Raw genomic sequence first — 72,089 nt, forward strand, 5'->3', positions numbered from 1 at the left:
TGTGCTTCTCCTACTTATGTTTTCCTTTTCGAAATTATTAGCAAAGAAACCGCCATTAATGATTTTCTGTGCAAAATATGTTGACATTAAACTGTAAAAACTTTGAAACGTGTGGAGGATATTAATTATCCATGGAACGAGAATCAAGGGGTTGTTTGACTGTTCGCATTAGCCTTGACAACTCAGGAGTTTACAGCAGATGAAGAGAATTATTATGTACGTGAGTTAAACAAACTTAAGAAACCTTTGGACATCGCCTCGGAGAGAATAATTATTTATTAGAGAATAGAGATGATGTGTCGGCACTCGGCAGCCCATACGTTCTCAATAGCTGAGAAAATCCATTTAAGTTTGTAATTTTTAATAGCACCGTACCCGATACGCGTTCTCCGACGACTGTTAGTTGTTTCCGGCGGATTAAAATATCTCGCCTTGGAGTTGAACGCTAGAGTGATGGGACCAGGGTAAAAAAGGTGGAAATCTGATAAGAGTATGCAGAGGTGTTCATGGAAAGGGATTTTGTCAGCATATTACTGGAAATCGTGAGACATAAAAATTGACCAGTCGCTCTGAAACTTTGATTGTTATTGATTCCCTGAATAAAAAATGAAGAAATTGAAGATGGGGCTCTTTGGGCGGTCGGTGGACATGTTTATTATAACCGTCTATTGTTGCCCAGCAATTTAGAAAAAGGAAAGGAAAGCGTCACAGCAGGCAGAGCAGTCTTCTCTTCTTTTCGCCCTCTTCATCCTTGATTTTTCCACCGCCGCCTCTGTTTTTCTAATTTACTCTGCTGTGTTTCGTTTCCTCTGTTTTTGGAAGGGGTCATTCGCTTCTTCGGAAAATGAGCAAAATCTTTGCAGCAAAACAAAGAGGAAAACGAGAAAATCTGTTTTTTAACGGTGAAGCAACGCCATGTCAACCCTCGGGGGCATCAACTTTGATTGAGCTGCGTTGACTGAACGAGGTTGTAAAATACTAAAATGTAAACCGGCTTTCCGGGTTTTTCTTTTTTCACCAAACCTAGCTTTTAGTCTTTACAGTGTCACATCATAAAATATAAAATAAAAAAAATAAAAAAAAACAAAATTCTTAAATTATTCTTATAATTTAGTTATGGGTTTCTTGCAGATAACGGCAATTTCTGAATATCAATAAAAAATAATATTTTTATAAAATAATTAAAATAAAATATATTTTTTAAAAAATATAAAAAAGGATAATTACACTATTCATCCTTTCCTCTGCCCTTTGTTCTTTGCTCTTTCACACTCAATTATCTCCCTTTCCAACTGCTGGGCGACAGATGCGTCTTTGCTTAAATAGGTCGCTCTAAAGAATCTTCAACTTCATTTTAAACTGAAGGAATCCCAATTCTGATCGATCAGGTGAAATCCCGACCACCTCCGCGCATAGCCGTTGCCTCCTGGTGGCTTGTGCTTCTGAGAATTCCAATGATCTGATTCGTCAGTATGTCTCCGATCTTAAATCGGGCTCGCTAGACCTGCAGAAGCAGGCGACCTTGGGTTTTGTACCGGTGAAGGAAAACCGAAACACGAACACGAACACGAACACCGAAATTCAAAGGCGGAGACAACCGAAAAGCGAAGTCAAAACTTCGGTGGACCTGCCTGCCTCTGATTGTAATTCGCTGTGTTCGACCATGGTTTTCCTTCACCGAACACGAACACGACTCTTTAATCAAAAAATAGTTTTCTTGATTTCTGTATCGGATGCAAAAATCGCTTTGGTCGATGAAGGCGGCATCTCTGTACTGATAGAGATCATGGAGGTAGGGAGGATGAATAAAGATGTAGGGAAAGACGATGAATAGTGCTCTTCTTTGATATTTTTCAAAAAAAAATTACCCTATTTTTATTATTTTATAAAAATATTATCTTTTATTAATATTTAGGACAAAAAGTTGCCCTTATATGTTAAAACCGCTTTAGTTAATTGATTAACTCTATCATTATTGTTTATATATTATTTTAAAATATCTATTGTTTCTGACAATTGATATATCATTGAAAAATAAAATATTAAATTTATCCTTTAATATTTTTTAAGATTCAGTTTAGAAAAAGTATAAATACAAATATATACAACACAAATACATACAAAATAATATAAAATACATAATTTTGCATTCTATATATTTGCATCTGTACCCTTTTCTAACTGAGCCTAATTTTTAAAATAAAACCTAACTGATAAAAATTTTGAAAAACTGCAATCTCTTTCCTCTTTCATCCTCTACGTGGCATTTCTCAGAGGAAGTCCATCAACAAAGAGCAAGAGGCTACCCTCTGATCTAAGTCTGCCGTTGCCGCCCCCAATCCAACCTCAACAACAACCTTTCCAAACTGCATCTTTAAATTTTATATCAGAGTTTCAGAAATCTAGACTAGAAAGCATGTAGAAAGCGTTAGCAGGACCGTAGTAGTAGGAGTGTCAACAGGCCCTCCTTCTTCGTCCTGGTCGCCCCTGACTTTTCCAAACTGCTTGTAAGATTGAAGAACCCAAAAGGGATTTTCAATTTTAATTACAGAGTCTGGTTGCGAAGGCAGAGTCGATCAACTTGATCAATTCATGTTATTTATATTTTCTTTTACAATTAGTTATTGCTTGAGGAAACCTCTCCCATTGACAATGGTGTTGTTGAGGAAACTTCTCCCATGAAAATGTAGTTTTGAATATAAACAAGGAAAATGAGAACGCTGACAATGGTCTAGATATGTCACAAGTAAATGGAGTTTCTAAAGGTATTAACTCTTATGGGAAGGAGGTCGAAAGTTCTAAGTACTGATTTAGTAGTCGAATACTGTAAAGTAAGGTCTAACATGCTTTGATTCCTTTGAATTGTTTCTGTTGGATGAATGATTGGGTATGGTCCGTATGGAGACATGGATATGATGATCTGTATTTAGAAAATTGGAGCTGGTCGTGACAATGGCTTGAAGAACACTAAAACACCTAAGGATCAAGCTAATTGGAAAGTTCCAATTTCATTTTCTCGAACTCAGAGGCCAAGTATGTCTCAAAATTTTTCCTTCCCTTCAAGGGGATGCTTACCGATGGGCTTGAAGAAGAGCTTTGATGGCAAGTCGGTGAAATTGGATTCTAAACACTCCCCGGAAAATGACACAGAAAGCGAGGGCTCAGTTTCCAATGGATATGCCTCTTCATCAATTTCTCGTGTGAATAATTTCAACAGCTCCAACGCGGTGAGTTCTGTGGATGCTAAATCAAATGGTGGTGGTTTATATGCCTAGCGGACCACTTAAACATCTGTTGAAGGGTTTGTTTTCCTTCTTCTCAATATCTCTTTGTGCTTTTTCCCTTGTCTGCACTACCCTTCTGTGTTTATTTAAAATCAGGTTAGCAAGTCTGTTTCCTTAGATGCAAGTTGTAACCGGCGGTCGACCACAATCCAAAGAACACCAGTAAGTTATTGTTCTTACAACCTATAGAGTTATGCATCCGTTCAATGGATCGATGCCTAAAAGACTCACCCTCACAAGTCCGACCGGGAAAAGCAAGTGATTCTCACCCAAAGAAAGAAACGCAAGGCGATGCTATAGGGGTGGTCAACGACTTAGTCCGTCTTGGGGATCCTCCGTCTTGGTGCATCACCTTCTGGCTGCCATTAATGGAATAAATGGAGATTCTGGACAGAACCGGCACGACATGGAGGACAGTTGGCATGAGACCTCAGCCATATATCAATGCAGTCCACATGGATAGCTGGTGCAGCGGTGACAGAGGTATACAGGTCTCACTCTCAGTCTCGATGCCCTGAATTTTATGTGATAAAAGGGTGTTTTAGGGGTTCTCAAAGAGTTCAAATCTGCGCCCCACCCGTTATCAAAGGGTTCTCAAAGGGTGATAAAAATGTATCAATGAACGGTTATTGATAACGGTAGTAAAGGTTTTAGACAATCGTAAGAAATGGTAGAGAGAGAAAATATCTCTAAGTCCAATGTGCACTTTTCTCCCGCTGAGATTCCTTGTGGCCCCCACACTTCCACTGTTCGCAAATCGCAAGTTCGCAACCATGGCGGGCGACGAGCGTCAGTCCTTGGTCCCGCGCAAGTCGCAACAGTAATGCATACATCCTCGTCGTGAAACGATCCTCACGTGCTTCAAGAGCCAGTCTTGCGGCCCTATACTCTTACGCGCTAGATTGAGCCATTGAGGTTCTTCAGTCGTTGAGTCTCTTCCCGTCTTCCGTCTCTGGTTCGCTCTTTTTTGCTTTGCGGCGTCTTTTTGCTACTTTTCAGTGTTCCGGCCACGTCTATACCAAATTAGGGTTCTCCTCTGGTTTTCATTCGTTCATCAATGGTTGCTTCGAGCTTGAGTCCCTGGATCTTCGTCCAAAACGTTATAGAAATATTAACATCGAGTGAATACAGATCAATTCAAAGTAGGATACCGCGGTTACCCCATGGTTTAAGTGGAAGGAGTGGAAGCTACCAATCAAGTAAGGAGTTCCCGTTGTCGCTGGGGTATTATGGTCTTATGGGGAGGAAAAGAATTTCTGTCAATTGTGATGCATTTGGCGATCCTGATCATTCGAGCACTGACGAGCGTGACAAGATGAAGGAAGAGCAGTTTGTTCGGTGGTTTCGAGAAGCTTGGCCGTATTTTAGGGCGCACGGAGGTAGCACATTCGTTGTGGTCATTTCCGCGGAAATAGTAGATAGTTCATACTTCGATGCGATTCTAAAGGCAAGTTCTGTGTGTGCTACTATATACTGATTTTCTTATTATATCATCTTATTCCATTTTCCTTGCTTTAACAAGACATTTTTTTTTCCTGTTTGATTGACTGCTAAATATTAATTTTTAATGCTTATGATGTCGTGGAGGGTAATCTTAGTTCCCTAAAAATTGAATTTTCATAGCTCTGGGTTGATGTTCGTGGCATGCAGGTTTCTGTTTAGTGAGGGAATTTGTAATTCAAAATTTCTAATACACAGTGGTCGAGTCGACGTGATTTTATTTTTCTCTTGAGGAAAAACTAAGGGTTCAAGGGAAACATAAAGAAATTAAATAATAAGTACTCTATTATTGCGAATGCACATGGGTATCATTTTATCTTCCCACGCGTTACCCATGTTAGATACTTATATATATGTTCTGCAGTTCCGAACTGATGTTTTTGAGAAGGTCATGATGCGCAGAAGAAGGAAAAGAACCATTTCGTAATTAAATGGATTGGGTGTAATTTCAAGGTGGTTAGATAGGGACCGCCAACTAAACTAGTTAAGGCATTTGTTAGACCTTTTGATGCGGGAAAAAGATGTCTGCAGGTCAGCCGGCAAAACTACGTACTAGATGGAATTTATGCAAAACTAATTCATACTCTGAATAAAGCGTTATTTCTTTTCTTTTCTATTTTTTATAACTACTTTACTGTTCTCTCTCCCTCTCTCTAAAAAATGAATCTCATTATCTTAGTTGGAAATGCTGAGGTATAATTGAACAGCTTGCATATTTTACTGTATAAAATTCTGTACTTTGGAATGTTTGGATGCTATTTGTCATTTATTCACTGCTTTGTATATCAGCATTAGAAAATATTTCTGCAGGATATTTCTCTCCTTCATGGCCTGGGGGTTAGATTTGTTCTTGTTCCTGGTACACATGTACAAATTGACAAGCTTTTGATGGAGAGAGGTAAGCATCTTGTGCTTAACTTCTTACTTTTCTTTATAAATGAATACATACTACTGAGTTTCATTGCTTTTGAATTTCATCATTTTATAATGATGGTCTCTACCTTTGAACCATGACTTTCTTTATATGACTGATGTAGCCATAGTTGTGCTATGTTACTTAGGCATCTCACTGATATAACCACTATTTCATGGTGCGCAAGAAGGATAATTTGCATTTTGATTTTCTTTCTTTTACTATACCATTGTAATGTCATAAATGCTATAAGGCTAGTTGTCTTTATAGATTTGATTGCAGAAGACTGAAAAAAGGAGGAGAAAGAGAGAACTGAAGATGGAAAACAAGAGTGAACTATTATTAGGGAGGATTGGGAGGTCACTTACGTGCCTATCTCTCTATTTTTATTCATAAAGAAACCTTGACTAACACAATTCCACCACATTAATACCCTGATGCTATACATTACTCTATTGCATTAATTTGTAGTCCCAATGACTAAGAACACTCTACCTCAAGGTGGTGCATAAATATCATACATAATTAGCTTGCTAAGAATATTTCACATTTTGGACTTTACAACTACCTTAGTGAGAATATTAATTAGTTGAACCTCAATATGTATCCTTCTATCATGTTGGATTAGATTATATGCTATACTAATAGTAGTTTGGTTATCATAGTAGATCTCCATTGGTCCCTCTATCAGATAACCAAGCTCATGGAGAAGCTTCTTGAGCTAGAGCAACAAACAAGCCCCATGTAGGCACAACATATTGCTTCTTGCTTCTCTAAATAAACAGGTTTCCACTAACAAATTTGCAGTACCCAGACGTTGATCTTTTGTCAGTGACTGAGCTTGAACAGTCTGCATCTATATAGGCATCAACTTTCATGTACCCATTCTTCTTAGACAATTGCCCCTTAATTGGAGAGCTTTTGAGATAACACAAAATCCTGTTTACTACATTATTGTTTGAAATACTGCTAGTAAGATACATGATCAAAGCCAAACACCTCACTCTGTGCTGAAGAAAAGACCAAATTAATCACTAGGTTAATGTATCAAGTTTTGATGGCCGGTATTGAGTAAGGTTGAATGTCAGGTGAATTTTTTAGGAGCATATTTTTTGTTGTTTGTTTAGTTGAATGCCCTCCAGCCACCTCCCTGATGAGCACCAAGTATTCTGAATTATACTTTGAAGTTGGACCTTCATATTTCTAATATTCTGATTGTTTTATTTTAAACATCTATTGCTATGAAACAGAGCTAGAAGAGGTATGCAACTATACATGAATCCTGCTGGATCAAGTAATATGGTTTTATTAGTAGTAACTACATCATGGAATCCTGTATCTTTTTATCCCTCTCTCGTGTTCATGCTGATGTGTTCCTTTGGGTCTGCTATTTTACAGTTAATTTAAAACATTTTGCTTGTAGGAAAAGAGGCCAGATATGTTGGTCAATACCGGATTACGGATTCTGATTCCTTAGAGGCAGCAATGCAAGCAGCTGGGAAGATCTATAATATAATGCAAGCAAAGCTTTCCCCTGGCCCTTCAATATTTAATATTCGCCGGCATGGTGAAAATAGTCGTTGGCATGATGTTGGTGTCCGTGTTTCAGGGGGTAATTTTCTTGCAGCTAAGGTGAGTCTTTTTTATCAATAATGATTAGAGAGCTTTATTAAATATGTTAAGTATAATATAATGCAAGCAAAGCTTTCCCCTGGCCCTTCAATATTTAATATTCGCCGGCATGGTGAAAATAGTCGTTGGCATGATGTTGGTGTCCGTGTTTCAGGGGGTAATTTTCTTGCAGCTAAGGTGAGTCTTTTTTATCAATAATGATTAGAGAGCTTTATTAAATATGTTAAGTATAAGTATATGAGCCCATGCTAAGAGGAGAACCGATTAGCATTTAGCAAGGAAAGAAAACAGGAGATGTACAGAACAACATGAAGTTGTTAAGTAAAGAAAAAATAAGGAAAAAAACATGGGAATACAGTTATGTTTGTTGAGTTGATGGGTACTAAAAAGATGGGAAATGTTGGTTATGTGATCAGAAACACCATAATCTATTATCCAAGGGATACATTGATTACCTGAGATGGTTGCATGATTAGTAGTATTATGAGTACCTAAATGTGCAAAGGCTGTAGAAGCAGGATTGCCTGGAATTGGAAGCAACCTCTCTCTAAATGATTGAGGAGTGTTCCAAATTTCTCAAACTCTGCTCTCACAACAGCCAATTACTCCACCATTGATTTATCCTCACTGGTCCCCTTTTCTTCCTCTAGTACTATGGCAAGATTTGCATTTCCTTCCTTTTTATTATTTTTAAATCCGATTGGCTTCAAATGAGGATGTAATTTCCAATAGTAATCCTTAGTATACTTTGGTTTCTTGCAGAAATCACAAATTATCTCCTTCTCATTCTTCTTTTCATTCCTTTTTGGTTTAACACTCACATGGGCATAGTGCTAGGGTCACTAACTGAATCTGTCTCCTACTCTACTTATAACTAACCATAGCATACACCATAGACAATGACACAACATCTTTTTCAATTATATTTTACTTGGTAATGTCATACCTGGGTTGGGCTCAATTAAGAATTCAAAGATTATTACTTTCCCAAACTACTATCTCCAGTAAATCAATCTTTTGCCACAAAGATTTTAGCATAGAGTAGTGCAGTGCCAGTGGTTTTTCCCCTTGTTGCAGATTATTCACATCATTCCTCAATTTATATGCTTTGGCCACATTCATCTTTTGGGAAATGAGAATATGTTTCTACCACATTGTCCCATACTTGGTTGAAATCATCCCACAAATAATGCTTACTGATGTGTGGTTGCATGGAATTCACCAGCCACCCAACAACCATGTAATTCTCCTGCATTCATTTCTCATATGTGGGATCCTTCTCATTTTGATTCTTGCTTCCTGTAAGATAACCTAGTTTCCACTTACCACAAACATAGATTTGTACAGATTGAGACCATTCTAGGTAATTAGTTGCATCTAGTCTAACTGTAGTCACAACACTGTAGAAATTGCTTGCAGACCCCGCTTGACCAATCCCATATTATGTGTACTGCTTCGATTCAACTCTAGATTGCTGCTCCATTGAACAAAAAACTTGGTTTAAAAACAAACAGAAACAAAAAACTGGTATGCAAACCTAGAATAACTGATCTGCAATCAGTTCAACACTTGAAAGTTGAAACTAGGGTTTCATCAACCTGACAACATAGGATGAAGAGAGAAATTGCAAATGCTTCTTGTAGTGTTCCTAGATCTCTGTCAATAGCAACCACACTCTATGATAGATCAAATAGCTCCTACAGAGCCCCCAGCATCAATCCGCTTGATTAACCCCTAACACGATCAAGGTCAGATTTCTCTAGTTGGTTCTGATTTTGGGCCAAGATCTCCAGGAATACCTTCTGGGCTTCAAAATTGCAATCAAAAGCCTACAAAATCTCTTACCAACTAGGTGGCAACTCTTCTTGATGATCAACAGTTCACCTCTCCATACACTCTACTGATCCTAGAGTGTATGGGTTCAAGAGAAAAGAAAGAAAGGAACCACTCTAATACCAAGAAGTTAAACAGAACAGCATAAATCTTGTGGTTTAATCAAGAAAAATTAGTAGAAGAAGATTCAGATCTATAGAAGAGATAGAGAAGAGGAAGAAATAAGGTTTGGAGGAAAGAAAAATCATGGCTGTCTCCTTGCCCCCAATAATGTTTTATTAACTCTAATCACAACCTAAGGTACAATTACAGAAAAACCCTTAATGGGGTGGCTGCTAAAATAAAAGAATATGGGCCTTAGTCCCTCTATAACTAAAGACACTACTCAATAAGGGAACTTAAGAAATAAAAGGAAGGGAGGGCCATAGGCCCAGCCCATCAGCTCAAAAATGTTTGCTGCTCAGCCCTGGGCCTGGTGCCTCCCATACAAGATTTGATCTTCCAATACCTAGCCTAGTCAGTGCACTACTAAGGCATTACCATTTTAGATGTGCTGTTTATGGTTTTGACTTTTGATTCAGCTGAGCTTTGAATCCTGTTAATTTTCTCTCGTGCAAGATTTGATCTTTCTGTTATCTATCAAAAAATGATATGATCTTCCAACACCTACACTGCTAAGACATTTTATTTTAGATTTGTTAACTTACCATTTTATATGTGTTTTTAATGGTTTTAGTTAGGCTGAGCTTTGAATCCTGTTAATTCTCCCTCATTATTCCTTTTGATAGGATTAATGTCTTTTGTAAATCCTTAGTCAGGTGTTGGTATGTTCATATTTTATTTATACCACTTAAGTCTGCAACTCTTCCTGTTTTTTTCTCCAACCAGAAAAGAGGAGTTGTCAATGGGATTGACTTTGGGGCAACAGGTGAAGTAAAGAAAATAGATGTCACTCACATACGTGAGAGGCTTGATCGAGATGGCATAGTAATACTTAGCAATCTGGGATATTCCAGCTCTGGAGAAGTTTTAAATTGCAAGTATGCCACAATAGCTTCTACTAGGCCTCTTTGGTTATTTATTTCCTTCATTTCATTGGATGGATGTTACTGTCATGCAGTTTTCAGTATACAAGAGGATAATATATTTATTGTTCTCTTTCATTTTGATATACATATGAAGCTTAGTGTGTATCATTTTATTAGCTTTTCTATTCCCTTATCTACAGTTTCATATTTCATGGCATCCTTATCTTTGCTGTGATTTTGTGCTTGTGCTTTATAGTCCATTCATTAATCTTTTTTGCAATGCAATTCCTTCTCTCCCTGATCTGTGTTTCTTAAATATTAATCATGGTCATATTATGGAAAGATAGAGATACTGCTAGTAGTCAAGGTTTTGAATATCGATACAGGCCGATATGCTGGTTGGGGTGTATCGGCCTGTATCATTGGGCGCTTTTAAGTTTGTTTTTTTCCAAACTGGTTCAGGGGGGTTGGTTTAAGGCTCGTTTACCCCCTGAACCAGGTCAGATCCCGAAACACATACCGTAAGGGCGTATTAGGGAGTCACCAATACGATATGTTGTGAATTTTTAATCCTTGCTAGTAGTATCAATAGGTTAAAGAAAGAGCAGAAAAAGAGATGATAGAGAAAAAACCCATAGGTATTCATGGTGCCATGAGCTTTACCTATGTCAATGCGTCATACTTCTGAATTTAGAAGAGTTTTGTTTTCCTTTCTCCTCTTGCGTTTTAAATCTGTTAGACATTGCCTTCGACAAGCTACAAAATTTAAATCCTCTGAATTTTTCTCAGAGAATAGCTTTCTAATCTTTTTTGTCTTCTTAAATTGTTGAAGAGTTTGATTTCAGGCTGGCTAAGCTGTAATTTCCAAAGCAACTTCAAGAATTTCAAAATTCACTTTCTTGATTTTGTCTTCTCTAGATGAAGCTTGTGATAAACAAAGGACCGAGGATTCTTTTATTTGTTGGCAGTGTCATTATTTAGACTTTAAAAAGCGTCTTTTGGATGCCTTGAACTGAGAATATTTGATCAGAATTTATTCCTGCATTGTCTGCATTAGAATCCTAAGAAGCTAGATTATTGCTAATTGAAGTTTGTATAATCTCTTCTAGTTCATATGACTAGAAGATTTCTAGACAAGAAAAGAAACTAATGTTATTCAAGAGAAAAATCAAGTTATATTTCTTTTATTGAACCATCTCAAAGAACCATTTAACCTAAAAGCTTAAACTATTAGGTGAGGTCCTTGAATAGGTTGATATTTTCTAACACTCCCCCTCACACGAAAGCCCATTGGGCTTGAATCGTGAACAAGCACAGACCCACCCATACCTTGTGCTGAAACTTATTTAATTATAATGGGAGTAATGAGGATCGAACACCAGACCACTTGGTCAAAATGGCTCTGATACCATCTCAAAGAACCATTCAACCTAAAAGCTTAAACTATTAGGTGAGGTCCTTGAATAGGTTGATATTTTCTAACAAATCATGGCATGGTCAAAACCTAACACCTAGTTTCCTACTAGAAAATCTTGACCATAAAGAAACTGCTCTGATAAAGCTAAATAAGAACTTCTATAAAATGAATCACGTTACAATTTGTTAATATTTTGGGCAGTCTCCCAAGTCACTTCATCTTCATTAGATCTTAGTTAGCTCTTAAGGTTGTTGGATTTGTAATTAAATGATCTTTTCATTGACTCCAAAATCAACCTAAAAGTTGTAGCCATTAAAAGTTTCATGTCACAGCTCACAAGAAAAGTGACGAATCTACAATTTAGGTGGTATTTGGTTCATGGTTCTGAAAAAGGGTGGTATGGTTCAAGAACCATATCAATCTCTTTTTGCAAATGAGTATTGGCGTGTGAGACACACCATACCAATCTGAAAAAGTATCATGTATTTTCACTATTTACTTTTGATCTACAGTCTTCATCAGATAGAGACATTTTGATTAGAGCCATATTGGCGTATGAAACACACCATATAACTTACCACATCATGCTTACATCATTTAACCATATGGTTGAGAATGCTATAAAAAATTGTGCCAAAAAAGGCCATTTTGCTAATTCTGGAACCATGAGTTGCTGGTTCCAGAACCAGAAATAGCATACAGAATGCTTGTTGTGTTTGTGAACCAGATGAAACACAAACACAACCCCCCTCCCCCCCTAAATCTTCCTTGAAATTAGTAACTCTCAACGGGTTAACCCCAATAACATTATTGATCTGAGTGGACCAAATTGTCCTTGAGTGATAATCATTTCCTTTTTTACTTTTTTTATACCTAGTGTTAGTCATCCACAAAATTCCCTGCTTACAGGTGTTTTTGTGAACCCATTTTTTTGAATAATTATATAAAATATTATATAAAATATGTTTGAAACTGAAGCTTGAAAAAACTGAAAAAAAAAGAGTATGGTTTAAAGTACTGATACACCTCTGCTGATACACAAAGGTGTATTGATTCTTTGAACCATGGGTGCTACTTGAATGTGAGTTTCACAAGGCCTATTGGGTTGCGATGTGTTTTCCCATGCCTTGGGCCAGGTGCATGCTCCATTGGAGGTCATTGAATGAGATTTAGCCAAGAAAAATGAATAATTTAGAAACTACAATTAATTAATTCTGAGTTATTTATGCAATTGAGAATATCCCTTCTCTTGGGTACAAATATCAGTGAACAGTCTGGTTGATGCAATAGCAAGACAAAGAGTACAAAGTAATCAGTTGTATTGGGTTTGATTATTGACTATTGAGTGTAAAAGAAAAAAAGAAGTGTGAGAGCAATGGGTTAGGCAGTAAAGAGCTGGCCTGAACTTTCTAAGAGGTGCTAGGCACATACTATATTACATCATTCTTTTTTACATAAAAAAGGGCAGCCCAGTTCACAATGCTCTTGCCAATGTAGGGTCTGGGGAGGGACAGATTTATGCAGCCTTGCCCCTGCAGATAACATAGAGAGGCTATTTCCAAGATTTGAACCCAGGTCCACCCTCATTTTTACATCTTGATATTTCTTTTTGATAGGAAACGGTTACTTTCATTGAAGATAATTAAAACACAAACACAACTGTCAACCACCCAAATATAGGGTGCTGACCTCATTGCTACATCTTGATAAGATTCTAAACAATTACCTATAAAAAAATTCTAAGCTATTTTGTTCTAATATGTCCATCATAAAAGGGAAAATATTTTATTATTATTTCCTAGACCACAAACATAGTAACATGTCGCACACAAACAACAGGAAAAAAGTTTCAGGTTAATTTTGCTTTAGTTGGGTCCAGTGTAATAGGGACACTGACTTCTCTTTTTTTGTTGGTGGGGGAAGATACAAGGTGGTGACAATAAGAGGTAAACCATTTTTGTCTCTGTAATAACCTAAAATGTCTAAAGTACCATTTTGATGGATTGCTGATTTTAAACTTAATGGAGTTGCTGAAGGTTAATTTAAATTACTGTATTTTTGGGACTGAAATATCTGAAAATTCTTGGTTATCTTGAAAAGTTTTTGCAACTCCCACATTATTTCATGTTTGAAAATAATTAGGTGAATTGCTGAGGTAGATACATAATCCTTAATATCTCTTGACATTTAATGCTATTTTGTTATACTCTATGTACTCATTTCTGCACCTTCGAGCTGTCATACGTGTCAAAATTTCTGATGTTATAAGAATAAAATTTACAATTCCAAGTGTTCATTGCCTTGGTGCTCAATCACAAGGTTAGAGAGTGTTTGATGCTTTAACCTTTTGAGTGTTGCAGCACATATGAAGTTGCTACTGCTTGTGCCTTAGCTATTGGAGCAGAGAAGCTTATCTGCATTGTGGATGGTCCAATTCTAGATGAAAACGGGCGGCTCATTCGTTTCTTGACTCTTCAAGATGCAGACTTGTTGATCAGAGAGAGAGCTAAACAAAGTGAAATAGCTGCTAATTATGTCAAGGCTGTTGATGATGGTGCCACTTATTCTGGATGCAATAGCTCTCCTGATTCCAATGGCAATAGCCCCCCTCAGTATGCAATGCACTCAAGCAAACAGTACAATATAACATTTCAGAATGGTGTTGGTTTTGACAATGGAAATGGGTTATGGTCGGGTGAACAAGGATTTGCTATTGGAGGTGAGGAACGTTTGAGTAGATTAAATGGTTACCTGTCAGAGTTGGCTGCTGCAGCTTTTGTTTGCAGAGTAAGGCTTTAGTAACACACTACATGGATCCCTTTTCACTATAATTATTACAATGTATTTTGCAACTGAAAATATATAATGTTTAATATGTGGTTTTCTTTTGTCTTTTTTTTTTTTTAAGTTTATACATGAAGGCTATAAATACATTTCAATGTAATGGTATTTTAAGTGTACACACTTGAGACTGGAGTATTGGTACTGGGGAATGGGCCCATCCCCAAATTTTATATGCTTTGACCCTTTTTTTTAATTTTTTAATATCAATTAAAGATTTACCAATAAAAAGTGTACAGTTAAAGATTTTAGTTTATTGCATTTTTTGGTTGCAGGTCAAAGCATATCTTAATCTGTATATGTCATGTCTTGCATCAAAACAATAGATGTTACTCCAAATTTAGACCATGAGTTCAACTTTGTTGCATCAATAAAACATTATACCTGTCTAACTGATGTTTTAAAACGTATTGGTGTGATGCAAGGCATTCTGTCATTCTAAGGCATAAGGTGTTAACTGGAAAGTGAGCTCCTAAGCATGGATTTTTTATTAATAAATATTAAAAATAAGATTTTATATAGTAAATATTCCATAAAAATAGGAAATTTGTGAGAAATTAGAAATTTTCATATTTGCAATTTCTAATAATAAATCACTACTGGCCACTATTTTGACCTTGCCCTGATAATGTTATTGGTGGTAAAGTCCTGGAATCCCCTCTTTGTTAAAAGAAGCTAATGTTTTTCTTTGATAAATGTTAAAAGAAGCTAATAATTACTTCATTGGAGAAGCCAAAGAACAACATAAGACTACAGTGATGAGATTATAATAGTATGCACAATCTCCTTTGATACATTGAATATCTTGAAATGAACTGCCATTCTCTGATCACTTGGCCTACATAAATGTCTTTGGAATCATCCCTACTTGGAATCAAGTCAAGAATTGCTCTAATAGAGTGGGCTTTATTGAAATGTCAACAAGGATATTAAGAAGTTGGTTTTGAAGTATAAGCAGCCAATCTTTATTAGTCTATTTTTTTTTAATTGGTAAGCATTCAGTCCTAATTTGTAAGGGATTTATGTAGTTTCCTTTTTCATCCATAGATTTATTTCACTTGGAAATAAGCAGTACTAGTAACATATGGTTGTTGGTTTTCCTTGCAAAGTTTACTTTGTTGTAACTGATAAATCTTGTATTCATGCAAGATCTCTTCATTCAACTAAATCATGTTTCTTCTGAGAAATGTGTACCTAAGTTTGGCACTTCTTAGTAAATTTCTTCCTATGATACATATGTGCAGACATATTTGGACTGAGTTGCAAATTGAATACCATGCGTTTTTTTGTTATTATAATTAACTGAGCTTCAAATTTTGAATGTCTTGCATTTTTGCTTGTAATTTCTATTAGGGAGGCGTTCAAAGAGTACATCTATTAGATGGCACCATTGGTGGAGTTTTATTGTTGGAGTTATTTCAAAGAGATGGGATGGGGACAATGGTGGCTAGGTAAGTAGTCCTTTCATGTGAACTCGTATATATCAGTAATATAACTTCTCATGGATTCTGCCTTGTTTTATGTATTATTTCCTTGGCTTTTAAATGTTTGTTTCTTATTTTCCCTGTATTTTTTATAGCTCAGATGGTTGCTACCTATCATACGTTAGATATCCAACATGCACATTGTACATGTGTTGACAGGCTAAGATACTGATATTAGCAACTTATATTCCCCTCTACTGCACAAATCCTTCATTTTTTATTGTACGCTGTCATTATGAATTCCTAAGAATTTAATTTCTGGTTTCGGTAAATGTCATAAACCTTGCTTGGGGTTTTCAAGTTTCTCCAACCACCTTTCACATTTTGCCATTAGTATCAATTGCCTCTTTTGTAAAGAATCTGTCATTTGCTAAAAGACAAAGCAAGAAGTCATTCAGTTCAGCCACTTAAACTGTTATCAAATGGCCTGTTAGTTATCTATGTGGTTACATGCAACAATAGGTCATCACCTAGTTTGACAAACCTAGCCTAGTGAATATCAATCACAGAAAAAAATCTAGTGATCTTGGCCATACCTTGGATGTGAGTAACCAACCACCTTGTACCTGGGCTTCACCTCTGGCAACATTTTCCAATCCTGGGATCTATAAACTTGTTTGCTGTTGCTGAAGCATGTAAAATGACATTGAGATTGCCTTGTATTTTACTATGTTATGATGCTCAAATTTTTATAACCATATGTTTTTGACTATGTGTTACCCTTTTCAGTGACCTTTACGAGGGAGCACGGCCAGCTAAGGTGACAGATCTTCCTGGAATTAAACAAATTATGCAACCCTTAATAGAGCGTGGCACATTGGTTCAAAGAACTGATGAGGAGGTCCGTCCTATACTTTTGATTCTTTACTCTTCTATGTTTATTTTATGAAATAAGTAACTATAAACTTCATCCTGCCACCTTGCTTACTGTCTTTTTATGGAATTAGAACTAAGAGATTGTTGTCCTTTTGATATTTTAGCTACTTAAAGAATTAGATTCATTCATCATTGTGGAGAGAGAAGGTCAAATTATTGCTTGTGCTGCCCTTTTCCCTTTCTTTAATGAGAAGTGTGGAGAAGTTGCTGCTATTGCTGTATCTCCTGAATGCCGTGGACAAGGACAAGGAGACAAATTACTTGGTATGATATTGAAACCTAATTATTCTCACATTACTTGTTCTAATTGTTGTAACTGTAGAACTTTTAAGATATTTGTCATTGACATAAGTAGTAATAGATGACTCATCAGTCATCATGTTCTTCAGTGTTCTCTTTATTCTTGTTGCAACTGAAATACAAAGACAAGTAGACAACCCAGGTTTTATTTCTCATAGACAAGTAAGACCTTCAGAAGCCTGAAAATGTTGATTCCCTTCCCCATTGCACACAATAAAAAGGCCATTTTCAGTCAAGGTTCAAAGTATCTGTGGTGGGGTAGTGCTCCTTTAGAAGAAAAACTCCCCTTGTTGTACTTGCTTTCTTTTAAAAATAAAACTCTCTCAGTTCGTGTCCTTTTCCTCCAGTGGGCTTTCGTCGAATTTTGGGTTTAGACATAACTGGAGGGGAAGTGGAAATTCCCTTGTGGCTGTGCATAGAGTTATTAGACTCTTTGGAAGGTGTTTTTTTGGATCTTCAAAGCTTGATGCCAGACTTTCACTCCCTTGTTCTTCTGGTCTCTTTTCTTGTTCGTCCTTTGAGTCCCTTTCCTCTTGTGGCTCTGCCCCTACTTTTCCAGTGGAAGAGGTGTGGAGTGGATTTGTTCCACCCAAGGTGAGGGCTTTCTGCTGGGAGGTTTTTCACTAAAAAATAAACACTTGTGAGACCCTTCAAAAGAAACGACCCAATTGGTGCTTATCTCCTCACGTCTGTCTTCTCTGCAATGCGAATGGGGAAACTTCTTTTCACATACTTATCTCTTGCCCTTTTGTGGCTGCTATAGGAGGAGTTTTCAGAAATGCTGATGGGAGCATCCTTGTTCTACTTTCTGTCCAGCTGGCCATGGTAATGCAATTAGAGCAAAAGTTCTAGACGTCCTACAGGGCCTAAAGCTGGCAAAGAGGAACAGTTACACCAACATCATTGTTGAAGGGGACTCTAAAAGTGGTGGTGCATTGGGTTAGGCAAGCAGAGAGGTGCCCTTGGCAGTATAGACATATTCTGAGAGAGATCTCTGAACTCAAAAGAAACAGAGTTGTAGCTGTTCAATGGGTTTACAGATCTGCAAATGAGTTGGCAGATGGTTTGGCTGGACAAGGGTTAGAAAGAGGAAATCTATTATGAGGAGTTGGGACTCTTTCCTAACTTGTAACTGCTGCTTGGGGGCTGGTTTTTTGTTCTTTCTGTTTCTTATTTTGGGTCTGGTCATCTGACTCTTGTGTAAATCGGGCCGTGTCGCCCGTGGCCCGGCACGACGGCGCGCAGGCTGTGCTGGACTGCTGGGTTGGGGGTTCCAGGTCCATGGGCTGGCACGGCACAGCACGACTATGCGTGTCATGCTGCCCACAGTCCACATGCTGGCATGGCCCAACACATGGCACCGAACAGCCTGTGGGCCCACAATGGGCCAAGTTGATGGAGGCCCATCCCAAGGCCCATCTCACTCCTAGGGGCGGCAGCTCCTAGGATAAGGCCAAGAGTCCAAGATAAGCCAAGGAAGGATAATTCAAGATCCATCAAGACTCTTCCAAGACTCCAAGGCTTATCAAGAATCCAAGCTTATCAAGACTCTTCCAAGATAATTCAAGAATTCAAGAATTATCAAAACTCAAGAATTCTAGATAATCCAAAATTCATGCATGGAGAAGATCAAGGGAGATCGGATGGTGGAAGATCAAGCCCAAGAATTCCAAGAGGGTTCGACCTTATCAAGACAGCCCAAGAAGAAGATCAAGATTCATGTTCTTTCCTAGTTCTTTTACAATTCCCAAATGTATTATAAATACTGCTATTTTCCCAAAGTTATTCATCAATTTCATACTTCAGATTTCAGAATTTCTTCAAGTTCTCTTCTTCCTATTTTCGCCACCTTTTCTCTCTCCTAGAGAAATCGTGTTATTTGTTAGGTGCTAGCGAACGCCCGGTGCTTGCATAGCCAGCTCCGGTTCTCATTGTTTCCACGCTGCGTCAGGTGGTATCAGAGCAGGGAATTCGCCCAGTCATGTCCAACCCAGACGGTAGCAGTCGCAACCCACCCCGTGACGGAGATCAGGGGTTCCCAGCTGTTTGGAGAGCAATCGAAGAGCAGCGTACAGCCACACGTAACATCGAACGGCAGTTGGCAGAGGTGACTGAACAACTGCAAACCTTGTTACGGGAGGTTGTCCCACGAATCCGGGAAAATCCACAACAGATTGCAGGAGACGACCACGACAGACCACCCGTCGCTACTACGTCCCGACGCCCAGTTCTTGACAACGACAGTGATGATGATTTCGAATTTGGTGGTGCCCCAGTTCTTCCCGGCAACGACAGAAACGGTAGAAATTGGCACAATCAAGGTAATTTCAACCCCCGTAGGAATAATGATGAATTTAAACTCAAGGTAGATATTCCTACTTTTAGTGGAGATCTTAGTATAGAGGGACTTCTAGATTGGATCACAGAAGTCGATAGGTTCTTTGATTACATGGAAATACCAGAGGAACGAAGGGTAAAATTAGTGGCTTTTCGATTAAAGGGAGGCGCATCTGTTTGGTGGGAACGGATGAGAGAAGGAAGGGGTCCTGTTCGAACCTGGAGGCGCATGAAACAATTAATCAGAGGTAGATTTTTACCTCCTGACTATGAACAATATATGTTTGAATCTTATCAGAGGTGTGCGCAGGGTTCTCGTAGTGTTAATGAATATACATCTGAATTTTTGAGATTAGCTGAAAAAAATCAATTATCTGAAAGTGATAACCAGCAGGCAGCCCGTTATCTAAGCGGTTTAAGACCGTCTATCAGAGATAAAATTGGTGTACAGATGGTTCTTAGTGTGCAGGAAGCAAGGAACCTAGCCTTGAAAGCAGAATTAATGTTCCAGGACAAGGCACGCAGTGATAATTATCGCCGGTACAGCGGGAGCGACAACAGACCGGCAACTTTCAACAGGAACAAATCAGTTCCGGCAGTACAACCTTCTCACCCGGCAAGTACAAGTAACGCCGGTAAGGCTACTATAGGACATACTCGAGGTAATCCTTCCAACCCTCCTAAACCCAGTAACCCTTATGCAAGGCCTGCTCCTATTAAATGTTTTAAATGTAATGAGGTTGGACATAGATCCAGTGACTGTCCTAGGAGGAAGGCAGTTAATATGGTAGAAAGGGAGGAGGAAGAAGATATTGAGGAAGAAGTATATTGTGGACCTGATGGGGAGGATGAAGAGGGTCCATATGAACATGAGGAGTATACTTGTGTGGTAAGAAAATTAATGTTGTAGAAAAATAAGGATATTTCTCAAAGGCACAGATTATTTCGTACCAGATGTACTGTCAAGGGAAAATTATTTAATTTAATTATTGACAGTGGTAGTCAGGAAAATATTATTTGCAGGGATGTCATCCAACAGTTACAGTTGATTCCTGAAAAGCATCCCAACCCATACACAATTGGGTGGATCAAGGAAGGAGGCGGCGTACGAGTGGACGAACGCTGCAAGGTACCTTTTTCAATAGGTAAGTACCATGATGAAGCATATTGTGATATTGTAGATATGGATGCTTGCCATATTTTGTTAGGGAGGCCTTGGCAATTTGATACAGATGCAAGGCACATGGGTAGGAAGAATACCTACCAACTTGAAAAAGAAGGTATGTGTTATACTTTGTTACCCATAGCAGAAAAAAATATTACAAATACTCCAAAGGCACATGAGAAAAATTTCCTTACCATCACCCATCATCATGCTGAATTTGTTAAAGAATGTAAGGATACTCATGAGATACATTTGTTAGTTGTAAAAGGAGAAGATGTTAATGATAAAAATACAATTCTAGCTGAAATACATGGACTACTGGATGAATTTAATGATGTAGTTCCAGAGGAGTTACCAAATGAACTCCCTCCCATGAGAGATATACAACACCGTATTGATTTTGTTCCAGGTGCTAGTCTACCTAACCTCCCACATTACAGGATGAGTCCCAAGGAGAATGAAATTTTACGAGAAAAGGTAGAAGAATTATTGAAAAAGGGACACATTCAAATCAGCATGAGTCCTTGTGCAGTACCTGCCTTATTAACACCTAAGAAGGATGGTAGTTGGAGAATGTGTGTCGACAGCAGGGCCATTAACAAGATCACCATTGGGTACAAATTTCCCATTCCTAGGCTGGACGACATGCTGGACCAACTAAGCGGGGCTGTAGTTTTCTCAAAAATAGATCTCAGGAGTGGATATCATCAAATCAGGATCCGCCCCGGAGATGAATGGAAGACAGCCTTCAAGACTAGAGATGGCTTGTTCGAGTGGTTGGTCATGCCCTTTGGACTAACCAACGCACCCAGCACTTTCATGAGGCTGATGAACCAGGTATTGCGCCCCTCATTGGTAAATTTGTGGTAGTCTATTTTGATGATATTTTGATATACAGTGAATCTATCACTGAGCATGTGGGACATATAAGGGAGGTCCTGAAAACATTGAGGGAAAATAAATTATATGCTAATTTGAAGAAATGCATCTTTATGAATGATAATTTATTATTCCTGGGATTTATTATAAGCAAGGATGGTGTGAAAGTAGATGAGGAAAAGGTGAAAGCCATTAGGGAGTGGCCGGCCCCATCCACTGTCACAGATGTCAGGCGATTTCATGGGTTGGCAACCTTCTATAGGCGTTTTATTAAAAATTTTAGTAGTATCATGGCTCCCATTACTGAATGCTTGAAAAAGGGGAAATTTCAATGGGGGGAAGAACAAGAGCAAAGTTTTGCTCTTATAAAAGAAAGGTTATGTACTGCTTCTGTTCTTGCCTTACCAGACTTCAACAAATTATTTGAAGTTGAATGTGACGCCAGTGGAGTTGGCATAGGGGCTGTATTGTCCCAAGAGAAAAGGCCCATTGCTTTCTTTAGTGAAAAATTATGTGAAGCCAGGAGAAAGTGGTCTACCTATGACAAGGAATTTTATGTTGTGATAAGAGCCTTGAAAACATGGGAACACTATTTAATTGCAAAAGAATTTGTTCTCTATACTGACCACCAGGCCCTAAAATATCTTAGTGGGCAAAAGCAATTAAGGAGTGATTTACATGCCAGATGGTCTGCTTTCCTAGACAAGTTCCCATATAAAATTGTGTATAAGACAGGACAGCAAAATAAAGTGGCTGATGCACTTAGTAGGCGTGTAGCTCTCATCAAGACCCTCAGCGTTGAAATTGTGGGTTTTGAGTGCCTAAGAGACTTATATGCCCAAGATGAAGACTTCCAATAGGTATGGGAGAAATGTGTGAATAAGCAGTCAGCAGAAGACTTCTTTATTTATGACGGGTTCCTTATGAAAGGGGAACAGTTGTGTATCCCTTGCACCTCCCTCCGCGAAAAGATCATCAGGGATTTGCATGGGGGTGGACTAGCAGGACACTTGGGAAGAGACAAAACAATAGAAGCTGTTAAGGGGCGATATTATTGGCCGAAATTGAGAAGGGACGTCTCTACCATCGTAAGCAGGTGCTATGTTTGTCAGACAGCTAAGGGACAAACCCAGAACACAGGTCTCTACATGCCCCTGCCTGTTCCTACTGCTATATGGGAAGACTTGTCCATGGACTTTGTGCTAGGCTTGCCAAAGACCCAGAGGAACATGGACTCCGTCTTCGTGGTGGTTGATAGGTTCTCAAAAATGGCTCACTTCCTCCCATGCAAGAAAACAGCAGATGCATCCGCAACAGCCAAGTTATTTTTCAGGGAGATTGTTCGCTTACATGGGGTACCCAAGACCATCACTTCAGATCGTGACACACGGTTCCTCAGTCACTTTTGGATGACCCTGTGGAGGTTGTTCGATTCATCACTTAATTTCAGCAGTACAGCCCATCCGCAGACAGATGGACAAACAGAAGTGGTAAATCGAACCTTAGGAAATTTAATTCGCAGCATATGCCGGGAACGGCCGAAACAGTGGGATTTCGCCATAGCCCAGGCTGAGTTTGCCTATAACAATGCAGTGCATAGTTCTACAGGCAGATCCCCATTCTCCATCGTGTACATGAAGGTCCCTAACCATGCACTGGATTTAGTGAAACTACCCAAGGTACCCAGCGCCAGTATCTCAGCAGAGCAGATGGCAGAACAAATCCGGTCCGTCCAAGACGCCGTGAAGCAGAAGCTAGAGCAATCCAACGCCAAGTACAAGATGGCCGCAGACAAGCACCGCCGACCTCAAGTGTTTGATGTAGGTGATGAGGTTATGGTCTTCTTAAGGAAGGAAAGAATTCCCGTAGGTACCTACAACAAGTTGAAGCCTCGGAAGTATGGTCCATACAAGATTGTGAAGAAGATTAATGATAATGCCTATGTAGTGGACCTACCAGATCATATGGGTATATCCAAGACCTTTAACGTTGCTGACCTTCACCGGTACCTGCCAGAGATAACACTTGCCTATCCTCGTCACGACTTGGGGTCGAGTCCTCTCCAAGTGGGGGAGAATGATGGAGGCCCATCCCAAGGCCCATCTCACTCCTAGGGGCGGCAGCTCCTAGGATAAGGTTAAGAGTCCAAGATAAGCCAAGGAAGGATAATTCAAGATCCATCAAGACTCTTCCAAGACTCCAAGGCTTATCAAGAATCCAAGCTTATCAAGACTCTTCCAAGATAATTCAAGAATTCAAGAATTATCAAAACTCAAGAATTCTAGATAATCCAAAATTCATGCATGGAGAAGATCAAGGGAGATCGGATGGTGGAAGATCAAGCCCAAGAATTCCAAGAGGGTTCGACCTTATCAAGACAGCCCAAGAAGAAGATCAAGATTCATGTTCTTTCCTAGTTCTTTTACAATTCCCAAATGTATTATAAATACTGCTATTTTCCCAAAGTTATTCATCAATTTCATACTTCAGATTTCAGAATTTCTTCAAGTTCTCTTCTTCCTATTTTCGCCACCTTTTCTCTCTCCTAGAGAAATCGTGTTATTCGCTAGGTGCTAGCGAATGCCCGGTGCTTGCATAGCCAGCTCCGGTTCTCATTGCTTCCACGTTGCGTCACAAGTGCAGCCCGCCTGAGAAAGTACTAGCCGTTGGGACCCTTGGGGGACCCCCCAACAGCTAGTTTCAGCTTTTTTAGGGGGTTTTTACAGAAATACCCCCTCAATCAACAGCTATAAGCTTATAAACAGCTATATAAGGGGGTATTTATGTATTTTGGCTTTGGGGGGATAAAAAGACAATAATGCCCCTCCAACAGCTATATCCTATGTAACAGCTAGTTCGAAACTTTGGGGGCATTTGGGTAAAGTGATAAATGACTTTATAATGACCAAAATACCCTTCTAACAACTAAAAAATGACTAGTTTTTAAGGTATTTTGGGCAATTGAATTATTTTCAATTCTTATAAATAGCCATATCCTCCACCAGTCTCATCACACCAATTCAGCAATTTTCTTCTCAATTCTCATACTCTCTCAGTTTCTTATATCATATAGTCTCGTACTACACTTAGCAATTTAGGAGGAGGCTTTGAGGCTTCAACCATTGAAATCAAGTTGAGATTCTGTACCGGTAATCTGACCATCTGGGTAAGTGCAATTAAATTATTTTTTATTTTTTTAGAATTAAAAAAAGGCTGGCTCCTCCTCCTGAAACCAATTCCCCAACATAAAGTTCACTAGCCCGATTTGGAAAATATTTAAAATAGAGGAGATTGAGGGGAAGGGAAAAAGAGTCGTTTGCCAAAAATGTAGGATTGCCTTTAGCTTTAGTAGCAAAGGTGGTACTGGTCACTTGGATAGACATTTGTTCTTCCATGAAACAAGAAAAAGACATCTACTTTAAAGATTTGTTGGATGCTGAGGATAAATTACATGACAAAGGAGGGCATGACACTACTACACCTAATGAAGCATATGATTAAAGCCAATGAGATGGAGTAATTTTTTCAATTTTATTTAAATTATTTATTATTTTTTCAACAATGTATTTTTTATTTTTAATTTGTAATTTTTTATATTTTAAATGAAATAAAATTCCTATATTTTTCCAATTTGTTGTCCATTTTGTATTTTGGTAAGTATTTTTTTTTCATTTCTTTGTTAGATTTTTTTTTTCAATTTGTTCCCAAAGGAAAGTTAAGTATTTTAGTTTTACTTAGAAAAAATTAAAAAACAACAAAAAAGTCGGGGCCTTTTTGGCCCGGTTCAGCCCAGGCCCAAGGCCCAACCCATAGCCCCACTTGGCACAGCCCAAGCCCATGGCACAGCACAGGCCTGTGCAGGATCGGGCCGTGGGCTGTTCTGGGCCGACCCCCCAAATTATCCCATGGGAGGGAAGCATGGCCCAGCTCGGCTGCATGTGGGCCGTGTCGTGCCGGCCCAGTATGGCTCGATTTACACCTCTATCTCTGGGATGACTGAATTCCTGTACTATTTTCAGCTTCTTTAATGAATCTTTTTCGTTATTCATAAAATAGGTTCAAAGTATTGATAGACCCCGATATGGAGGAAGAGGTGAATTACTGTATTGGTACTTCAAACCCCACGTTTCATTTTTTTTTTACCAAAACCTGTTCAGGGGGATGGCCTAAGGCCTGCCTACCCCCTGAAATGGGTTTTGATCCCAAAGGATCCTAAAATCGTGTATCAGTGACATGCTGATATGATATGATGCACCTGGTATGGGGTGTATCATGTTGAAGATTTGAGCCTTGTTTCTAGTTTGTGTTTTTTTTTTCCTTGTATCTTTTGAATATTATCATCAGCATACAAAACATTTTGCATGTTTTTCCTTTTACTCCCTGGAGAAGCCAAGAGGATATATTTTGAGCTGCAACGCAAACTGGTTAACTGTTGCAATCAAGGTTTTAAAAACTGACCTGGAAATGAAACCACTTTGACCACCGGTTTCTGGGTCAGCAGTTCGATCATCCGGGTCAAACTGTTTGGGTGGGTCGATCTATTTGACCTATTAGGGTAAGAGATACATATATGTTTCATTACTCATTTTATGAGAAAAGAGAGAAGTGGCTGTTGGCTGGGAAAGGAAAGAAGAGAAAGAAAGGAAAGGGAAGAAAGAAAAGGAAAGAAAAGAAAGGAAGAAGAGGAGGAAGAGAGCAGTGGCGGTGGCGATGACAACAGTAGCAGAGCAACGGCGACGGTAACAGAGCAGTGGCAACCGTAGATCTGATCTCAGATCTTGCAAATTTCTCACTCTCTCTCTCTCTCTCTCTCTCACACACACAGTAGTGATTTCAGATCTGAGATCTAATTTCAATCCTTCCCTCATTTCTCGATCTCCTCTCTGTAAATGCTCTCTTAAAAAAATAAAAATTAAATAACAAATATTTTATTAAATTGTAAACCACTGCCCAGGTTGAACAATTTAGTGGTTTTTTGACTAATTCAACGGTTTTTTAAAAAAGGTGGTTTAGTTGAAAACCGGACCCGGAGATATGACTGTTTTCTGGGTCAAACGGTTTGACTGTCTAGGCCGGTCCGGTTTTCGAAACAATGGTTGCAACTTTCTACTGTATTGTCTATTTTGCTTATGCTTAAGATTGGAAATTTTGTAGAACCTACAGTAAATCTGACCATAAATAGAGTAGCAAAACCAACCCAAACATGAAGGGTCGTTTGGGTCTGTTTATCGGTTTAATCGGTCAGTTTATCAATGCAACTTGGTCCAATGCATTCCAGAACTGGAAGTCTCAGTTGAAGTTTGATTTTTGGGCCATTACACACCATGATTAAGGCTGCATTTGCCATTTGGCATTCATAGATACTCATAAGACCAATGGGCTTGTGATGCAATCTGAAATCTGAATGATTCAACTTTTAACATGCATTAAAATTTAAAAATATTAAATAAAAAAACAAAATACTAACCTGTGAATGTGATGCTTGAGTCTTGAGAAGTTGAGACTTGAGAGAATGAGAGTTGAGAAGAGGGGAGGAAAACAACTGTACTTTTAGTTATAATGGTGGTGGATGAAACTTGAAAGAAGCCTTGAGAGTGCTTGAGGCGGATCAGGCGAGGATGAAGGTTGGAATTTAGAAGAGCCAAAGAGAAATCAAGATTCAAAACTCTAGGACTCCTATTTGGTGGAAAAGCATGCCTTAGAGAGTAGAACCTCTCTTTGACTCTTTCCAGAATTGCAAGACACCAACGTGTACACTCTCCAAGACTCCATTGACTCAAATTATGTCTTTTCCCCCATATTCAATGTTTCCTATTTGGTGTAAAGTTTCCAACTCAAAAAAGAAAAACAATCCCAAAGACAAAATTAATTCCCATTTAGCTAATATTTTATTGTTTTTTTTTATGTTAAAGATAAGTAGCTAATTAGAAAGTAGAAACTAGGATAGGGAATTAGGGATTACTGGATTAGGGAAGACTAAAAAGTTAGAAAGTAGCTAACTCGGTTCAGTTTCGGTTTTCACACATGAAAACCGAAACCAAACTGAATTATTGGTTTATTTACCTACACAAACCGAAACCAACTGGTTGTGTTGAAAAACCAACCAAATCAGGTTGGGTCAGGCCGGTTTGGTTGGTTTGAAATCAAATATGAAAATCCCTACTTCATACATTAAAACCACACCCCAAAAACACAGTTTTGGGGTGTTGCATCACTTTGTCAATTTCTAAAATTATCCATGCATTTCTTCATTGATCCACAGTAAAAAGAATCAACAGGGAATGATATCATAATGGGCACCTATTGGTAAAAGATTTAGTGGGCGATTTCTTTGGTTTAATCGGTTCTAACTGCCTTTTAAAATGCTTTGCTTGTTGGTTACTGCACAAATGATCGCACTACTTGCCCTATGTAATTAGCTTTCGTTAGCATTTTCAATGTTTTACTAAGGTGTGTTTCATAATTCCTGCAGACTACATTGAAAAGAAAGCATTATGTCTTCAACTGGAGAAGCTTTTCCTACTTACAACCCGAACTGCTGATTGGTATGTGGTCCCTAACAATTACAAATTTAAGTGATTATATGTTATGTCTGGTTATGACTTATGAGGCACCTTTTGTTTGGTCATGAGGCAAATTAGATTCTTAAATTTTTTTTTTGTCTGATTTTTTTTTTCTCCAGAACAAATTAAACACTGACCGTATGTTTATAAATCCTGTTTTTTTTACCAGCAACAGAAGAAGATTCTTTTAATTCTACCTCTTTTAATTAATAAAGTCTTCTTCTGTTGCTGATAAAAAAATCAGGATTCATACACATACTGTTGGTGTTTAATTTGTTCTGGAGAAAAAAAAACATTTCAAAATGCCCAGGAAAAGCTATTATTAACCTCTTTCAGGAAAAAGCTAAATACAATACACTTTGTTTCCAGTTTCAATACGAAGTTGTTCAACTTTTTATCTCATTATTACTGTTACCATGACACGTTCACGTTTGCTAATAATCAATTTTCCATCTATGCAGACGCTAAATGCATTCTAAGATGACAGCTTAAAAAATTCTTGACATCATCATTTTTATTAGGGAAAATTCCCGTACCCTGTACTTTGGGCCTATTGCCACTTTGGTCCCCGAACTTTAAAATGCGACAATTCAGTACCCAAACTTTCAAAACATGATCCAGTACCTGTTGTTAACTAGCTGTTAAGTGGCATTTGAAAAGGACACAAATGCCCTTCGAGTGTCATTGAATTTTCTTTATCAACCATCCAAACGTTGACAAAAAAGTAAGTCTCAAATCCTTGCCTCTTCATTCAAGAAAGTTGGGGTCACGAGAATACCCACTCAAACGTGACCCCAATTTTCTTGAATGGAGAAGACAAAGATTTGGGACTGTTAATTTTTTGTCAATGTTTAGATGGTTGATAAAGAAAATTAAATAACACTTGAAGGGCATTTGCATCTTTTTCAAATGCCACTTAATGGCTGGAACAGATAGTTAACGGCAGGTACTGGATTGTCACGTTTTAAAAGTTTGGGTACTGTTGCATTTTATAGTTCGGGGACTAAAGTACAGGGTACTAATAGGGAATTTTCCCTTTTCATTACATAAAGATATAGAATAATCTGATATTCAACGCATAGGGTGTTTCTCAATTTCTAAAAAGGATTTTTAATCCCTGACTCCATAGCCAGATCATCTTAGGATGGTCCTTTTGTCAATGCATGTTCCTATCACGCTATAATTGTTAATATACAAACTTTAGTGAATCATACATTCTAAATGATGCTTCGTCTGACATGAATGGTTGTAGTTGAACCTCAGTCAAACATATTTGGCGTCAATGGATATTACTCTGTCGTTCAAAGAATTGGTGCTATTATCTTCTTATTGCCCATTTGTGATTATCAATGTTATTCTGAGGCACTTGACTGATGGAAAAACTATTTTACAGGTTTGTGAGGCGTGGTTTCTCCGAGTGTTCCATCGAGTCCATCCCTGAAGCAAGGAGGGGGAAGATAAATCTTTCCCGTGGATCGAAGTACTACATAAAGAAGTTGCAGCCAGACATGAGTGGAATTACTGTTAATAGGGTATTGAATTGAACCAAGTCTGGTTACTGTATGTTATATTCCTTTTTTCCTGTTGTTTACAAGAGCTGCAAGGTTCAAAGCTCATTCAAAGTTTCTTGCTGCAGGTGGTTACAACCACCTAAAAAGAGGCAGTATTGCCTCCATTTCGTCTGCTTCTAATATTATTGCAGTTGGAACTTGTCTTTTTTTTTTTTTTTTTTTGGGGGGGGGGGTATTTTTTCTTTAAAGCTCACCATAATTTTTTTCCTTTTTCTATTAAACTCATCATAACTTTTCAAAACCTCGAAAGAGCCCTCCTTATCAGTTATCAGTTAGTTTTATTGTTCAAAACTCACATTCCGTGTAGTTTTTTGGTGTCATCATGAATAACGAGTTCAGCTTCAGTCAGGGCAAAGCCCATTTGAGCAGCCTTTACAGTCTTGCATTGAGAATATCTCCCTGCTTATGTGCTTTATTTTATAGGGAAATATTCCCACAAAAGGCAGTTGGAACAGTATGGATACGGGTTTGCCCTGATGGAAATCGATCTCGAATTATATTTTAAGCTTGACAAGCCATTCAGGGGCAATTTGACATGGTAAAATATTCAAATGCTTATGTGGACAATTTTTAATAATCACTAATAGTGATTAGTGAACTAAGGACTTAAGGAGGGGCTCTCTGGAGGTTTTGAAAAATCACGGGGAGTTGAGAAAAATGCAAAAAAGTTATGGTGAGCAAATTTTTTTTTTTTGATCGTGCTTTTTTTGATGAGATAACCTGAGAATTCGTTGATTTACGAAGAAACAGCGGTTCAGCTACAACAGCCAGCAGACTAAACCTTGCTCATGAAGTCCTTCCCTTGCCAAAGCGTGAGAAGCGGTATTAAACTTATAATATTTTTATATTTTACATTTTGTGCTCAAATGGCATAGGCAATGATACAGTGTAACATTCCTTTTATTACTTCATAAATCAACATGCATTTGTTAGGAAATAATTCTCTTTAAAAAAGGACTTGAAAGATTTCAAAGACTTCAAAGACTTGAAGGGTGAATACTTAGAGCAATTGAAATTATGACTTCATCTTGTAAACAAGTAACACTAGTCGAACATAGGTATGACTTCTTCTAGAATAGAAATAGAGGATCAGATCAGCGCCTTCTTTTTTCGGATAGGAAATAATTCTCTCTTCTTTAAGTTTCTGAATTTTTTTCCTTTCATTTTTGGAAGAAAAATAGGGACTCCGCTCTTGTTCTTCATTTGATTCTTTTCTTCAATGTTTTAAAAACTGACTCGGAACCAGAGCTGTTTTGGCCATCCGTTTTTGGGTCAGCAGTTCGATCATCTGGCTTGAATGGCCCATTTTAATTTAAAAAATAAAAAATAATTAAAATAAATAATGATAAAAAACTGTTGTCTGGGTCGACGGTTCAACCACCTAGGCCAATGGGTAGCTGACCAAGTCAACGATTTTTGGCCAAGGAACAAGTTAAGGGTGAAACAGAATCGGTTGCCTGGACGGTTCCTGGGCTGAACAGTCTGATCATCCAAATCATTGGTGGTTCAAAAACATTGCTTTTCTTTATGTTTTTTGAAGCAATAATAGGGACGTTCATCATTTTCAAGTATTTTTTTCTTGCATTTTTTTTAAACAAGAACAAGGGCTTCACCTCTTCATCATTCTTTTCTGAGATGAACAGGAGCTTTGCCCTTTTTTCATTATTTTCTTCTTTTTCTATGGCAAAAGCAGAGTTAGCCCCTTAGGCCCTGTTTGGTAATGCTCCCACCTGTTCTTGTTCTTTTAGAAATTATTGTGCTAGAACAAGAATTTTATTTCTTACACTTCGGGAGTAATAGAGACGTTTGGCAAAATGTTTTTTGAGAACGCATTTTTGTTCTTCAGAAACAGAAATGACGTTTGTAAAAAGAATTCAGGTTAAAAGAAACCCTACTCAATCGACATAATAAAAACCCCACATTTCAAGATATCCAACAAAGTTAAAAAAAAAATATGAACAAATGAATTCAGATAATGGAAATTCAGCATCCATTAGAGATGATTGTTGTCAAAGATTAGTTTGAGTAATCTATTTAGAGCAACTATGAGTATAACAAAGCAATGATGAGTAAACCAGGTATGGCGAGAAGGAATATTGATGCAGTAGGAGCCAAGGGAGTTCCCTCCTCTGAGATGTGCAGTGGCAATGAGGTAGTATTGAATGAATAAAGGTGATTGTTTAGGGCTTGCTATCATTTTGCATGAAATAACCAAATATACCCCTTCTCTCACATGGGAATCGATGGCACATGTTCATTAATATGCATTAATGTTGTGAGAACCGCGCATTCTCTGGGAACACGTTCTTTGAGAGTGTCAATTTGTCACCCCCAAAGAACGTGTTCTTTTGAGTGTTGTTCTCACGTGAGAATAGTTTGTTTGTTTCTTTTTTTTTTTTTGTACCAAGCACATTCCTGCTCCACAAAAACATTGGGAATGATAGAAACGTTCTCATAGAATGTTGCCAAATAAAAATGGTTATTTTTGAGATAATAGCCTCAAAACATTATGAAGAAAACATTTATTTATGAGATACAAACCTTGAAACACTAGGAAAAGGAATTTTAGGAGACTAAGCATTGTGCTATCACCTAGGTTCGCTTTGGTGCATTGAAAACTATGAAAGAGACTGAGGAACATGTAAGTTTATTAAGGGGGTAACTTTTATGGGAGATGAAATAATACCCGAGGCAAAAATAATTTTGTAGATGAGGTTTATTTGACAAATCATAAATACGGCATGATAAATTTCTAACCCATCGGCTCAGTTTGGAAGGAGTACAAATACAAATATGTAGAGTGCTATTTTGTATTATTTTTATATGTATTTATACTGTACATATTTGTATTTGTACGCTTGTCATCAAATCCATTCCATCTCGATTTTCCATTTCTACTCCAATTAAACAAACCAATCATTTGGTTTGACCTTTTGAGTTGTTTGATTAAAAATACAAGAAAAATTGAAAAAATTAATAAGCAAGTCCAGATTACCCTTGAAAGATATTTATATCAAAATAAGCTTAAAAGTGAAAATAGGATTATAGCTTATAACAGAACACGTGTATTTAAGTAAACTTTTTTAAGAATCCTGTAGTGTAAACCAGTTCGCTCAGTTTTGATTGTACACAAGCTAAAGACCTATTTTTTATTATTTTTTAAATGAAAAAAATCTATGATCCTAGAAAGATATGATATTAAAAGGGATTTGATCAATCAAAACCCCTACGGATTTTGTTAAAAATCTACCTAATTAGTTACCATTTTTATGATGTCGGTTGATTGGTGACAATTTTTTCAGGTATCATATCTTTCTGCCATCATAGTTGAATCCCTATTAAAATTTTCTTAGGCAAAGCGGGGTAACCTTTTTCCCAACCCCACTCCTCCCCCGATGAAACTGGTCTTTGATCCTCTAATTTCCACCAGTTCTCCCCTACAACCAGCCAAAGACTTTATCAGTAATCTCTTTGATGAACATCCTGTATTGCATGCTTTTATCGGAAAGGGCACAGCAAGACTAGAGATGTGTACAGTGTTCAAAGCGAAAGGAAGAATTTAATGGAGCTTAAGTTTGAACTTCAAAGATTAAAGTTGACTCGTCAACTCAAACTGTACTCAACCGAGATTTATTACAATTACTTAGACATGCGAATACCATTTTGCCATTCCATTATGGTGGAATATATCTTCTGTTAAATGGTAAGCCCCCGGGCATTTTATAGCCACTTCAGCCCTTCTCTACCAAGAGTCAAGATCCAAAGGTCAATAATCCCATTTAAGAGGTCCAAAGAGATATATCTACATGATCATCAAATCATAAGAATTTATATTTTGAAGGGATCAATTTGAACAGTTGGTTAGGTTCTGTTAATTTTATTGAATTTACGTTTCATGCGACCACCGGTCCAGGACAAATCCGAGACCCCCAGTGATTTTGGAACATGCCAGTGTTTTAATCCGACACCAACTTGACGTGATATTGTCTTTTTCACATCTCTGGGGTCTCGGGTTTATCCTGTGAACGTGGTCACAGGAAATGTGCTCTGAATTTTATATGCAAAGCAGATGGTTAGAATCTGAAAACACAATTAGTGGTGTAGTTCTTTCCTAGGACCCTTCCAATTGTAGCGTTAAATGCCTGTGGATGTATACAACAGGAGAGAGGACTGAGAAAATAGGAGACTAGATTTATCATTTTTGCTCACTTATCCTCTTCTGTAGTTCTGCTATGAAGCATTGTCCGAAGAGAAAGAATGGAGACCAACTGGAAGTCTGAAACATTGAGACAAGTCTGCTGGAAGCCAGGATCCAAGTTTGGACGGACTCACTTCATTTTAAGCTCGGCTAATATATTTTTTGAAGTCAGTTACTTACATAACAAAACAAATTATACAAGTTTGGGATGTTAATTGTGGCCAGTGAATATCATATTGCGGATTTAATTAGCATATAAATTTGGGATGTAGGACACAATGGAACTCATTATGGAATTCTAACTTAACCCAGCTTAGCCTGAAAACCTTAGTAAACCTAGAATGTAGACCGAGATGAGCCGGGCTAGCATCTGCGCATCAACAACCAGCTAATAGAGGAGGGGGGGGTGATTGGTGATCATTATCTAATGTTGGTCCCTGCTATCCGGGGTCTTTGGAATGTAAACCAGATATGGACCTTACCCAAGTGGCCCCTCTCAGAATTGAAAGTTTGAAACGTCTTCTCATGCTTGTCAGGCGTCAGCCCGATACATTATCAGTAAATGTAAATGGCCTCTTAACAACAACCGGCTAATCGCAACCATTTTTATCTGATGAGATATGCTCTCTCCCTCCCCTTGCGGACCCCCTCTCTGGCTCTCTCTCTGGGCCATGGTCAGATCTGCAAGGGAATGGAACAAATCAGGTGCCTTCTGATTTCGTCCCTTTCAAATGGAAACGACCAACTGAACTGACTACTCCCTATTCTCTCTATAATCAGTGGAGCGCTATATCATCAAACAAAGATTCACCCGGCATTGTCCAGTGATGTGGCTGGACAGGAGACGTCCAGTCACATCACCCAACGTTGGATGAGATGGATATTAAGAGGCGAGAAATTTGATCGGGGTTAGAATCGTAAATTCGATATCCCACAACCAAATAGTCCAAACTCGAAACAAAGTATCCCTTGTAAGCCAATATGGGTAACCAAACAAGGATGCCCAACCAACCAACACGTGTAAAACAAAAGTGCCTTGGTGTTGGCGCCAATTCACACAGTTCACAGAGGATTTATATGAATGAACGTCAAATGTCAAGCCACCCTCCCATGCTTATGTGCCCTATGACATGCATGGAGTCCTCAAAAGAAACGGTCCTATCCAAGCGCAGCTGTTGCCCTTCCATCAGCCCCACCAACGTGTCATCCACTCCAACACTCCCTACCACGTACTCAGCGCCCAGACCCGCGTGCCACCTTCTCCTTCATCATCCTTTCTAGTTGCCCTCATCTTTGGCATACCTCGATGGCTAAGCTAAAAGGACCAACTCCACCCCTTATCCCAGAACCCTCTCGCCTCCTCTCTCCCCCTCCCTGTCTGGCTCCCTCTCCCAGTAATTCTAGTTTTCGTTTTCGACCCTTCTCCTCCCCTCATGACTCACAACTTGGTGGGCCTGCTCAGGCATCATCAAGAGAGCGGAATGAAGGAAACCATGATCATGAACTCCCTAAACATTTATTCCTCTTCCTCTAAAACTGATGAGATCATGTCAAGGTATAGACCCATTGCTCCCAAGCCTCAGATTCCCATGCATCCCATACTAGAGAGCCCAACGGCACCCAAAAACTTCTCATCCCATCTACGAGCTAGGCCTACCGTGTCCAGAAAGAGGAGCAGAACCGGAATCTCACCTGCAACCAACAAGAGAACAAGGGCGCATCTCCGAGGGTTCTCTTCTCTTTATCATACTGCATCCCTCGCCAAGAACACCCTACTCGGTCTATCCTTGCAGGGTTTTGCTCATGGGTTTCTCCGGTTTCCCATTCCTACTCCAGGTTTCGGCCCAAGTCCTAGTATGGAGGAGCCAACCGCAAAGCCTTCCAATCCAGTCACCCTTCCTCTTCTCCCATGTCCCTCTCCAGTTCCTGTTGCAGCCCAATCGGTACCAGAAATGGATAGCACAAACCCCTACTGCTCTCAGAATGAAGAAAAGCTTTTGGACTTGAACTCCAGGATTGAAATACCGGAGGAAAAGGACCTGTTGCAAAAGCTGCAGGAACCCCCTAATGATCTGCTGCGGAGGATGCAGGAACCACCCAGCTGCCGAAGCGTTATAACACCTCAGCCTGTGAGACCCATAGGGTCGAGCATCAGCGTTGTGTTCATTAGTGAGAATCCCACCCCAACTTTCAACATGCACACCTCCAAGAGACCAGAGGAGGTCGAGGAAGAAGTGGAGTCCGAAGCCTTACCAGCTGTTGTCTCCGATTCTAACCACAAGGTTAGACTGGCAAATTCTGCGTACAAGGAGATGGTGGGGCAGCCAGAGTGCCCGTGGCTTGATGCAACCTATGATGGACGATTAAGGGGCAGTGCATGCAAGAGGATCAGCGGGGAGGTGATGTTGGACATTCCAGGTTTAAAAGTACCGGTTTCTTCAAATGGGTTCTCCTGCAGGGTGACGATAGAGTGGGGAAGCAACGGGAAAAAGTGTTCAATCAATGCTCCTTGTGATGTAATCAGACTGTCCTGCGAGTCCAAGGACTATTTGTTCACATGGAAGTTCCATACCAGTGAGGCTTCAAAGTCCAGTTTTAACGCTTAAGAGTCTTTCGTTTCGTTGTATATAGCATAAAGAGAGTGTAATATAAATGCACCTTACTATAGAAATAATGGAAATGAAGCGATAGTACATTTCATCAGTTTGGTTTTCTTATTAGAAGGGTAAATCTTCACTTGTGATAAGAGGAAAGATCGGATCAATAGAAAAACAGATAACAAAGATATGCCGAGCCTCGTTAAATCACCTTTCGCAACTTGAGAACGGGATGGGAAGATGAATTCAGTTTTACTCACTCTTGGGTGGGCCCTTCCACTTGAAGTTGTCCGCATATGCCTTGGGCTGTAGGAAAGAAAAAAAAAAAAAGACATCAATAAAATGAAACCACATACATTGTGCAGTAGCCAAAAATAAAATATAAACACTGATCGAGAAGAGAGCTAAAACATAACATGAGTGAAAAAGAAATAGAAAATGTAATGTAGCCAAACATTCTAGGACATCAATTGGTTCAATTCATGTGGTCAAGTGCACGAATAATATCCTGGTCCCACTACAAAACACAGACCTGCTCAAGTGCTAGTCTTTAGCTATATGGTTGTAGCGTGCTGGGCAACACAAATGGCACCCCGATCCCACTCCAAAACAGAGACATGCACAAGTGCTAATCTTAGAGGAATGGGAGTGACATTACAGTGATCGCCTCGCACAATCATAAGTCACACGGAATTTGTAGATCAAGTTAATTGTTACCATACTCATAAAAAAAAAAAGTCAATTGTTATATAATAATATCAAAAGGGAAACAACAGACAGCTGGTTGTCCGAAGTGCATATCTGGCAATGCGGCTAATATTGTCTAGAAAACTGTGGTGATAATCCATTACATAGCAACATTAACTATTTGTTTAAAACATGATAATTACAATTTAATCAATGATGCCTTGTCATAACTCATAAGGCACCACAGCATGCATACTGCCATTAAAAACTTATGTAAGCACTGTACAGTAGCCTTGTTATGCTTTTGCGAAGCTAAATTTTTTACCCTCTCAAGACCTTTTTTTTGGTTAGTCTCAAGATCAATACAGCCACATTCTGCAACTCAGCTGTAGAGCATACTGCATATAGCTCAGATCCAATAAATTATACCAATAAAAACGCACAGTATACAGAAGCCATAACCATTTTGAAAACTTCGGAGAAACTTGATGATGTCTAATGAACAAAGGCAATGGGAAACAAAAAACAACTACCAATCCTTAAATTAAGCCTCTGCTTGGATAAGCTTTTGCTTTTGAGATTGGGCTATGGGAAACAAAATGAGCCAAAAAAAGTGTTTTGAGCGTTTGGTGAGAGTTGCTTTTAAAAACTTAACAATCTAAAGCCAAAACACTTTTAAGCTCCAAAGGACAAAACCTAAAATTGGGGTTTCCTGAAGCTTATCCAAACACAACTTAAATTTTTAGTTCTGATTGTTCTATGGAATGGAACTCTGATGAAAAAATAAATCAATTTTAACATGTTTACCAATTAAAGATGAGTTCTCAACAAATTTGACAGGATCTTGATCAGATTAAATGTTTCCAATTCAACTTTTATGACTGGAATATCTAGGTTCTAGAAGGAAACCTTACCAAAATATCATTTACAGCAAACAATGGCAGAGTAGCAAAAAAAAATGCATTAGCACATTTTGGCCACAGTTTTTAAAATCTTTTCAAGCTAACTCAAAATGATACAATATTACTAGAATTTTTTTTTATCAGTAAAAGTGATTTTATTAAGAAAATGATATGAGAATTAGTACAGAAATTGAGTAGCCTATCCCATTATCCTTTAAAATTCCACCTAAGATTTTGCTTTACATCCTTACAACTGAGCCCAAAAAGAATGTTCCCTATTAGCCCCTTGCTTAGCTAGCTGGTCCGCAAACCCATTTGCTGCTCTTGGAGTCCACTGAAATAATATTACTAGAAATTTCCATCAATACAAATTACAAAGTTATGGTCTTCAAAAGTTTTTTGGAATCTGGGAACAGGTTTACCACTAGAAAACCTCAGAACTATTGACTGGTGTTTATTATAGCTCTCTGATCATTTTATTTTTGAAAATTAGCCACTTCCCATTGCATAGATTATCATAAGCCTGCCAGTACTATGCCCTTCAGTGCCATTATCAGTCTATTGTTTGGCCTCCACTTCTATGAAAATGATGCAGGTAAAAAACCATTAAGTTGGGCAACTCAGAATAACCAAGGTTCACTTACCCTCTTTTCACTCTAAACTCTACCCAAATCAACATCACTTTCTACAGGGTTTTATAAGTACTATCTGCCAAACTAAGTACTTCTACAGGATTTTATTAGCAACACTTTCATATCTATTGTTGATTTCATTAAACAGTGGAGTTTGTTGAATCTAATCTTCTCCTGACCTAAAGTCTTCACTTACTAGCTGCTTCATCTCATCACTATTCACAAGTTCTAACTCTGCCACTGTCAAAGCTTTTTCTTGCATTGTTGGTTTGATGCCTAGAAAAGGGAGATTGCTCTATCAGGTTGGCATGGAACACTTCAATAAAAATTTCACATTAATCCTTCCTCTTAAACAGAAGCATGGTCTATCCTCAACATGATTAGGACTGATAACTAATTACAAGGTGAAGGTCAATGACAAAAGTTCATATAACAGGAAGAAAAAAAGACACATGTGCACTTCATCTATATGCTGCAAGGACTCTGTAGGGCAGGCAACATGATACAAGATATTTTGGATTTACATTTCACATACAAGATTACAAGGATGGAATTGAAAAATTGTAATCCCAGAATGTAAATCCTGTAAAACCTTGGGGTGTTCTTCAATTCTTAGGCCTACCATGCATTGTTTCCTAATCCTCAACTTGTGATTATATTACCGAATCTAATAACTAATCAATCTAAAATGGAACTTCCAGTAGAAAAGCTAATATGATACAAAAGCCAGTGTACAAAGAATATCAAACCTTTAGCAGAGGTGTATGACGCTTTTTAACCTGCAAAAAAGTTGACAAGGTCATGTCAAGTATGTGTAACATGTGAAGAATATAGGGGTTTAATTGCAAAATATGGTCATCAGGAAAATCAGATAGGAAGGAGAAAAAAATGAAGTGGCATCAACCTTCTTCACATTCTAAGCTAATGATCAAGACAAGCTAACATATAACAACAATAATAATCATAATTATAACTAAAAATGCACAATGAGAATAGGAGCAAAAAAAAATACAGCCAAACCACTTCATTCTTTAACAAGGTTTTGAACTTCAAGCCCATCCAAATTCCAAAGGATGTGTGGAAAAAGGAAATTGTACCAAAATAAACCCCCAGATGCTCCACCACTTTATTCAATGTTTCCAACTACTTAGCAAAACCAATTTTTTTAAAAAGTCAATTTCTGCCTAGTTTTAAAGATTTAAATGAAGAATATCTCATAGTGAGAGTTCTCTTCAAACTAATTCAGGAGGTGCACTTATGTGCATAAACATCACTTTTTTTGGGGCATTCAGTGCTATGCACCATTAATAACTTCCCCCTGACCCCTTTTTCCCCAAAGTGCTGGTTGCGGGATTTGATTCCGCATCGATGCTGGAACAAACCAGCTAACAAACCACTGAAAATGATGGCTGGTCCTCAGGCACTATTGGCATTGAGCTATGGACTATGATGGAATTTTCCTTCTTTCTACACATAAAAAGATAAATAACCATATCATTTTTCTTGTTTTTTGATCAGTAGCTATGGAAATTCTATTTATTTATTTATCAATAACCGTTGAAATTTTAATAATGATATAAAAACTGTACAGTGCTAATTAGAGCTGCAATTTGAGCTGAGTTAGCCCAAACCCAACCCAAAAATGTCAGGTTGGTTAGGGTTAGGGCTGGGGTTGAGGCCTTGGTGTATGCATATTTGTATGTCAACAATAAGTTTAAAAGCAAAAATTTTAAAAGAATGATAACTATGTTCTTTTACATATAATAATGCTAAAACTGAATTGATCTGGAAATAAGAACATTTGGCAAAAGGAAATAGAGAAATTGGGCCAACTCGAACCCAACCCAGCACAACCCAACCTGAAAACTTCGGGTTGGGTTAGGGTTAGGTTGGGGGCTCCACAGCTTGGGTTGCGTTAAGGTTGACTTCAACCCAACCTAACCTAACCCGACTTGCTCCCCTAGTGCTAATGTACACTCTCATATACACACAGTAGCAGCTCTATTCAATAGACAAACTGTTTTACCCCAGAGTGTATTTGCCCAATAATGATGGCAATACCTATCTACTTAAGACCTCACAGGCTGGAGAATCTGCAAAAAAAAAATTAGCAGATTCAGGTGTCCAAGAAGTTTCTGCTTGCAATATATGAATGAGGTGCCTCCTAATTTCATTTCTGCAATTCCAAGGTCCTGCCACTTCTCCTTTCAACCAGCAGATCTATAATCACTCCCAAAAAGTCTGATGAATTAACCAACCTCAGCCCCTGAAGTGCTGCCTATAATTTAGCTCTAGTGAAGTTTCCAACTCCAACTGATCCAGAAAAAAAAGTCCAATGTCCCCTTCATAGTCTTTAAAAGCACCACCAATACCTAATTCTCCAAGATAACCAATACTACAGACATCAAAGTTCATCTTATTCTGCCCTGTGGGGGAGGGATCCATGCTATGTTGGATTTTTTTCTCATTGTTGATGCTGATGCCACCATAGACCAACCTCTGAGCATATATTCTGTGGTAAAGCATGAAAGTTCTTCTCTTTATCTTCTCCCAATAAATAACTCTTGTGTCAATCAGGCCAGTTATTGATACTCTGGCCTTAGCTAAGCAACCTTATCTTAAGGAACAGTAATGTGGACTCTGCAGTTGATAGAATTAAAGTATTGGCTTATGTAGCAGTTACTAGAGAAAACATTTTCAACTAAAGCAGGAAAGCAATAATCTGTTATTGTGAATCATTAATAGAAAACCACATTAATAAGTAAAGAAGAAAAGCGTTTTTGTTGTATTCATTTTTATTTGGCCTGCTTGAGTAAGAGGTTCTTGGGTGCAGTCCTTCATTGTGTAGACTAGACAATGGTACTTTCTATTATTGTCTTCTCTTTATATGCTAAAAGATCTTTTTTATCTGGTCACAATAATTAAGTCAGAAGAAAGAAAGAGACAGTATAAATCCAAAACCTCAACAAAGGCAAAACCAGAGAATAAAGAATCAAAATGTTACACATAGGTTCTTTTTTATTAATTGTCATGCATATTTATCAAAAAAAAAAATTAATTGTTATGTATAATGTATACATAAGAGAAGTAGAGAAGGGTTTCTGGATGCTAGTTGTTTATAGATCCTGATTTTCTATATTTGTATTCTCTACTAGTTTTCATTCAATAATTTGCTTATACTCTTTTTGAGACTCTTTTGTGCTGTTCCCATGCTTCTGGGCAGTGTTGCATAGGCATGGACATGGGAATCAGAAGCCAATGTGTGTCCAGGAGCCTGACTTGGCAAAGATGGGAAAACATGGACTCGTAGAAATGTATATGGAAAAAGTATATACTATCAAAATAGCTCATATTTTTTGGGTTCTAACTATATATACCCCATTCTGATTTATATTTTTCTTAGAAGAGAGAGAGATTCTGAGGCTTAAGCCTCATGAATCAGAATATCCTACCATCTCGCCTCATGCCTTTGCCTTTTAAAACATTAGGTACCACTTTTGGTGACCTCTCAAAATTTTTAAGATGACTGCCCTCCACATTTACTAAAGTTTGGTGATGGATAGATACACAGAGAGGGGGGATGGTATTGTATGACAAGATCTCTTATTACAAAGTACAAACAAGGAGAAAGAATATAAAAAACAAAAGTTCAAAGATACAAAGATTCCTGAATAACTCATTTTCTTTGAAATTCAAAGAACTATGGAACCATACCGCATACTCCCAACCATGTCTTTCAGCAAATGCCCTTGCTGCTTCTTCACTATCGAAACTAAGTCCTGCATCACCAACATTGGCATATGGGTCCCCTGTGGATGTCCAGCCCATTAATGGATTTTCCCACCTAAAAGTGCAAGTTGATAATAAGAAACAGGTTATCACATTATTAAGAAATATGGTCCAAGGGAGTATTTAAAAGTACTACAATATCTCAATTACAAATTTAACTTATGTTAGTAAAGAGCCTGTATTGTGGACCCAGATAAAAATGCCATTTTAGAACAATGGATCATCTTTCAAGACTCAAGTAACCTCTAATATATTAAGAAATATGGTCCAAGGGAGTATTTAAAAGTACTACAATATCTCAATTACAAATTTAACTTATGTTAGTAAAGAGCCTGCATTGTGGACCCAGATAAAAATGCCATTTTAGAACACAGATCATCTTTCAAGACTCAAGTAACCTCTAATATTGCCCTTTTTTGGTGAAAACCTCTAATATTGCCCATGTGTGACAATTGGCAAGCATTATCTGATGACAGGCCAGCTATATCTTTTCTTTCTTTATTGGGCCTATTATGCTACTTTATTTTTTATATTGTGTTAGTGCGCTGTTAGAGTGTTTCTTTATTAGGCCCATGGGCCACATTTCTTTATTATTTTATGGATGCCACCTCACCATGGTTGCAGATATAATTTATTCTTTATTTCATCTTTAATATAAAAGATACTGGGGACTCTCATGACCACTGTTACTTGGAGTGGGTTGCTCTCCATTCTTCTCTTCTTCCCTCTTCTTCTCTCTTGCTACAACTCTCTTTTCTCTCAATTCTTATTTTCTGCACTAATTTTAGAGAGCTTTTATTGCCAAAATTAACCTACTTGACATCATAGCAGATCCTTTTCTTCTTCCATTGAGATAGACCCATGTACGTGGGGCTTGAAGGTGCTGAATTGCTGATAAGTCTGGTTGATGTTGCTTGGTCTTTTAAAGATTTTTGGAGAGTTGTTTGAATTAGTTTTTCTGCCTAGAGAAGCATTCTAAGGTGTGCTGCCTAACATCGAGAGAATACTAGACTGATTAGTCTGCTTGATGTTGCTTGGTCTTTTAAGATTTTTGGAGAGGCTTTTGAATAGTTTTTTTCTGCCTGCAGAGGTGTTCTAAGGTGTGCTACCCAAAATTGAGAGAAGGCCAGAGAATTCCGACCTGAAAGAGGTAAGGTGTAATAGAGGCATTCTAGGATTGGCACTTGGGTTCTGTTTAGCCCCTTTCTCTTAATTATTGAGATTATCAGCCACTGGAACCATTTCTGGAGAGCCTAGTGTGAGAAGCACCTAGTTCTCCTTTATCCCAGTGGTGCGAGGGTTGATCAACCCTGAGAGATATTTGTGGCTTGTATCCATTATCTTCAAAAGAGTGTTATATCTAGATTTGTTTACCTTCTTGTCTTGTTGTGAAAATGATGAATGTCGTGCAAGAATTTGATACGCATATACTGATAAATTCATAGGGTAAAATTTATATAAAAAAAATTGCACATGGACATGTCACTGCCATTTTAGAAACCATCCTCCCCCCACCCACAATGAATTCATGAAGATATCTCCTAAAGCTTTGGGCATCACTCAGAACAAAGAAATCAAGACTAACCAATTCCACAACGAATTTTTTGAGGAATAGGTCTTACATGGGATTTTCCACATGATTTGGTGAATCAGATGATATGGAAAATTTAAAAATCAGAATCATCAAATTGATTCCTCTAACCAAACATCCTCAAAATCATCACAAGAACGAAATGCAAAATATTTAATTCAACTGAACATGACTTTTTAGCCATACTTAAATTCAACTTACATGGAAACTGGCCCTTTCTGGGTGAATGTAAGTGATCCAATCTCGAAAAATATTCAGTTCTCCACTCATAGCCAATTGGTGCTCGAGGGAATTAGGCAACTAGTACAGTATAAACTAACTAATGACAATTTTGAATAAATAAAATATAGAGGAGTCACCAGGTAAACTAAGTATGCCAATTGTCATGTTCAATATAGATTATTCAACCCACCCCAACCCCAACCTGGTCTGCCCATGATGGGTTTTAATACTGGAATATCATACCTGTTAAATTAAATGCCATTAGAACTGCTTACCACCATAGTTACACACACACACAGCTTACTTTTGATTAATTTTTCGATATATACAACTAATTTATAAAAGATAAAAAATTAAAAAAAAAAAAAAGCTGAAGGCCATAGAGCTTACTTCTGGGTTGACAGAAAATTAATTTTCCACCTTCCAACTTTTCCAGAACCTTGTTGGGATGCAGTTCGAGCAGGTGAATAAATTACAACCTGCCAAGCATGAAAGGAAATGAAATAAACCAATTGAAGTAAAAAAAAAAGGAAATAATCAAATAAACAAGTAGGTCTTGGTCGCAAAATAAGCATGTCTCAGTACTTATTGACTTGCTATGATTAGGGATTAGGATATAATATCTTAAAGTTCAAGATGAACTTGAATAAATGTTGATTTAGATAATCTCTGCATTATCTACTAAACATCTAGACAATTAAAAATAAAAAACTTTTCCAAGCAGGCATACCGCATACTGGTTTTTGATAAATAATATACACTTGTAATTAGAAAAAAAAAGATGCCTTATTTTATAATAATGATGAATGGATGATAATTAAGAACATTTTGACTACTAATATTGTTAAGAGTGTGACTGATATTGTCCCTTCCAATGTCTTGAACTCATGTTTCCATGAGCTTCTAGAGGATTGGGGTAGAGGACTCTATAGAGTTGTTATTGGCTGCATGAGAGAACATCTAATGGGAGATTGAGCCATTCTATTAGAGGTCTCTGTCACCATCATGAACATCTAGCTCAAATAGATCTCGAGGTTACCCAATTTCATAGATAATGGGCTTGCCAAGGAAAGGATGTTAATTAATGAGTTATTATTGGGTTTTCTATGATGCCGTGCTTGTATCTATTTTGCCTCTTTTTATCAGGTTGGGGTTTGAGACCTTGAATTTGTTAGGGTCTGTTGCTTGGCCAGTTATTCCTATTATGAATTTTCTTTTCTTTGGGACCATTAGCTTTTATACTTTCTTCTATACTATCTTTCTAAATGAATTGTTTTCATATTAATGAAAAATATTTCTAGTTCATGATTTAGCTGCCACTCATCAAGGATTTGGTGCCCAATTATTTGACTAAATAAAGATTTGTCTCCAACTCTAAAAAGAAAAAAAGAAAAAAAAAAGTGATTTGAGAAGGAAAAATAGTGAAGTCTATGAGAGATGTACAAAAATCTCATAACCCAGCTTATAATATCCATGGGGGAGAGCTCAATCAATTGGAAAAGAATTTCTTAAATTTGTATACACATGTCTCCCTAAATCAACTCTATTGCGGTCAACATAGCTGCAAGCTCTTGATTTTCCATTAATTTCACGAAAAGTGCAACATTCTTCCCACTGAAACTGATAAAGTATTTGCTCAACTTCCGTCCCATACAAATATTACTTCCATTATAACCATATTTCTCAGTTTCCCGCATATCTGAGGATGTAAGTTACTTGCATTTGAACTTCCGTGAGTATAATATTACAAATACCATTTCAGACTTCAGAGTTTTTCTAGTAAAGCAAATGGACCTGGGGTAGTAGCAAGGTCCCTGGGATAGGACAGTTGCACTTCCACCATTGTCTTAAATTGATGTTTTCTAGTAAAGAAACTAAGCTTAGTAAAGTTATTTAAAATATGGGAAGATAATCGCATATGTTGTCATCAGAAGAAAATATTACATGGATAGAAACTAGAATAATCGGTGAGGCAATTGAAAACATGATGTGGATATTTCTATCTCAACCTATTTAGAACATAAAATCACGCCTAAATAAATAGAATTGCAACCAATAATCATTACTGAGAAGTTCACGGTTCTAGAACAAACTTCGAACCCTAATGACACAATGCAGCTAAAACTGATAAAGGAGAGATGAACCTAATACCTGGACTGTGGGAATCAGGAGGCGCTAATAAGTTTTATTTTGTATAATTGACGAAACAACATAATCCTTCTAAGAGATCTAGAAGAACAAAAAGGTTGTTGTGAAAAAGTCTGGTAAATGCAAGAATCAGACAGTAATCGTACCCTCCTTCGAAGATGCTCTTCGGGGATTCCTGAAACGACTCCGACCTCTCCGGGCTTGACCTCCACCAAAGCGTCTGCGGAGAACGATCTGGGCGCTGAGATAAAAGCAGGACGAAGCACACGGGCAGAAGAGAACCCCCGTTGCAGAGTATTTGCCATCTCCAACAATTACTTGTTTCTCCAAATGAATTCCTCAATCGTGTTTCTTTACGATATCAAATCAGAGGGAAGTGCTGCCTGCTTCTACCGTAGCCACAGTGCGCAATGCGCATCCTAACAGCGTATCTACTGTTTAAGGCCTTTTGGGGAGGGAAAAACTTTGGCTGTATGTAAAAACAGGGAGACTGCTCTGAATGGCATCTCATAACGAGTATGGGCAAAAAAGTATTTACACTCAATTTTTTAGATGAAGACTTGAATTAACTAATGTGTCAAGCTCTAAATAGGGGCTGAACCGCTGCTTTCTGAGCCACTGTGGGCCCCATTTGAGAGCGCTTTAAGCCAAACATAACTTTAGGCTTTAGCCTTTCTTGAACTGCTTTCAATAAATTAGTTTACTGAAAAATCAAATTTTTGGGGGAATGAAAGCATATTTGGGCTTTCGATGAATTAAAAAATAATAATAATAAATTTGGGCTTTTGGGTTTTCACCAAACATATATTCCAAGCTTTTCATGTGGGGCCTATCTTGCAAAGCAAGAAGCCGCTGTATGAAAGCCCTCCCAAACAGATACATTGAAGAAACTCTTTATTCACAACTTTTCTATATAAAATAAATAAATAAACCATTGTTTGTTATTTTTCAATTGAATAAAACCCCAATGAGAAGTTGGTAATAATATTAATGTGATCCAAGAGATTTGAAGACATGGTCAATCTAAGTAGGACTGGTAATTGATTATCCAAATTTGAATTTGATCCCATTAAGGTTGATCGAAATTTGATCTTAGCAAAGCTGGGTTTATAATTATGTATAGTTAAAATTTTATTTAAATATATATATATATATATGATTGTGTATAATTAAAATTTATGGTCTATCTATTAGTAAAGTTGAGTTTATGTAAAGAGTGACTAGTTCAAGTTTCATAATTTATTTTCAATATATTTTGTTCATAATACAAAATTTGTTTACAATTGTGTATAATTAATTTATTAATGCATTCAACATTTGTTTACAATTCAAATCCGATTATAAATGAATCAAAATTGGATTTACTTGATATATGATTCCATCTGATTCATTGTAGTCTTAAATCCAATGGATTTAATATGATGGATGGTCTAAATTGCCCATAAGCCCCCCTCCACATATGCAAGCATGGCCATGAAATTTAATATTGTTAGATTTAATCTTATGGGTGTTCGATTAATTGATTACATAGATGTATACATGCATTTCTTATTTTTGTAAATGAATAAAGTGCATAATTGATTCATTTTATTATGATATGTTTTTGTGTAATACCCTTAAACTGGACACTTATGAGACTCATGTTAGTTTAGAATCTTCACAGCCATTGGATAGATTTGGGAAAATTTATCCTCCTAAGGCTGACACTGATGTGCCGCCAAGTTGGTTGGGGTGGCTTGTCTTAGCTACCAGGAGACCTGGGGTACATGCAGTGTGGGTTTTCTTGAAACCTTGAACCGGACCAAATTCCAATATTGCCCTTGACCTTGGAGATAGATGGGCAAAACTGGAATGTTACACCTGACCCCTAGACTCGATTATGGTACTGCACTAGGTATTGGATTGGGTTGTCTTTGATATATCAATCAGTGACATCTTTTACCAGGTTAAAACCTAGGTATGTTGGGACAGTTCGAGAATTCACCTGAGTGGGTGATCATAGTGACAGGATCAACCCCTTTGTTGGACAAAGTGAATGATCGGAGAAATGCACTTTCTCTAATGGAAACCTAAACTGCTGGCAGCGGATTTCAAATGTGTTTGAAATTTGGTTTTGCAAAATATATTTATATAAATATATATTTATATATTATGGTTTCAAATTTGTTTACAAAATGTTTTAATTCTCAGGATCCATGTGAGTAGAGAGTGCAACACTGTACCTTGCAGCCAAGGGAGAGGTCATCTCTTGTCAGGCAATGTTTGATCATTATGGGTTGAGAGGTTAAGTGTAAGACCATTGAGGGTAATACATGATGGGCTAATCTTGCATTTGCCCACGGTTCTTGGGTTTTCATAAGGTGGCTGGATCAAAGAACCATTTAGTGCAAATGTTGGGCCCATTAAGAGCCCATGGTGATGGATTAAGGGGTTCACGGTCTCCTACAATGAATTCGGCCAGGCCTTGTAACAGAGGCTGGGCTGAACCCATGTGGCTGATGTATAGATCATTGTTAGGGTCCCATGCTATATAAAGAGAGCCAACTGGGTAGCAGGTTAAGGAGCAAGTGAGCACTAGACCTGTTCATGGGCCGGGTAGCCCGACGGCCCAGCCCGCACCCTGGCCGGGCTTGGTCATATAATTAGGCCTGCGGGCCTGACCTCGGGCTTAACACAGTAAGCCCAACTATGTTTCGGGCCGGGCTCGGAATTTGTCAAAAAAGCCCGGCCCGAGCCCGACCCGGCCCAACTCAGTATTATATATTTTATAAAATATATAAATAATATAATATTTATTAAAATATATATTTATAATTTAATATATATATATATATTTTATTCTTTTCTTTATAATTTCAATCTATCTCTCTCTTTATTCTGCTTCAACATTAATAATAATAATAATATAGGCTAAATTTCGGGCCCGGGCCCAGGCTCGGGCTTCGGGCTTTTTATGAGGGCCGAGCTCGGGCCCAAATTGTAGGCCCGATGGTCAGGCCGGGCTCGGGCTCGGGCCTTAAAAAAATTTGTTAATACACAGTAAAAGTCCGGCCCGAGCCCGGCTCGGCCCATGAACAGGTCTAGTGAGTACATAAGCTTAATGGGCCTAAGGCCCAATTCGAACTAGGCTTAAGTTAGTTAATTAAAAGGGGCAAGATCTGATTTATAATCTGATTAGGATTAGCTGAAGGATAAGATAAGTCTTATCCATTTAAGAGTCCGGATTCAAATATCATATTTGGATCAAGAAACTCTCTCCTAATTAGATTAGGAGGCTGATCCAAAGAAGACTATAAATAGCTGCGAATTCCTCAATTTTACACACAACAATTTGTATAGTTCTTTTCTGTTCTTGCCATCCCTACTCAGTTCGATCTCCACTTATGAATCAGATAAAAAAAGGTTCTTGATATTGTTTCTTGGCTGAAGAAACAATCTAAAGTTGTTTCATTCTTGCCGAAGAACCGTCATACTGATCTTGCTTCACCACACACTATGTCATATTCAGTGGATGCGGGTTTTGGTCTTCTCCTTGGGTGTGAACACCTTCATTGGGAGTTAATGTTACTTCGTATCAGGTATTTCCCTCTCCCTTCCTTTGGTTTCAGATCTGGTCCAGTCTGTTTCAAGAATGATCATTGAAAATGCAGCTTTCTAAAATAGGGAATGCTATTCTCAGATGGGAGAAAGAAATTTTTGAAGTTTCGCCCAACCTTCTTGCAAGGTTTAGCCATCCATATGATGGATCTCTCATCCTTTCATTTAATATGATGGATGGTCTAAATTGCCCATAAACTCCCCTGCACATATGCAAGCATGGCCATGGAATTTAATATTGTTAGATTAATCTTATGGGTGTTCGATTAATTGATTACACAAATGTATACATGCACTTCTTACTTTTGAAAAGTAGTTTTATAAAATTAAAATTTTTCCACCAAAAGTTCTTGTTTTAAATTTTGTATTTTTCCCTCTTACCATGTCTCACATTGAACACTTAACAAATTTTCCTTTAAGCATAGGAACTTGCTTACATTCCTTAAAAGTATAAAGTAGAAAGTATAAAAATATGCTATTATGCAATACACATATGTGTGAGCAAAGTATGCTTCTAATGGTCACAGAAATGCCACGAGATACCTTGGGAAGTTGAATCATGACCGTTAATCTTCCGTTTTGTGATATAATGGTCATAATTTAATTGAGTGTCATCAAGAGATACCATTTAAATTTTAATAATTATCAATCATTAAAATAGTTAATTGTCTATCAAAAAAACCGTTAAAATAGTTAATTGACACAAAATAATTATTTGATTCAAATTCATGACTATATGGTTTCTCTTCACAAACACTTAAAACTATTCAAAGGGACTCTTGGTACTTATAAGAAGGGTGTAAGATAAGATGTTTTTTGCACACGACATACATAGAATTCTTTTATCCTTCTTTACCTAAGTTACCAATTGTCTCGCAGGTTTCCTTGGAAAAATTTCAACTTTGTTGTTTACAATTTCTCATCCAAAGCTCTATTTGTATCCTCCAATTCAACATTAAATTCAATATATTGAGTGGGGCAAATGACATTTGAAAAACATTATCTTTTAAGTATGCCATTAACTTCACCTCTACGGCTCTACCACATGAAGACAACCCAAACTATTTCTACCACATGGAGAAATCCTCTACCCATCAAAATAGCAACCCAAACATATATTCATATTTCAAGTTAGAAGTTAGAGGATTCATTTTTAGTAGATAACAAGGAATTTTGGTCATATTAAGAGGGTGTTTGGAAATTGGCATAGCTGCATATTATGTCCTTGGCATTGTATGAACTTGCCACATCGGTGCTCATGCTTAAAATGGTCATGAACTCTGTTGGTAAAATTTAGCGCAAACGTGCGATAAAACATGATCAGTCACACCAACAGTCTAACATTCACTTCATTAAACATTGATTAAAAACAACAGTAAAAGTAGAATTACTTCTCTATAATTTTCAGATTCATATGTTTACATGTTTATTATTATCATATCCGATATTTGCTAACTGGGTCCAAAGTTGGGCCAATTTATTTAATCTATGGACCAGAACAAGAGCCGATTAGGATTTGGATTCAAAAAAAATTAGACCCAAAACAATGGAAATAAGGGCCATTTACGTTTGAGCATCTGAGTAACACCTAAAGCTTTGCATTCCTTTGAAATCCTGAACATAACTCCAGTATGCTTGTTTCCCTTGTACCTTCTTGGGTATTTGGGAACCCTTCTACTGAATCCATTCGCTCAAAACTTGTTTATTTTATCATGAAGTTTTGATATTAGAGCATTGAGGTGAGATTGTGAAGGCATTCTTATAACACCGATGACTGAGGAATAGTCCCTTACTCATATCTCATACGTCATTCCAACCCTGAGAAGCCTTTCCCGTGGAATCAACATAGTTTTCTCTCCTTGTCTGAAGTTCCTCCTTAGGAAATTGTAGCCATAGTTAACAACCATCTTCCTAAAGAAGGATGATTCTGGCCGTGCCACCACCTCTGCTTCTCCTAAGAGATATACCACTCCTTTATCCAATGCTGTCTGAATAAACTGCATCTCTTCTCCAACTCCATATAGGGATCCACTTACCATTGGGTTCGGAGAATATGTTGATCCAGCAACAACGGCTGTATTGGGGGATGCCGGTGAAAGATGGGGTGGGTTGTTCTGCTGTAGAGATTCCTCGATATGCACTGCTGATCGACCTGATCCACGCATTTTTCCTTCTTTTGACCATAGATCGGAATGTGCGAGGCTCTGCTCATCAGGCTCCATAGCTGCTGTTTCTTCAATAGGCTCACCTTCGAATATGAAGTGTTCATGGCGGACAAATTCTTTCAAGTATTGGACTAGTTGACGCTCAAACACCTCAGGCTCCTCAATGGCGTCCTTGTATCCATATCTTACAACACACCGAAAGATCCTGTTTTCTCTGGGTTCAATTTGTCGGAACAGAAACCTGTCCTCAATGGCAACCTTACTGATTGGAATGTGCTTTATAGAGACAGACACCAACACTGAGTGGATGGATGGGATGTTGGCAACAAAATGGGAAAATATTGGAGGAATGCCCTGCACAAGCTCTGAGTATAGAAGTCCAATTCCAGGCATCCTGTTTATTGTTGGGTTCTTGATCAAATCTCTCACGAAATCACTAGAGACCTTGTTTTTAAGCTCGAACTTGTATCTTTCTTTGTGAACATAGTGCCATATGCCCATCACAATCATCAAGAAAACTGAGAAGGACAGAGGAAGGTAGCCACCCTGTATGAACTTGGACAAGACAGAGGATAAATATACGAGTTCTATCGTACCAAACACCAGAAAGAACAATGCAATCCACCAAATGCTTGTTTTCCAAATCATGAGCATTATAAGAACAACCAGAAGTGTTGTGATCACCATCACATTAACCACTGCAATGCCTGCACCAAAAATCACATTTATCACCTTCGAGTTTCCTTTATTTTGTCTTCCACCAGTAGTACTGATGAATTGGGATGACCTTCTTACCATATGCGTTGCTGATCTTTCCCGTTGTTTTGAAGAGGACTGTAACTACAACACAGGCAACCATGAGCATGTAGTTAATCTCAGGGATGTAAACCTGTCCTTCGTACTTGGCCGATGTGTGAACCACCTTCACCCTTGGAAAACAGCCTAGACTTTGGGATTGGAATATGATCGCAAATGCTCCAGATATCATAGCTTGGCTGGCAATGATGGAAGCAGCAACGGCCACAATAAAGGTTGGCCAGTATAAGGGATCTGTCCGCCAGTGAAACCCAGAACAACAAGTTGGAAAAAGAACCTTTTTTTTTTAACTTGCAGAGATTCCATGCATATTAATTAGCTTTGACTTACCTGGAATAGACTGGTAGAAAGTGTCACCAACATTCTCAGGGAATTTGGTGAGGTATGCTGCCTGACCAATATAGGCAGATAGTAACGCAGGAAGCACAACTCCACAGAAGCTAATCTGTCATTCCATGATCAAATATTTTGAGTTTCCTCACTTGGGTTTAGAGAGCAGGACCCCAGGAGTGTAGGCTAATAAATGCATACCTGAATGGCTCGGACTGAGAAGTGGCCCAAGTCAGCGAACATGGCTTCAGTGCCTGTGTAGCCATCGTAGTTTGGTGAGAAAAAGCGAGGAAGAATATATACAAAAATTCAAAGAGAAAATAACTCAAATAGCTGGTTAATTTACCAGTGATACACAACACAATCCCACCGAGAGATAGCCATCCTTGCTTGCCGTTTCTTTTGAAGTAATCTATAATATATTTTGGATTGAAAGCACGCAAAACCCCAACATCATACTTGAATAAGTTGTAGAGACCGATGCCGCCGATTAAACAAAACCACAAAATGATGGTTGGTGCAAATGAGTAGCCAACTTTGTCTGTGCCGAATTGTTGAACAGCGAAGAGACAAATCAAGATTGCCACGGAAATTCCGACTATGGTGTCTGAACAACGAAAACCCATTGAAAAAAGACAAAGAAAGACAAATTGTTAAGAGTAACAAAAGCCCAGCTGACGATCAAACGTTTATTACTGACTATAGACAAAAAAAAAAAAAAAAAAAATCTGGGTGTACAATGAACTAGTTTTAGTACTTCAGTTGGATGATTTGTTCCCCTTGGCAGGTTGGATTAGCTTGGGACTAGCCGATTAGATTGGGACAAATACAAATATGTAGATGCAAAAACCTTGTATTTTTATTTGTACTCTTTCCAATTGGGTCCATCCCACTGCTCAGCGTTCAGCGAAAATCGACCCCATTCCCAATGGACGAGTTAGACCCACAAACTTGGTTTACAATGAAAAAGTACCTTGATGAAGGGAGTTTGTTGCCTCCTTGATTCCGCCAACTGCAGAAAGCACTGCAAAGAAAATAACAATTTCATTGATTTTCATTTTTTTTCTCTCTTTGCCCATATATCAAGATATATTTACATCAGTGCAAATGACATTCGCATTGCAAATAAACAACAACAACAAAAATAGAGGCTACGCATGGTCCTTGGAACAACACACATAAATAACCAGTGAGCAGGTAGAACAATTTATAGTTGGAAAGGGTGCTGTACAAATTCAAGCTACCTGGGGTCCTGGGCCAGTGGTTTTGAATTCTCTGTCCCAGGCTACCTACTTCTGCACAAAAATAGGTTGGTGGCCTTACAAAGGAGCCATGCATTGAAAAGATCCAATAGAACATGACTCTAAAAGATTGTAGGTTCAATATTGGACCCCAATAAAGGTTCCCATCTGTTTCTGCCTCACTCTATCATGTGGCAAGCTTCAACCCAACAGATTGCTATCACACGACAATAAAACATGGTCAAATTCTGTAATAAAAGCTTCAACCCATCTGTTTCTGCCTCAGTCCTCTGTTTGGGGCAAGCAGTCATCAAAGCATATCACTTCTCTTGTTTACCTAATTAGGCTGTCTTTTTTATTTTTTTTATTGGTAGAATAATTGGGCTGTGTATGGACAGAAACAGAAATTTGAGGGAGGAACTTAAGGTTTTGTGTATTTGCAGTGTGAATTTGAACCGGATACAAATTTTGCACCTGGTTCATTTTCATATTCATTTATTTGCAACTATTTTATGAATTACACTTATCTAATATAAAATTTGTTTTATCACATTTGCACTCATGGGCAGTGCAAATTTTGCATCCTGAAGGCATGCAAAATTTGCACCACCTTCCTCCTACCTTGGTTATCTCTCATAAATTGTGAATCACATCATCTTATTTCCTACCTCACTAGTCACTTCTAGATAAATAATCATCACCTTATCTCCATATTCTCTTTCATATAAAGTGGGGACCATTTCATTTTATTTCTGACAAAAAGAACAACACAAAGTCAAAAAGTAAAAGGGAAAGTAAATCAAAATTTAGACCCAACTTAGCACTGCCATATACTTACTCCAATGTTTGATTGCAATGCAATTTTATTTGCACTAGTACAACGGCATGAGAGTACAAATGAAAAAAAATGTAAATTCTCATTTGATTTTATTTTGGGTTTTACTTTGTTCTGCTTCATGTCTTTAATTTACTTTATTTGTAATGCAATCAAACAAAACATAGCCTAAAAGAATTTGAAAAAAATTGTTTCTCTTAGTTTCTATCAACCTAGGAAGCTTTTCCTTAACAAGATGTGAGATGTCAAGAACTACAAGAGCTGTGACAATGACATGTAAACCTGTTTATGATCGAGTTCGGGCTTGGCTTTTATTAAAATTCTAATGGGTCCGACTTGAAGCCCAAGCCTGTGACAGTGTAAAGTTGGGCCAGAAGCCCAGCCCGTGAACAGGTCTAGACTGACATTGGACCGGCCCACCGGCCAGGGCCTTTTAAGGGTAAAGAAGATGTGATTTCCTGATAGTTGTCGTCTTCCCCATAGTCCATATACATGAGGGTTAGGCTTTCAATTTTACACGAGCATTTGATCTTTGACTCGTCATTCTTGCAAGCAAGTTGCCGTGGGCCAGAGTCCAGACCTCCATTTTCGTAGAACAATACGGATGGATCAACAACCGCAAGAAGAGAATAATCCTGGACTAGGACTCTATTTCGTTTTGCCTATCTATGTGCAGAAGCGTCCAGATACACTCCGGATCTGCTCCAAAGCACAAACAAAGGCGTGTACAACAGGCTACTTAACCAATCATGAGTGAACACGTCTTTGTTTGTTGCAGATTAGATCCCGACCGGCCCAGAACCAATCCGGCCGAATCTCCAACACTTTCGCCTCACACTAACCAATTAGAGAGAGATCTGTGTGCAATGGAACTGCTACGGTATTAAGAAGTCAATGAGTTGGAGCAAATACTGACCTGAGATGCATGGAGTAAGAACTCCATCCCCAATCACCATGGAGGTAGCCAGAATGGTGACAAGAAAGAGCGCAAGTTTAGCCACCATACTCGTCTCCAGCTTTTCTTTTATCCTCTCAGCCCTTCTCAACTGGTTCGATGGCGTGTCGAGCTTGTAGTTAGACAGTTCCCTGTCCTCCGGCTGGTCATTTGGAATTAAGCTCACCTTCGCGTATCGGCATATCAAAGAGTAAAGTGCAAACGTTCCCCCTGTAGAGAAACCAGACACGCACGGTTATATATTAACCGTCTAACTCTAACATCACACAGAGAAGCAAAGTCTCAGCTCTCAGGGCCGGAATGATCAACTCACCATCGCCGTTGTCGTTGGCCCGAATAACAATGAACACATATTTGATCAGGGGTACGAGCAGCAGTGTGTAAGTTATGAGAGACAACACGCCCAGTATGTCGTTGCTGTTGTGGATTATTCCGTCGCTGAAGGTGCTTGAAAACACGTATAGAGGAGATGTGCCTATATCTCCATACACCACTCCTACGCTCTGAAATGCCAAAATCAACGTGTTTCTCCAACCCAGCTGTTACACAGAAAGCATAGAAAACAGGAATTTGGATTAATTTTGATTTTTGGTCCACCCAAGAAGAGAGATAACAACAGCGTGCATGAAGCAAAAAAAGAACATAGACGATAGATATTAGTTCTGTGTTCTGCAGAGAAGTATCACACCTTAGCAGCATGGCTCATCCACCCACTTGAAACTTTTCCGGCTTCTAAGTTGAGCGAGTCAAATCGGCGAAGCTTATGATTCAATGAGAACTTTCGTTCATTCACAACCTTTTCAGGTTCTTTCATCTCTATTTCTTCCACTCCAATAGTTTCATTATTTTTTTCAACTGGATCTGCCATAGTTTTAGTTCCAGTTTATCCTCAACTCAATCTCCTTTCTCTTACGGCCTTATGAGCTCCGGCCGTGTTATTCTTCTGCGCCTTCATCCCATTATATAGGAAAGAAAAAACGGTCCAAATACAACCTGGCTAGATATCCCCAGTTGAGAGGATGGAGGCAGCAGGCACGTACGAAGTTTCCAGTTGCACCAATGTGTGTCTGTTTGGTCAAAGTTCTTCCCGTATTATATATACTATATATAATACTGAACTGGCAATCGGGTTGGGTGGTTCGGGTTCGGGTTGGATTGGTGCATGTTCTGGTTGATTTTCGGGTCGGGTTGGTGAATGTTAGACCTGACCCTAAACATTCGGGTTAGAAGTGACCCACGGGTCAATTTGGCTCAACTCTATCAATTATTAAAAATTTAAAAAATGAAACATGAAGAATTGAAGATGTCAAATAAACTATTAAATGAATTAATCTAAAATTCTAATCTTAAAAAAGAAAGTTTGCAGATTGACTCTTCCTCCAACAAATTTACCAACAACTACAAAAACTATAAAATTAAAAAGGTCAACAATAAAAGTAAAGATTAAATACCAAAGAATAAAACAAACGTAAATAGATGATTACTTATTAGATGGCCAAAAGATATATGCAAATGTTCTAAACTTTCAATAAAAATTAAATAAAAAATCAAAATAACTTTAAGTTCAAATACATTCCACCATTTCTAAAATTGTTCCTCCTAAAACTCTAATGAACTTGAAGCTTCCGAGGATGATCCTTCAAGAATGCTTAACTTAGAAAAGTGCACCTCCAATCCCGTCATTTCCTTGGTCTCATTATCATCAACTACATTAAGTCAAAGAAGATAAAATATTAAAGCATTAATAATGTAAGAAATATATTTGATAATTAAATAAAAATATATATTATCATCTAAATAAATTGTAATGTTTGAAACAAATCAAAATAAAATTTTAACTGATCGTGATATCTAAATAACCAATTGCGAGTAGTGATCAAAGCTTGAGCATTTTCTGGCAAAAGAGAAGCTCTCCATTTGGTTAGAACTCTACCTCCCATACTAAAAGCTGATTCTGAAGCAACAGTAGTTATAAGAATACTTAATAAATCCATTGCTATAAGAGATAGATTAGGAAACCGATACTGGTTATCTTTCCACCAAAAAAGAACATTCAATTGTTGCCTGTGGTCAAATCTATATTCATCCAAATATACATCCAGCTCTGACTTATTTGAATTTAATTGCTCTTTCTCAAAATAATTAAATTCCTACATAAAAAATCAATAGTCATAAGTCTTAAAAATTATAAATATAACGAAATATAAAGGAATTAAATTATATTATACGCACTAAACTTATAGGAATATCGTCATCTTCATCTAAATCAGTTCTAACATCATTATTTTTTTGGGTCAGAACATGGGGACCCTGACCCTATTTTCTCGGGTGGGTTAGGGTCGGGTTCACGGGTTGGGTCAACTTTTTTCCGGGTATAATATATACCTTTGGCCAATCGTGCATCACAGAAGTTGCTGTTTGTTCATTCATTGGTTTAGACAGTCGGATTTTCTATCGTTGCATTGGCATCCGACGGCTTCATTTCAATCTTAGCTCGTAGGGGCACGTGCAAGTGGCTTCGTGTCATCGTGTGGTGTGATGATAATGAGTAATGAGTTGCCCAGTTAGGGTTGTCTGTCAAGCGTCAACCGATACCGAAAATCTGATACCCAATCCGGCATCCGATCCGACAATTCGGATTTTGGATGTTAAAATATGTATCCATTTAGCAATGGATTTGGATTCGGATTTAACTCTATTCAATATCATAAAACTTCAATCCGATTATATACAATATATATTATAATATTTTATATTTATACATACTTTTTTATATATTTATAAAAGAATAAAAATAATATTTTTAATTTGTTCCCTTATTTAATAACCATAGAGTGGAGTTGGATTAAAGCTAAATCCAAAAGATTAGATTCAAATCAAGATTCAGATTGAAATTTTAATAATCGGGTTGAATTCGGATGCAACCGAATTTGATCTGAATCCAATCCAATTACAGCCCTAAGGAGTAGTATCCACAATAAAATGTAGGTAAGGGGTGCAAGTTGAGCAGGGTCAGGTTGGGTTGAGGTCAATCCTAACCAAACCCAATTGTTGAGTTAACTTTGGCTGTTGAGGCCCAATAGCATAGGCTGTTGAGAGTTTTTGGGCTGGGCATGTTCTGGACAGTTCACCTATTTAAACCCATGTTTTGGTTTTTAGTAAAAATAAATTAAGATGTAATTACTAATTTACTCATTTTCATTGTAACGTGACATTTTCAAAAATTCTCTCAACAGCCTATACTGTTGGTCCCCAACAGCTAAAGTTTTTCCCAATTTATTAAACCCCAATTCAAAGTTAGGATCCAACAGTTCATATCTGATTGGTCTTTCTCCACTTCCTTTTGCCCAATATTCTTATTTCCTAGATTCAAGGGTTGAGGTCAATTCAGTTTTATTATATAAATTGGATGCTTGCCTTGGTTTTGGTGGAAGACATAAAAGTTAAATGATTATATACTACCTTATATGAGCAAAGCATTTACCCTTACAATAGTGTTTATATAATACTTATATAACAAATACGAAGTTAAGTTAGATTCAAATTGGCCAATGTTTCAACCCTAACTCTAATCCAAACTTCAAATTGACCCAGCCTAATTTTAATCCTAGGTCTGGGCTAAGTCAGCCCAAATTGCAGCTCTACGTATGTGTTGTAATTGGAATATATTTGGATCAGATCCAATCACATTCAAACCTGATCCAAGAATTGAAACTTCAAATCCAAACACAAGCCGAAAGATATGATATATTCGACTTAGATCAGATTTGGATTTAATCTGAAACCTAAAAAAAATAAATACAATATATTGAACTTTTTTAATTATAAATTTTAATTGGATCCGAATCCTAATTGAGTCAACGAGATTAAATTTGCATTCCATCCAATTATTAAGGCTTAGTTTGGAAGGAGTATAGATATAAGTTTGTAGAGTACAAAATCTTGTATTTTGTATTATTTTCTATGTATTTGTATTGTATATATTTGTATTTGTACTCTTTTCAAATTAAGCCTTTGTTTGGAAAGAGTATAAATGCAAATATGTACAGTGCAAATACATACAAAATATAAGGTTTTGCACTCTACATATTTACATTTGTGCAAATACAAATTTGTAGAGTGCAAAACCTTATATTTTATATTATTTTGTATGTATTTATATTGTACATATTTGCATTTGTACTTCTTCCAAACTGAGCCTAAGGTGCTATTAGGCAAGTGTTTTTGAAAGATCTAACAACCAAAAGACATAGCTTTTATATATAACGATCTTAGCAGCCCAAAGATCGTTTAATTGGAGGTGCATCATTCCACGTGAAGATGAGATGAAAAAGGCGAGAAACTCCATTTCCAATTTCCCGAAATAAGTTCGAATCAAGTTTCTTGCATCTTTTCAGGGTATGGTCTTTCGGTGAAAAGATCTTCTCCCAATTAAATAAAAAAAGACCAAAAAAATGAAATACAAGACTTTAAAAATTCACAGCCCACACGGAAAGATACACCTAACGGGACCTAAATAAATATAGAGATTCAAATCCAAAATAATCGGATTCGGATTCAGAAGTGATGAGGGCGGATTTGGCCCCCAATGACATTGTGACACATGGCACCTCAGAACAACTAGGTGACACCCGGAACCACTCAGGCAACAACTTGCCAAGTTGATGGTGTCCAACCTGGCGGCCTGGCCCAGGCGCCGACCTGGCGACCTACGAGACGTGCTCGCCAACAAATTCGGCATGCATACCCAACGATCCTTGGAGGTTGGCCCTCGATCCGGAAGATGGTCAACGTGCATGGCAGTTACCTCCGAGTATCTCAGACTAGTTAGACACGACCTCTCGGAGATCTCGGGGGTAGTACGTGAGCAAGGCCTATATAAAGGCACCAACCCCAGTGACAACAGGTAGGCAAGTAAGCAAGTAAGCAAATTCTAGCTCTCATACTTCGTGATTTTTAGCTCGCAGTCTACTGTGAGAGTACTAACTTAAGCATCGGAGCGACCTCGCCAGGTTAGCCACCCTGAGTCCTCTGATATTTGGTTCCTTGCAAGTCTCTAAAGAGCAACGAAGCTCATCAATCAGCTCGCCACCTGGTCAGCTTGGCACATCACAGGCAGCCCTGCACCTGGTCAACCCAGCACCTCACAGGCAGCTTGCCACTTGGTCAGCCCAGCACCTCACAGGCAGCTCGGCACCTCATAGGCAGCTCGACACCTAGGTAGCTCCACTTCGGCCTCTGAGTCATCGGCCACTTGGAAGCAGACTAAATGACGAGGTACTTAGCCAAAAAACTGATACTTAACCAAAAATCGATTCTTCAATTGGCGCTATCTGTGGGAAACACTACAAAAAGCTTTCTCATCCTCTAAAAGGCTAAGTCCTCTTCTTCCAGAAAGCTAAGTCCTCACTTTTTAGAAACTAAAACTCTCGCTTTATAGTTTCCATTTTTTATGAACTCAAAGACTATGCAAGAAGTGGATAGCTAACAGACTAAGCAGCTCTACCAACTTTATTTCAACTCGGATAATGCCTCATCAGTCCTCTTCACAAGGTCCCCTCTACAAAGATGAGCTCTTCGTGGCTTCCGCGGGAGTTGGCGGCAAACAGACTGCATGGACGCCCTTGCTGGTCGAGCCTTCCAAGGCTCCCGTGCGAGCTGGCGACTCAAAGTCAGTAGTGCTGCCCCTGTAGGTCGTGCTCCTAGTAGCTTCTTGTAGGAGTGGGTGACCGGCATCACAAGGCTAATACAGTGCAGCCATAGCACTAAGGTACCGAACTAGCGAATACCTCGATACCACATAAGACCCAGTCGCCTCTTCAGCATGGGCAAAATCAAGGAGAGTGGACTACGAGTCTCTCCCAGAGCCTAAGGGCTAAAATACCACATAAGACCCAGTCACCTCTTTGGCATGGGCAAGATCAAGGAGAGTGGACTACGAGTCGCTCCCAGAGCTTAAGGGCCAAAATACTAAACTAGCGAAGACCTCCTCACCACATAAGACCCAGTGGCTTCTTCGGCATGGGCAAAATCAAGGAGCAGACTGCGAGTCGCTCCCAGAGCCTAAGGAATTGAATCGACGCTTATGAGCTCATCGAATTATTCATTCCAGGCCAAAAGGAGAAATCTACTCCCTTCGCCGAGTTACTTTCAGCTCGGGAGTGGGGGGCAAATGATAAGGGCGGATTTGGCCCTCCAATGACATTGTGACACATGGCACCTCTGAACAATTAGGTGGCACCCGGAACCACTCAGGCAACAACTTGCCAAGTTGATGATGTCCAACCTGGCGGCTTGGCCCAGGCGCCGACCTAGCGACCTGCAAGACGTGCTTGCCGACAAATTCGGCATGCATACCTCACGATCCTTGGAGGTTGGCCCTCGTTCCAAATCAACGTGCATGGCAGTTACCACTAAAAGAATGGTAGGATCCATCTAATGGACGCCAAGAAAGTTGCGGAATGGGTGGGCGAATTTCAAAAATTTTCCTATCTTCTTCCAACTGAGAATCATATTCCCTAAATTTAGAATACAATATTCAAGGATCCTACTTGAACCATAATTGAACCAGATCTGAACCAAAGAGAAAAGGGAGGAATATACCTGATCCAGAGAAGCAGTATCTCCCAAAGTTGGTGTTCACGCGCAAAGAAGACACCAAGATCCGCTCCTGTTGAAGATGACACAGTTGTGGGTGGAACAGAACCAGCATAGTGCATCCTACACACTGGATCCTTCGCAAGAATCCTCTGGAAACTCTGAACACCGAATCTTTTTCAGTCTTTTCTGCAAGACTGATGTCAAGAACTGATTTCTTGACTTCTTTCTTCTTCAAAGATCAAATCTTGCAAGAAGGAATGGCGGCGGCTGGAGGAGAACTCCAAGGACGAAGATGGCTGAAATTGCTTCTCTTCTCTCTAGAGTGTGAATGAGATCTAATCTCTATTCCCAAGAAGCTTTCTTGCTTTATCTAAAACCCTTGTTCGAAATCTAATGTTTTTCTCTTAGGGTTTCTCCTCTTTTTCTTCTTGATTAAGAAACCTCCTAATTAGGAGTTATCCCAATCCAAATCAGTATTTGGATAGGGGATGATCTTAATCCTATCTCCATATTAAGTTATCTTACTCCTGTTCTTATCAGGAGGTTACCAGATTCAAATCTGATTTGAATTTAGTCTCCCAGAGTGGATAAGGTTAAAAGGCCCTATCCTTTTGCTAACATTAATCTCATATCCGCCCCATAGATGGGTGATCACATCAACCCAGCTCGAAATGGGCTTTTGGCCCATTAAGTGTTCAGTGCTTAACTAGTTTCCAATCTGCTGCCCAGTTGGGCTTCTTTGTATGGCGTGGGACCCAAGCATTGATCTACACACCAGCCACATGGGTTTGGCCCAGCCTTTATTACAAAGCCCAGCCGAATTCCCTAAAAAGCTCAGTAAACCCCTGAGCCCATCACATGGACCGTATGGGCCCAACACTTACATTAAGTGGTCTCTGTGCCAAGCCATCTTATAAAAACCCAGGGACTGTAGGTAGGCGCAAGATTAGCCCATAAGGTATTATCCTAAATGGTCTTACACTTAACCTCTCAGCCCTTAATGATCAAGCACTACCCGACAAGAAAGGACCTCTCCCTCGACTGCAAGGAACAGTGCCGCACTCTCCACTCACATGGATCCCGGGAATTAAAACCATTTGCAAACATTTTGAAACCGTACATATATATATATATATATTAATTTTGCAAAAAAAAAATTCCAACTATTGAAATCAAATGCCGACAGTTTGGTTTCCATCAGAGATAGTGCATTCCCGATCATTATCCTTGTCCGATAAAGGGGCTGATCCTGTCACTATGATCACCCACTCAGATGAATTCTCAAATTGTCCCAACATACCCAAGTTTTGTAAGATGGCTTGGCCCAAAGACCACTTAATTTAAGTGTTGGGCCCATAGGGTCCATGTGATGGGCTCAGGGGTTTACTGAGCTTTTTAGGGAATTCGGCTGGGCTTTGTAATAAAGGCTGGGCCAAACCCATGTGGCTGGTGTGTAGATCAATGCTTGGGTCCCACGCCATACAAAGAAGCCCAACTGGGCAGCAGATTGGAAACTAGTTAAGCACTGAACACTTAATGGGCCAAAAGCCCATTTCGAGCTGGGCTGATGTGATCACCCATCTATGGGGCGGATCTGAGATTAATGTTAGCAAAAGGATAGGGCCTTTTAACCTTATCCACTCTGGGAGACTAAATTCAAATCAGATTTGAATCTGGTAACCTCCTGATAAGAACAGGAGTAAGATAACTTAATATGGAGATAGGATTAAGATCATCCCCTATCCAAATACTGATTTGGATTGGGATAACTCCTAATTAGGAGGTTTCTTAATCAAGAAGAAAAAGAGGAGAAACCCTAAGAGAAAAACATTAGATTTCGAACAAGGGTTTTAGATAAAGCAAGAAAGCTTCTTGGGAATAGAGATTAGATCTCATTCACACTCTAGAGAGAAGAGAAGCAATTTCAGCCATCTTCATCCTTGGAGTTCTCCTCCAGCCGCCGCCATTCCTTCTTGCAAGATTTGATCTTTGAAGAAGAAAGAAGTCAAGAAAACAGTTCTTGACATCAGTCTTGCAGAAAAGACTGAAAAAGATTCGGTGTTCAGAGTTTCCAGAGGATTCTTGCGAAGGATCCAGTGTGTAGGACGCACTCTGCTGGTTCCGTTCCACCCACAACTATGTCATCTTCAGCAGGAGCGGATCTTGGTGTCTTCTTTGCGCGTGAACACCAACTTTGGGAGATACTGCTTCTCCGGATCAGGTATATTCCTCCCTTTTCTCTTTGGTTCAGATCTGGTTCAATTATGATTCAAGTAGGATCCTTGAATATTGTATTCTAAATTTAGGGAATATGATTCCCAGTTGGAAGAAGATAGGAAAATTTTTGAAATTCGCCTACCCATTCCGCAACTTTCTTGGCGTCCATTAGATGGATCCTACCATTCTTTTAGTGGTATCAGAGCCAGGTTCAAATCTTGAACCAAAAGAAAATCAGATCTGAACCTGCGTAGATGGACAAAAGATGTTCTGCCAAGATTTGCGCAGATTGTTTTCTTTATTTCAAGAAATGGTTTCTTGTTAAGGGCGATTGATCTGAAATTAATTTATGTTAAATCCAAAAATTTATTTAGAATTGTTCTTTATTTATTTTGGTTTAATGGACTGTTCGAACCTGGAGATCGCAGTGCAGATGGTCTGTGCACCCTTTTTCATTTATTTTATTCAATTCGGTCTGTAAATAATTTTTTTTTATTTTCTAGACTGAATGTATAGGATTTGATCAATAATGTAATTAATTAATAGAAATAGGATTTCTGTTATTTTTATTTTCTTGATTAAAGAAGAAGGAAGAAGATGGCGGCGCTGGAGATTTGCAGATGGAGAAATCGCTTTCTGCGATTTGCAGTTTGTGAAACTGCAACCTTAGTGATTAACCTCTGTTTTGCAGGTGGTGCAAACAGTCCATAGTTGATTTGTGATTGCTTAAAATCAAGATTATTAATTTCAGATCTTTCATGAATTAATTCTTGAATTGAAAATCAGTTTTTGGACCATTTCGGACTAGATTGGACCAAAACTGTTTGGACCGAATCTAGGGTTCGAAGGGGACTATTTTTCAGTCCATATTTCTCACAATTTCTGTTCCAAATCTGATGTTCAATTACAGGGATTAATTCGGCCCACCTGTAAAGCCCAGTTTTAAATGGTTAAAACTGCAAAAGCTCACTATTGTGAGAAAAGTTGTATGGGCCGAACTGCTAATTACGATTCAGTCCATGTACCTAGTCGACATTAATTGTTAATGTTATGGATTTTAAATGGGCTGTTAAATGGGCTTTACAGCAATTAATTGATTGGATCAATTCTTCCTTTACATGTGATGTTTGGATGTTTGATGTGCTGCGACCGTGGGCCATAAGCACTTGGCTCATGAAGACTCGTTAGCGGCTCTTGCACACACCATGGCTGAATCCACATCATTGCCATGGTGTCCCTTAAGGTCATTGGATGACCCATCCTTGCTTGGTGGGCCTCACAACCCTGAAAAGGGATACGTACGAAACCCCTAGCCGCTTGAGGCCCACCAAAAATATGACTTTATGAAAGTCAGTGGGAGCCACTCTGGTTTGACCTAAATTAGAACTAGGGCATAATCTTGTTCCCTCCAGCAAATATGAGTGCATGTGATAGGGAGATCCATATGATGGACTCTCTAAAGGCCTTCCGTCATTAGCACAATGATGGGTCATTCAGTAATGAGGAAATGCACCATAAAATTGGGCTATCCATTTGCTGTTGGATCTGTCAGAGTGTTTCATAAGATGATAGGGGCGTCATAGACCGATGTGGGAGGGGATTCACCAGAAAATGGAAACTCTCTCACGGTACCTTGGCGTAACCTGAATATGATGGGTGAGCACTCACTGGACAGAAAGGTTTACCTGAAAATGGCTCTGAACCTTGTCTCATAGAGGCCAAAGGGAAACTTATTCGATGAGTGGATATGATCCGTCACAGAAGGGTGGTTGGGTTATGCAGCTGAAACAGTTGGCTTCACGCACCCCATGTGATTTCCCACATTTGCAGAGACATTTTGTCGTCTCCGTCACTGAGAAAGGAGGGAAATCTCAGAGATGAACAAATGGGAATGGAACATAGATTAAAAACTATATCTATGTAAGTAACATGAATCAAACTAAGGTTGTGGACTAACGTCTTTGCTGTTTTATCAGAAAATGGCAAACGGTCAATTCGCAAAGCTTCTAGACGATAACAAGATTAAGGGCCCAAACTATGCCGACTAGTACATAAATCTTATGCTGGTCCTAACTTCCGAAAAGTTAGATAAGGTGGTGAAAAATCCTGCCCTGGAGCGTCTGGGTGATAGGGCTTCTGAGGCCCGTATGAGGGATTACCAAGATTGGGAGGATAAGAACTCCCTAGCCCGTTGCTTTGTCATTGCATCACTAGACAACTCAATACAGAGACAGTTCGATCAGATCGAACTAGCCAAGGACATATTGGACAGTCTAAGGACGATGTATGAAGAGCAGAACCGTTCTACTCGACAAAAGGTCCTGAAATTGTTCATGACCGCGCAGATGTCCAAGGGGCAGAAAGTTCATGACCATTGTCTTCGGATGATGGGATACATTAATGAACTCGAAGCCCTTGGATCCGGGCTAGATCTTGGCACGCAAGTAGATGCCATCCTAAATTCTTTGCCCTCTTCCTTCAATGCGTTCACAATGAAATACAACATGAATAAGCTGAATGTCAGCGTCTAGGAACTCAGCAATATGTTGTAGAGGGCCGAGGATCTACTCAAGAAGGATGAGCCTGTGGTTATGCTTGCTGAAGCTAACAAATCGGGCAAGAAAAAGAGAAAGGCAAAGAAGCCCCAGAAGAAAACTGTCAAGCCTAAGAAGCAGAAGAAGAACAAGGCATCTGATGTCTGTCACTTCTGCAAACAGACCGGCCACTGGAAGAGGAACTGTCCTGCCTACCTGGAATCTAAGAAAGGTAACGTCGAAACTTGTGTCATAGAAACTAATATGTTAGTTACTTTTGTGTCCTGGTGTGTTGACTCTGGGGCTTCAACTCATGCGTGTAACTCACTGCATGGGTTCAAAGTTAGCAGAAGATTGAGTGAAGGCGAAGTGACACTATTCTTGGAAACAACTACAAGTGTTGCAGTTGCGGCAATAGGAACCGTAGAATTAGTTTTTAGAGAAGGAGTGCTTGTACTTAAAGATTGTCTTTATGTACAGAACTTGAGAAGAAATTTAAATTCTGTTTCTAAACTGTGTGCTGATGGATATAGTGTTTATTTTAGTAATATGATTACGGTTAAACGAAATAACAAATTCATCGCATCCGGGGAACTGGAGAACGATCTCTATGTTCTACATCATTCTCTGGAAACTAACTTAACCGAAACTACGTCGGTCGAAAATCCCAAGAAAATGAATCGTGATACAATAAATCCCACGTGCCTCTGACATTACCGACTTGGCCATATCGGTTAGGGAGAGAAATTAAGGCCCTTTGATCGGATCGAGGTGGCGGGTATCTCTCTGACGAATTCAGGGACTACTTGAAGGACAATGGGATAGTGTCACAACTAGCTCCTCCTGCTACACCTCAACTCAACGGTGTTTCAGAGAGGAGGAATAGGACCTTGTTGGACATGATCCGGTCACTTTTCGTACGCTCAGAATTACCCACATCCTTTTGGGGATACGCATTAGAGACTACTATCTACGTGCTGAATCGGGTTCCAACCAAATCAGTTCCGAAAACTCCATATGAACTATGGACAGGAAGGAAGCCAAGTGTAAGACACTTGAAGATTTGGGGTTGTCCTGCACACGTTAAAAGAACAAATGCGGACAAGTTGGAGTTTAAAACCAGTCGTTGCCCATTTATAGGCTATCCAAAAGATTCGGTGGGTTATCTATTCTATGACCCAAGTAAGCAGAAACCGAATACATCCTGGACACCCATCGTCAAGAAATAGTTGTTGATGAAGAGAGCTCAGGAGCAGTGGGAGATGTCCTACAAGTCCCAGGTAGTGACCAACCTAGAAGATCCACTCGGGTATCTAGACCACCAGTCCGATATGGTTATGACCAGGATAGTTACTTGGTGGAAGCCTTGACTAGTGAGGAGGATCCCGTAACTTACGCAGAAGCTATGTTAGACAGATTCTCAGAAGTGGGTGGAGGCCATGATAGCTGAGATGGACTCGATGGAGACCAATGGAGTCTGGACTCTAGTAGATCCTCCCTCCAGGGTAAAAGTAATTGGTTACAAATGGATCTACAAGAGGAAGAAGGGCCCCGATGGCAGGATTGAGACCTACAAAGCTCGTTTGGTGGCGAAAGGGTATACTCAGAAAGAAGGCATCGATTATGAGGAAACCTTTTCGCCCGTGGCCATGCTTAAATCCATAAGGATCCTGTTAGCTGTAGCAACATACCATGACTACGAGATTTGGCAAATGGATGCCAAAATTGCATTCCTGAATGGAGATCTTAGTGAAGATATCTACATGCAGCAGCCGCAAGGCTTCATTGCTGCTGGTCAAGAACACATGGTATGTAAACTTAATAGATCCATATATGGACTTAAGCAGGCTTCTAGGAGTTGGAACATCCGTTTTGATTATGCAGTCAAAACGTTTGACTTTGAGCAAAATCCGGATGAGCCCTGTGTTTACAAGAAGTCTAGTGGGGATAAGATCACCTTTTTGGTGTGTACGTGGATGATATCCTACTCATTAGGAATGATGTAGGAATGTTGACTTCGGTCAAGGTATGGCTATCACAACAGTTCTCCATGAAAGATTTTGGAGAAGCTTCATATATATTGGGTCTTCGACTCTATAGAGATAGATCGAAGCGGATAATTGGATTATCCTAGGCTGCTTACATTGACAAAATTGTCAAAAGATACAGCATGGAGAACTCCAAGAAAGGAAACGTTCCTTTCAGGCATGGAGTCACTCTCTCCAAGAAGATGTCTCCAAAGACTTCTGAGGAGATTGAGGACATGAGAGACGTTCCCTATGCCTCAGTCGTAGGGAGCATCATGTATGTCATGCTGTGCACTCGCCCGGACATTGCTCAGGCGGTGAATGTGGTAAGAAGATTCCAGGCCAACCCTGGGCAGGAGCATTGGACTGCTGTAAAGAACATACTCAAATACCTTCGAAGGACAAAAGAGTTTTGTTTGGTATTCGATGGTAGTTCACTACAAGTTCTAGGGTATACTGATGTCGATTTCCAGTCGGATCCAGATGATAGAAAGTTTACGTATGGGTATGTTTTCACGATAGGGTCGTGTGCTGTTTGCTGGAAAAGCAGTAAACAGGGGTCCACTGCAGATTTCACAACCGAGGCCGAGTACATTGCCGCAAGTGAAGCTGCCAAGGAAGCCGTGTGGATGAAGAAATTCATACACGAATTGGGAGTGATTCCGTCCAGCACATCACCCATCCCGTTGTTGTGTGACAACAATGGAGCGATCGCCCAGGCTAAAGAGCCTCGGGCCCACTCGAGGTCAAAGCACATCGAGAGGAAGTACCACATACTACAGGAGATCGTTGGTAGAGGGGATGCCCTAATTCAGAAGGTAGCATCAGCGGATAATGTGGCATACTCATTGACTAAGCCACTGACACAAAAGGTGTTTGAGAAACACGTGGAAAGTATGGGACTCCGGCTTGTACCAGATTGGACCTAAGTGCAAGTGGGAGCTGTTAGACAGTTTTGTATGCCCTTAGTTTCAATCCGATTTGATGTACTTTTGACATTTAGTGTAAATAAATAAAGTGCATGTTTGATTCATGTTGTTTGGTATGATTTTGTGTAAGACCCTAAAACTGGACACTTATAGAGACTCGTGTTAGTTTTAAATGTTCACAGCCGTTGGATAAGTCTGAGGAGATTATCCTGCCAAGGCTGATATTGGTGTGCCACCAAGTGTTGGGATGGCCTGTCTCGGCCACCAGGGTAAGACCTGAGGCACATGCAGTATGGGATTACTCGAATCATACCAAACAACATGAATCAAACATGCACTTTATTTATTTACACTAAATGTCAAAAGTACATCAAATCGGATTGATGCTAAGGGCATACAAAACTGTCTAACAACCTCCGAGGATCTCGGACCAGTTAGACACGACCTCCTGGAGATCTTGGGGGCAGTACGTGAGCAAGGCCTATATAAAGGCACCAACCCCAATGACAGCAGGTAGGCAAGTAAGCAAGTAAGCAAATTCTAACTCTCATACTTAGCGATTTTTAGCTCGCAGTCTACTATGAGAGTACTGACTTAAGCATCGGAGCGACCTCGCCGGGTCCTCTGATATTTGGTTCCTTGTAGGTCTCTAAAGAGCAACGAAGCTCATCAATTCAGCTCGCCACTTGGTCAGCTCGGCACCTCACAGGCAGCCCTGCACATGGTCAGCTCGACACCTCACAGGCAGCTCGCCACTTGGTCAGCTCGGCACCTCACAGGCAGCCCTGCACATGGTCAGCTCGACACCTCACAGGCAGCTCGCCACTTGGTTAGCTCGGCACCTCACAGGCAGCTCGCCACTTGGTCAGCCCAGCACCTCACAGGCAGCTCGCCACTTGGTCAGCCCAGCACCTCACAGGCAGCTCCACTTTGGCCTCTGAGTCATCGGCCACTTGGAAGCAGACCAAATGACGAGGTACTTAGCCAAAAAACTGATACTTAACCAAAAATCGATTCTTCAAGAAGCTAGGTGAAATACAAGTGTGACGAAGCCTAATTGATACCCATGTGCAATTAATCATAATGACTAGTCAAGGCCAAAATTTACTAGAGTGGGTGCTTTCATGCATAGGGTGTTGGCAATGTATAATTGTATATGGTTTTGTTTTGCTTTATCCAAACCATATACATTTGCCCAAGACCCCCTTAAGACTAGGGCTAAAATTCAGGTTGGGTTGGACCGAGTTGATGATTGGGTTAAGGTTGAAATTCTTGAACCCATCCTTAGTTCGGGTTGACCCCTCGGGCAACTTGACCAACCTGAACCCGACCCCTTATAGTACTAGACTACTAGTTTAATAGTCTACAACTCTACTACATGTTATATATATATATATATAACATACACTGACTTGTTTAGATGCATGATAGTTAGTTTAGATGCATGATAATTG

At 38.9% G+C, this 72,089-nt stretch overlaps 4 protein-coding genes across 4 annotated transcripts; 2 read left to right on the forward strand and 2 right to left on the reverse strand.

The window, feature by feature from the left end:
- Positions 1 to 1,256: 1,256 nt before the first annotated feature.
- Positions 1,257 to 29,743, forward strand: LOC104608575 (putative amino-acid acetyltransferase NAGS1, chloroplastic). The gene is made up of 10 exons (XM_010274627.3): positions 1,257 to 4,731; positions 5,595 to 5,682; positions 7,121 to 7,329; positions 10,051 to 10,202; positions 13,968 to 14,394; positions 15,802 to 15,899; positions 16,662 to 16,773; positions 16,913 to 17,072; positions 27,962 to 28,034; positions 29,446 to 29,743. The coding sequence occupies exons 1-10, from the start codon at positions 4,342 to 4,344 to the stop codon at positions 29,594 to 29,596; spliced, it is 1,860 nt and encodes a 619-aa protein (XP_010272929.1). The 5' UTR covers positions 1,257 to 4,341; the 3' UTR covers positions 29,597 to 29,743.
- A 5,559-nt stretch (positions 29,744 to 35,302) lies between these two features.
- LOC104609803 (uncharacterized) lies at positions 35,303 to 36,427 on the forward strand. Its single transcript, XM_010276188.1, has one exon. It carries the CDS (start codon positions 35,303 to 35,305, stop codon positions 36,425 to 36,427), a length of 1,125 nt encoding a protein of 374 aa, XP_010274490.1.
- A 38-nt stretch (positions 36,428 to 36,465) lies between these two features.
- Positions 36,466 to 46,864, reverse strand: FRO1 (NADH-ubiquinone oxidoreductase-like protein). Its single transcript, XM_010274603.3, has 5 exons — positions 46,536 to 46,864; positions 44,632 to 44,720; positions 42,354 to 42,483; positions 39,389 to 39,418; positions 36,466 to 36,724 (listed from the first exon to the last, which is right to left on the reverse strand). Exons 1-5 carry the CDS (start codon positions 46,692 to 46,694, stop codon positions 36,671 to 36,673), a joined length of 462 nt encoding a protein of 153 aa, XP_010272905.1. The 5' UTR covers positions 46,695 to 46,864; the 3' UTR covers positions 36,466 to 36,670.
- Positions 46,865 to 51,435: 4,571 nt separating this feature from the next.
- On the reverse strand, positions 51,436 to 57,262 carry LOC104609795 (potassium transporter 5-like). Its single transcript, XM_010276184.3, has 9 exons — positions 57,017 to 57,262; positions 56,642 to 56,867; positions 56,290 to 56,538; positions 54,271 to 54,321; positions 53,644 to 53,904; positions 53,499 to 53,551; positions 53,298 to 53,412; positions 52,947 to 53,201; positions 51,436 to 52,858 (listed from the first exon to the last, which is right to left on the reverse strand). Exons 1-9 carry the CDS (start codon positions 57,194 to 57,196, stop codon positions 51,780 to 51,782), a joined length of 2,469 nt encoding a protein of 822 aa, XP_010274486.1. The 5' UTR covers positions 57,197 to 57,262; the 3' UTR covers positions 51,436 to 51,779.
- Between the last annotated feature and the right edge of the window lie 14,827 nt (positions 57,263 to 72,089).

The sequence above is a fragment of the Nelumbo nucifera genome, chromosome 5, assembly GCF_055504915.1.
Source record: "Nelumbo nucifera cultivar China Antique chromosome 5, China Antique-T2T, whole genome shotgun sequence".
Classification (NCBI taxonomy): domain Eukaryota; kingdom Viridiplantae; phylum Streptophyta; class Magnoliopsida; order Proteales; family Nelumbonaceae; genus Nelumbo; species Nelumbo nucifera.

Excerpts from the sequence above, each read along its gene's own strand:
- LOC104609803 (XM_010276188.1), top strand. The coding sequence starts at position 35,303 with ATGAAGGAAACCATGATCATGAACTCCCTAAACATTTATTCCTCTTCC.
- LOC104609795 (XM_010276184.3), bottom strand. The coding sequence starts at position 57,196 with ATGGCAGATCCAGTTGAAAAAAATAATGAAACTATTGGAGTGGAAGAA. Across the intron at positions 53,905-54,270 it reads AACAAACTCCCTTCATCAAG|ACACCATAGTCGGAATTTCC; the intron begins GTACTTTTTCAT and ends TTCGTTGTTCAG. Across the intron at positions 52,859-52,946 it reads AAAGATCAGCAACGCATATG|GCATTGCAGTGGTTAATGTG; the intron begins GTAAGAAGGTCA and ends TTTTTGGTGCAG.
- LOC104608575 (XM_010274627.3), top strand. The coding sequence starts at position 4,342 with ATGGTTGCTTCGAGCTTGAGTCCCTGGATCTTCGTCCAAAACGTTATA. Across the intron at positions 16,774-16,912 it reads TTCAAAGAACTGATGAGGAG|CTACTTAAAGAATTAGATTC; the intron begins GTCCGTCCTATA and ends TTGATATTTTAG. Across the intron at positions 17,073-27,961 it reads ACAAGGAGACAAATTACTTG|ACTACATTGAAAAGAAAGCA; the intron begins GTATGATATTGA and ends TAATTCCTGCAG.
- FRO1 (XM_010274603.3), bottom strand. The coding sequence starts at position 46,694 with ATGGCAAATACTCTGCAACGGGGGTTCTCTTCTGCCCGTGTGCTTCGT. Across the intron at positions 42,484-44,631 it reads AATTTTCTGTCAACCCAGAA|GTGGGAAAATCCATTAATGG; the intron begins GTAAGCTCTATG and ends TTGCACTTTTAG. Across the intron at positions 39,419-42,353 it reads GACATGGTTGGGAGTATGCG|GTTAAAAAGCGTCATACACC; the intron begins GTATGGTTCCAT and ends ACTTTTTTGCAG.